The 71,438-nt window shown below is 43.5% G+C and overlaps 1 protein-coding gene across 3 annotated transcripts; it reads left to right on the top strand.

Annotated features, from left to right (window-relative positions):
* The first annotated feature begins 35,727 nt into the window (after positions 1-35,727).
* On the top strand, positions 35,728-55,276 carry BTBD3 (BTB domain containing 3). Of its 3 annotated transcripts, none has more exons than XM_058019684.1 (5): positions 35,728-35,779; positions 47,323-47,587; positions 48,138-48,228; positions 48,703-48,821; positions 52,748-55,276. In XM_058019684.1, exons 2-5 carry the CDS (start codon positions 47,445-47,447, stop codon positions 53,778-53,780), a joined length of 1,386 nt encoding a protein of 461 aa, XP_057875667.1. In that variant the 5' UTR covers positions 35,728-35,779; positions 47,323-47,444; the 3' UTR covers positions 53,781-55,276. The 3 variants fall into 3 exon arrangements, with proteins under 3 accessions (XP_057875667.1, XP_057875666.1, XP_057875665.1); XM_058019683.1 differs by lacking the exon at positions 35,728-35,779 and adding an exon at positions 36,074-36,091; XM_058019682.1 differs by lacking the exon at positions 35,728-35,779 and having other exon boundaries at positions 46,277-47,587.
* The last annotated feature ends 16,162 nt before the right edge of the window (positions 55,277-71,438 follow it).

Here is a 71,438-nt window from a genome sequence, read left to right as displayed (position 1 = left end):
GTGAGGCTACTCTAACAAGCAAATAATAAATGCATAATGAGTGGCTTCTGATCCCCAAATCAGTCTTGTTCAAACTATTTTAGAGAAGATAGTCAGAATATTATTAATATTATTCAGAATATATTATAATTATTAATTATATTATATAATTAATAATTAATAAATATATTATTACAGCTGAAGCAAGGCTGTGTAAGATAATAATTGGAGCTGAGTAGTTTCCTGTGCTGCCATATTTAGAAATTCACTGGGAGTGTATTATTGACTGCAATCACTGAACAGGATGACCAATACATCAACATTTAAAGAGGATGCTCTGGGTCAACAAATACACCTCCCAGTCCACCAGGGCTTGCTTGTTCAGCTGTAAACCTGAGCCTGACAGCAAAACCCTTTGCTAAGAAACATGCTTGGGATGGAGTTTGGTCAACAGAGCACATTAAATACCAATAAAAAGAAAGAGAGAAAAGCCAGGTGGAAAGAAGGGGAGCAAGGGTCCACCTGGATGTTTGTCCTACTCCTGCATGAAGGCCTTCATGAATTTTATTCTTTTAGTATAGTTTTAATGTAATATATATCATAAAATAATAAATCAAGCCTTCTGAAACATGGAGTCAGATCTATGTCTCTTATCTCATCCAAGAGCCCCTGTGAACACTGTCACAGTGCAATAAATCACAGCTTTTCAAAGCATCTCCCCTCCTACCCTTTTTTCTGTAGTTTTTCTTCCCAGAGTTGCATCCTGCATGGTTCCCCAGTGCTGGGAAATGAGAGCATCCAGCTGCAAAGATTCATCAGCACAAACACCTTGTCCCATCAAAAATGTGCCATTTTTAAGAGTGGGACAGGGCTCTGTGCCCTGGGGACAGCCCTGCCAGGCAGTCAGGCAATGTGGTTTTGCAAAAATTGGAGCTACAATTTGAAGCAGTTTAGGTTTTTACCACCCAACTGTAATGTCCCCTTTACAGAGCAATTGTCATTTGGAGCTGGATAGAAATTCACTCTCCCCCTGGTCTGCAGCCATTCCTTTGTGTTGGCAGTGGCTCTAATTATGCACCAATTAACCTTAATTAAACCAATTCTTTTGTAGCTGCACATGCAGACAATGCACTGAACAAATGGCCTGACAAATATTGTCACTCTAAAGGCATAAACCCTCATCAAATCCTTAATTGGAAAGTCAGATTGTAAATTGTTGCAGATTTTTTAGCCCTTTTGTTCTTAAAATGACTGGACAGGAGTAGTAGCCTGAATGTTCCCAAAACCTTGGGTGAATGAATTTTCTTAGCTGCTGAGGCCAAAATATTCTATTTGTTTAGGAAAAGGGAATGATGCAGCATGCTTAGCTGTAGTATTTGTCAGGCTGCTCTAGGGGGTATCAGGATGGTGGGCTCAGGTAGAGACATTTCTGGAAGATGGGTGATTTTGTGCTGGATTATTTGGTGATTCCTGCTGCCATCTGCCTTGCTGTTTGTCCAGAAAATGCTCCCTAAAGCTGGGGCTGTCCATCCCATGGGCTGCAGCCTGCAGCCTGTGAGCAGCAATGCAGCCAACAGATGGTGCTCACACACACGGATGCTCCAGGGTTCTCCCCAAAATGCCACACGAGCTTCCTGCAATTCGGGACTCAATTTTTATTATTCCTATTTTCAGGGAGCTGCTGCAAACAGCAAAGTTTTTACCTTCATTTCTCTGAGCTGAATAATTCTCTAGGAATGCTGGTGTGTGGGCAGAACTCTTGCCAAAGGGATTGTACATCTCCACTTTGGCCCTTTTACAAAGTTTGACATAGAGGAAAGAAGTTGGACTATGAAAAATTCCAGGCTCTGCATCCCTAATTTTTCCTCAGGTGGAAAAAACCTCAAAAACCAAAGCAGTGAGAGAAAAAATTTAATAGCTACCACAGAATTCAGAATTTCCTGCTGTTTGTGGGATGTGTTTAGTTGGGGGGTGTGGGGAGACAACATTTCAAATCCTTTAATAGGTATTGAATTCTGGCGGTTCAGCTGAATGTTTCCCTTCCTGCAGATAATCAAACAGGCTCAGGGCACAGAGTTTGTGGGGAAACATCCTGCCTTGTGAGCACAGCAAATAAAAGCAGAGCCAATTAGGCACGGAAATCATGCCCACATCCATCAGCTCCTTGGCTGGGGTGGGCAGGAGGATTTGTGGGATCCCTGAGCCAGGAATTTGTGGGATCCCTGTGCAGGGATTTGTGGGATCCCTGTGCAGGGGGAATTGTGGGATCCCTGTACCCCGGGAATTGTGGGATCCCTGTGCAGGAGGATTTGTGGGATCCCTGTGCCTGGGATTTGTGAGATCCTTGTGTCTGGGATTTGTGGGAGCCCTGTGCAGGGGGATTTGTGGGACCCCTGTGCAGGGGGATTTGTGAGATCCCTGTGTCTGGGATTTGTGGGATCCCTGTACCTGGGGATTTGTGGGATCCCTGTGCCTGGGATTCGTGGGATCCCTGTGCCTGGGATTTGTGGGATCCCTGTGCATGGGGATTTGTGGGATCCCTGTGCAGGGGGATTTGTGGGATCTGTGTGCAGGGGGATGTGTGGGATCCCTGTGCAGGGGGATTTGTGGGATCCCTGTGCCTGGGATTTATGGGATCCTCGTGCCTGGGGATTTGTGGGATCCCTGTGCCTGGGATTTGTGGGATCCCTGTGCAGGGGGATTTGTGAGATACCTGTGCAGGGGAATTGTGGGATCCCTGTGCGTGGTGTCAGCAGTGAGGAGCTGTAAGAGCTGGAATGAGGGGTGTGGGATTCCAGGGATTTCTTCAAAATGCAGTTTATTACATCCAAGGTGTTACAGCAGTCCAGGGGTGTCGGTTGTTGAATTTTATTTTTAAATGAAATATAAAATAAAAATTGCCCTCACCTCTTGCAAGACCCGGGGCCATGGGGCTAAAGAGCGCATTTTATCACTCCCCCCTGGTTGAAAGCAAGAGCCTGCAGGCATCTCCTGAGAGCAGGGCTCGCTGCTCTGGATGCATTGAGCTGACCCTGGCTGCACCAGGCCCAGCAACAGCCTGCTCACCAGGACTGGGCTCAGGCTGCCTTCTGCAGCCAGTGCTGTGCAGAAAGGCTGAAAAGGCACCTTCTGCCTGGAAAGCACCTTCTTTGGCTCTGACCAACTCATCCTTCTTGGGGCTGGGCCAATGGGCAGCCACAAACAGGAGTGGCCCCAGCACAGAGGAGGAGGAGGGGGACTGTAGTCACAGACATCTTTTCATGAAAAATCCTTTCCTTAGGATTTTTCCTCCTGAGAAGCTGGGAGGCCTCAGGAAAAAAATGCAAACATTGATTATCTGCTGCTGTGGAATGCAACAGGTGCATCTGTGATTGGCCTCATAGAGTTGTTTCCAATTAATGGCCAATCACAGTCAGCTGGCTCAGAGAGAGAGCTGAGCCACAAACCTTTGTTATCATTCCTTCCTATTCTATTCTTAGCTAGCCTTCTGATGAAATCCTTTCTTCTATTCTTTTAGTATAGTTTAAATGTGATCTATATCATAAAATAATAAATCAAGCCTTCTGAAACATGGAGTCAGATCCTCATCTCTTCCCTCATCCAAGAACCCCTGTGAACACTGTCACAGACTGTGGTGAAATTGTTGGACCATTCCCCTGTCTGGCTGCAGTCTGTGCTGCCTGGACACTTCATTTGTTGTTGCACACCTTGCTGGCAGGCCAGGAGAGGTGGTGGTTTCTGCTGGGACATGGTGTGAGCACTGGGGACAAGCTGCACTGCAGCCATGAGTCCAAAATGAATTTTTTCCCTGTCTGACATCAGTGAAGGATTTTTCCATGACAAACTCTTGGGTACTAATAGACCTTCTGCTAGCAGTGGAAGGAGTAGCAGAGCAATTCCCAGTAGCTCTAGGCAAATTCTATTAAAATTAAATAACCACAGGAGCTTATTCACAAATTTTTGCCAACTGAAGCTCGGAAGACACAAGGAAGAGACTCCCCAGAAGCTTCCTTCAACCACAGGTCCCAAGAGAAGAGAATTCAACTCTGCAGTGACAAGATCCATGGAATTCAAATGGATTCATTGCAAACCAAGTTGTCAGGCAGGTTCCCTAGTATTTCCTTCCCTCCCACAGCAGAGTCTCCACAGTGTCACTAATGCAGGCAGCTCTGCCCTCCCCACCTCCTGCTGAAGTCACTAAAAAAGTGCCAAACATGCCAGCATGGATGTGTCAACCTCCTGGTGTCCCCCAGAGAACTCCTGGTGCCTCCAGCAGGATTCTGTGACTGAGCAGAGAGGAGGAGCCTGGGGAAGGCACTGACAGGCTCTTGGTGTTGAGTCCCAGACCAGGGATCTTCCAGCTGGAGGGAACATCTGAGGAGCCAATGTGTCACCCAGAGGTACCTGCTCTTCACAGGCAGGAGGGAGCAATGCCTATGCCAAGACCTGAAATTCTCTCTCCTCTGGCTATGCTGAGACCTGAAATTCTCCTGTTCTGGAGCAGATATTTGGGGTCACCTTGAGGAAGGTATTTAATCTCCCCGTGTTTCCATTCCCCAAGTGGAAAACAGAAATAGCAAAGTGTATTAAAGATTGTGAGGTGATGGCAGTCCTGGAAGGGCCTCGATGGAAGAGGCTCATTTGGATGCATTTGTTGTGCATTACTCACTCAGCCCTGAGTTTTAATCTTCTCCTCCTCTCCATCACTGTAACCTAAATTTCCCTGAGCTGTCTCACCAGAACTCAGTCCCAGTTGAATCGCTGCCTTGTTTGAGTGATTTCTCCAATTTCTCCTTTAGCAGATGATGAGGTTTATGCCAGCCCTCATCCCTGCTCTCAGTCTATCTGAGGAGAGCTGCAAAATCTCCCTCCACAGGGAGCACCAGGGCTTTATCTGGGAGCCTGTGCAGCTTCTGGGGATAATCCCTCTTCTGTTTTTCCAGCCCAGCGATGTGTGGCTCACAGCCTTTTCCACACCTGCTGCACTGGCTTGTGTTGGGGGGGGTTGGAGGGAACCTTTCCACCAAAAGATCAGCAGCCTCCTCATCATCAGTGGCTCCTCTTGGCTCCCTTGGGATGTTTTGGTCTGGGCAGATGTGCTGGAGCATCCTTGTTCATGCAGGTGGGAGCCCTGGGTTTCACACAGCTGGCAAGCTGGGCATCATAGAATCAGGGGATGGGTGGGATTGGGTTGGGAGGCACCTAAAAAATCATCCAGGACACCTTCCCCTACACCAGGTCACCCAGAGCCTCATCCAGCCTGGCCTCAGACAATTCCAATCCATAATTTCAGTGCTACGTTTGGATTCTTCTTGGTTTGCTAACTTCCAGCTTTTTTGGCTGGTTTGTTTTTTGGGGTTTTTTTTTGTTTTGTTTTGTTTTTTGTTTGGGTTTTTTTTGGGTTTTTTTTTTTTTTTTCCTAGCAGGATTATTTGATACTCTATTATCAAACAAATCCTGGCTCACACAGGCAGAAATGTGCAGGAGGCATATAATTCCCAATTTATTAGCTTGGTTCACATGATGCTATCGAGAATTGATTGTAATGCTCGGTGGCATTAACAGTGCCTTCCTATCACAACAGCAGCATTTACTGCCAGCAGCACTATTTGTGCAGCAGTTGTGTTACACCACAAATAATTACATTACACACATTCAATTTGTATCATTGCACATAACACAACTGTGCCTGCTGCACCATCTCATCCTTCATTAGTGCTCGAGGCAGAACAGCCTCACATAAGTGCCCTCCTTGGCACTTCTCATTGGGAATTATATTCCACTCATTATTAAAGTGTAGATCAAAAATGACATTTCCTGACTATTAAAAAATACAGAAAGAAAAGTCGCTGCTGTATTAATAAAGAGCACCCAATAAAATTCATTACTCTGAAAAATGTTCTCTCTACAAATTTAAGGAGATGCTGTCAGGTTCAGTAAACGTCAAATGTGATGAATTCTCATTTTCCTGCATTTCTCTGCAAGTTCCCAGCAATTCTGTGTGTCCCTGCCTTGATAAAAAGCACCAGCATAGGTTGCCTAGGGATACTGTGCATGTTCCACCTCTGGAATTGCTCGAGGCCAGGCTGGATGGAGCTCTGAGCAGCCTGGTCTGGTGGAAGGTGTGTTCTTATTTAAATGTGTGGTTCTTATTTGAAACATCTCTAAAAACATGAAGGCACCTGCCTCACACATAACTTTTCCCTGAGCTCCTTCTATTGAGTTTGTACTCAAGTGTACCTGACACTGCTCACTTCAGGCACTGTTATCCAAAAGTCCTCCAAAGCTTATTGCAAACTGTCTGACAACAAAGTATAAACATCCTTCTCTTATCCCTCTTTTAACCAGCTCTTAACTCATCTCCTCAGCCCCTCCTTACCCCAGAGCACTTCTATTCACCCCACTAATGAGAAGCAGATTGATTTCTATCATTTCACCTTCTGCTGCCTTATTGATGCCCTGATTGTCCATAGTGGGGACGTTTGGTAAACGTCAAATGTGATGAATCTGATTTTCCTGCATTTCTCTGCAAGTTCCCAGCAATTCTGTGTGTCCCTGCCTTGATCAAAAGCACCAGCATAGGTTGCCTGGAGATGTTGTGCATGTTCCACCCCTGGAATTGTTCAAGGCCGGGCTGGATGGAGCTCTGAGCTGCTCTGGTGGAATGGATGTGTCCCTGCCCATGGCAGGGGGCTGGAACTGGATTATCTTTAAGGTCCTTTCCTTTCCATGATCCTATGAGAATGTCCCAGGTAGCCTTCCAAGTACCAAATAATAGAATGGGACATTTCACCCCAGGAACGTGAAGTTTCTTTCACTTTGGAACTCTTCTGGGTGGGATCTGCTCCAGCAACAGAGCACAGTCCTTGTAATTTAATCAAGGCTGCAAAGACACTCTAGAGGAACATGCACACATCTCCTAAAAACCTCAGCAATAAAAAAAATGCACCTTGACCCACACAGAGAGCCCTTGTTTGAGGAGCTCTCCATCCTCATGGAAATAAATCTACCAGGTGTCAAATAAAAGGGATTTTTTCTTTTTCAAAGCGTTTATGTGCACACTAATGACATGTGCCATGCTGTGGGAAGGGATATCAAAGGGATATAATTTATTTGTAAAACAAGGCACCAGGAGGTCAGTGGCCACCCCAGCTCGTGGTGACAAACTCCTGTTGGTGTCAGCCACTGCACAGGGATATCAAAGTCTGACCCAGCCAAGGATTGAAGCTCAAGCCCACTCAGCCTTGTGAGACAGCTCTGTCTGGAGGTTTTGGGACAATCCAGACAGCAGTGAGGTAGATTTAGATAAATTAAAGAAGTTTTTGGCATTTACAACAAGCAGGAGCATTTTCAGCTCTCAGTACAGTATGAGGTGAGGAGGGCAGAGTGCAGATTGGGAATATTTGCACATGGGATATTAAAGCACACATGAATCACCTTGTTGTGAGACAAAGACACAAGACCTGGCGCATCCCTAACTTAGGACACAGCTAAAAAATAACAGAGATTTTTGACATATTTTTGAAGAACTCTCTAAAACTAATGGCAGATGATAGAGCTATTTGATCTGGCAAGCTTCCATGCAAAATTTCCTGCTGATGCTGGTTCAGACAGATGGAGATTGGAGAGGAGGGGGAAGAACAAAGTGCCACAGGGCTTGATTGGATGAGCCTTGAAAGGTTTCTGCAAGCTTCTATTGCAAGGTTTATGAACCTTGTGCTTGTTAACTTCAGTTTTGCTCAATGTTTTAACCCTGCTTTATCTCCTGTGCTCCAGATGACACATTTACACACCTTTAGAAAACTCAGTGGGATGCTCTTCAACCAACGTGTGACTTTGCACCAGGGAGGGCAGAAAGTTGATGGTTTTACCTCAATCTATAGTTTTTCAATGTTGCTATAGAAAGTGATTTTCTGTGAAATGTCTACTTGGGTTAGATCATGCAAATTTAGTGCTGGCTGGTGCTTCCATAAGATGAAGAGTAAGAATAACTCAGGAATGTTTCACCATTCATCTCTGCACTGGTCAGAAATGATAATGTGAGATCAAATCTGTAGAAATTTAGCAAAAGGTGTTGGACATTCCGAGGATAAAAATAGAAAAGATGCTTTTGAAGGATTTTTCCTTGCAAGTGAGTGAGTTTCTACGTTAAACCAATCCAGAAGTGCCACCATCACAGCAAAAGGTGGAGGCCAAGAAGAAGAAGAAGGAGAAAGGCTGGAAATGCCCAGATTCCTCCATCTTGCCCTCTGAACCCCCATTCTAAAAACTTCAAAATCTATTTTTCACTCTGTGATCAATTCACTATCATTCTACTTAAACTTTCATGGCTTGTAAATCCTCATACAAGGTTGGTAATTGTTTTTTTCCAAGGGCTAAATCCAAGGCACAGGGGTCTTGGGCTCCGTGCCAAGGTCTCTGAGCCCCCTGGGCAGGGTCTGGAGCCCTCCAGGGCAGCCAGAGGAATTCCCTGGGATCCAAGAGGTCCCTGGGTGGGCCCCAGGCAGGGCTCAGCCCTGGGCATGGGCAGCATAAAGCTGTTTCTGAAGATCCCCATGGGCTGAGGGGAGCTGTGTGCTGCCAGCTCCTCTGTCCATGGGCAGGGTGGGAAGGGCGGGTTGGGCATGGCCAAGTTTCAGCGACCACCCACAGGAAAAACCTCCCAGCCTTGCTGCTCTCTGAATGCTCAGGAAGGAAAAAACCCTCAACCCTGCCTGTAGCTATGCAGGGGGACAGAATATAAGAAAATAAAGAGAGTGTAGAAAGTAATCTCAGCCCTAAGGAGCTGCAGCTGGGCCCATTATCAAAGATTAGGAACAGGCCTGACTTTAGCAGGCCCCAGCTGTAACCAGAGGCTATAAAAGAGTGGGGTGGCTGGGTGAGAAGGGAACTGGGGGCAGTGGCTTCTTTGTGAGGTGGAAAGTGGCAGTGCTCTGAGGAGCTGCCCAGGAGAAACACCAGGAAGGTCTGGAACTTTTGTGCTAAGGAGACAGCAGTGTGGAACCCCTGCAATGAGATGACAGCACAGGGAAGGTTTGGCTCTGGAGCTCCTCCTGGGGCAGCTCAGGGAATGACTCCGATGGGTTCAGCTCTGGGGCAAGCAGGGTTGATGCCAGCTTGCCTGTTGCTGGACCATGTCCTGGGCAGAGTAGGCAGGTAAGGTGTCCAAAAAAGTAATAATTGGCTCAGCTGCCCCCATCAGCAGTGAGAGCTTTGGCTGTGCTGCTCTCCCTGCCCCACTCCTGCTGTGTGGGCTCCTTGCTGCTCCTTCCCCCAGGCCCTTGGCAGGGAGGGACAGCTGAGGTTGCTGGATGGCTCCCATGTCCTTGCTGGTGTTTTCTTTTTTTTTTTTTTTTTTTTTTTTTTTTTAAATATTTTTATGGTTTTTTTTTTTTTTTTGTTTATTTATTTTATTTTTTAAATTTATTTCTGTTTCTTTAAGGGTTTTTATGGTTCCACCTTCCAGCACCTACAGGGGTACAGAAGAGCTGGGGAGGGGACTTTTTACAGGCCCATGCAGTTGTAGGACAAGGAGGAATGACTTTAAACCGGCAAAGGTATGCTTTAAATTGGATATTGGGAAGAAATTCTTCACTATGAGGGTGGTGAGGCTCTGGAATGTGTTGCTTAGAGAAGTCTGACCTTGGTCCCTGGTGTTCTTGCCTTCTTCTAGACATTCAGTGGTGGCTGGGATTAACTTCTTAAAATAATGGGAAAAACTTGAATCTATGAATTTGATGCATATTGAATATTGGCCTTTCAAGCCTACTTTTTTTTTTTTTTAGTATTAATGTGTAGAGCCTTTCTGTCTGGTACTTCCATTCCTGGGACATCCACACCAGAGAAGGTGACCCCTTGTCAAAGCCCTGTCATTTTAGGGTCAGGTGTTCTTAGGAGTTTAAGATTGGCCTTTATTTACTGTAGACTGTTCAGACCTTGCTGGGAGGTGGCAAGAGTATCAGAATGATCCTCTCTGGCCCATTTGTCTTTCTGTGCAAGCAGTGATTGTCTTTTCTCTAAGCCACTCTTGGCTTTAGGTGGGGTTGAAAAAAACCAGAAATCTCCCAAACATCAAAGTGAATGAAATTAATAATGTATTTAAGGAATAAAATTGCTTGACATAGGGTCAGGTGAGACAATGTGGCACGTCCTGGTGGATGGGAGGGAGGGAGGCAGTGGGGATGCTCTGACACTCCTGCCCAGGCAATGCCTGGCCGCAAAAACTGCTCCAGTGTTTCTGAAAGGCTCTGAAGTGTGTTCTGTGCACAGCTCATGTCACCCATGCCTCATTCATCACAGGGTCCAAGGTTGGTAGAGAAGAGATCCAGGTCTCAGTTGTGCCCATTTCTGTTTCAGTGCCATCAGTTAAGTCACTTTAGTTTTGTACATGTCAGAGGAAGGGATTCAGGTGCAGCAGGTCGCTCTGGCAGGAGCCAAGGCATGGTTTTGGCTCTTGCAAAGATGAATCTGTTCCCTTCAAGTGCCAATCCTTCCATCTAAACTGATGTGAAACTCCTCAACACTTTTCTATTCCACCTCATTGCCCAGATCCAGAACTCTGGTCAGGAAAAATTGCCTTCAGCAGAGGGAAGAGATTCATGTTTGGTGTGAGCAGAGTCTGTGACGGTGTTCACAGGGGTCTTAGCATGAGGTAAGAGATGAGGATCTGACTCATGTTCGTAAGGCTTGATTTGTTATTTTATTATATATATTACATTAAAACTATACTAAAAGAATAGAAGAAAAGGTTTCATCTCACAAGGCTAGCTAAGAACAGAAAGGAATGATAACAAAGGTTTGTGGCTTGGGCTCTGTCTGAGCCAGCTGGGCTGTGATTGGTCATCAATTACAAACATCCAACATGGGCCAATCACAGATGCACCTGTTGCACTCCACAGCAGCAGATAATCAATGTTTTACATTTTGTTCCTGAGGCCTCCCAGCTTCTCAGGAGGAAAAAGTCCTAAGGAAAGGATTTTCATGAGAAGATGTCTGTGACAGAGTCCATGCAGGTTTGCCATGAAGTTTTAGCAAGGCAGCAGGGATGAAAGCGCACGCCTTGAGCTGATGAGACATTTGGTTATCAGGATGTTTAATGTCACAGTGTAAATAATCTCTCAGCACCCCATTAAGGGAGAGGCTTTCAGGGCAGCTCTTGTTGTTTCATGGCTGCCTCCTAATCCTGATTTTCACAGTGTGCTAATTCAAGGTCTCCCAGTGCTTTTTGCAGAGCACAACTATTTCCCAATTAGGACTGCCCAGAGAAAGGGGTGCTGGGCTGAAATGCTCAATGAGAGGCCAGCAGGGGCAGTGAATCCCTAAGGCCATTGCTCAGGGGTGTTTATTTACCCAAACTGAAAATAAACCTGCTGCTGGGAGGAGGGGAAAACCTTTTTGCAGGTTTAACCAGAAAGGAAGAAGAATGCACATTGCTAAAGGACTGAAATGATTCCATAATTGACACAAAGCTGAGTCTAGGAGACCTTGATTTTTGGAAATACATTGAACTGCTCCTCTGGAGTCTTAATTTTAGACGCTATCAGCATCCAGAGTGAGGTTATTGGGGTTTTTTTCTGTGGAGGGATGAAATAATTATGTAAAAACCAACTAAACCTAGCAAATATTTGCAGCGCTGTAATTCCTTGGGCAGTGCCATGCTGAAAGAAAGCTGATCGATTATGCTTGTTTAAACTTGCAATTAAAGAAAAACAAACCCCAAGCCCTCTTTATTGGATGCTTGGAAGGGCTTCAGAGAATACCCTCAAGATGTGCCAGCATTTTTGACAGAGGGCCAGAAGTGTTGGCACATCCTGAGGGTGTTCTCTGCCATGCAGTGACAATTGTGGGGCCCTCCCTGATGAAAGGTGATGAGAACTTCATCCCCTGCACTGCTCTGCACCTTTTAACAAGCCCAGCTCTGGCAGATGTGTGATACTGGGGCTGTGAAGGTGACCCCATCTGCCAGCAATGCCAGGTGGATGCTCCTGAGCACTGGGCTCTGCTGGTTTGCACAAGGAAAATACCCAATCCTGAGCCTGGCTCCTGGCTGAGAGGGTTTATTAGGGTATTTCTCAGTTCATTTCTATGCTTCACCTATTTTAATTCCTCAGATGAAAACGTAAATATTTTAAAAAGCTCTAATGTGGGAGCTGAAATCACTCCTGTAATGCAGAGGCAGCAGCAGTTTGCCAGCCCAGCTGCTGAGCTCCATCCTGGGGCTGTGCCCATGTCCTGCCAGCGGATTTGTTTGCTGCTGGCCCTGCTGGCACACAGACCTTGTCCTTTGCTGGGGCATTCCAAGCAAAGGGAGGAAGGAGGGCTCAGAGTCCCCCTTGGGTGATGCTGCTCTTCCATGGCTGCCAAAAGAAAGGGAATCTGCTGGCTTCATCTGCAGAGCCCCAGATTGCCAGAGATGGGAAGGGATGATGATGGATGAAGGTGCAAAACCTATGTGGTGGTGTTCACAGGGGTCTGAGGATGAGGGAAGAGATGAGGATCTGACTCCATGTTTCAGAGGGCTGATTTATTATTTTATGATATGTATGACATGAAAACTATACTAAAAGAATAGAAGAAAGGATTTCCTCAGAAGGAAAAGAACAGAATAAGAATAGAAGGAAAAAAAAAGAATAGAACAGCCAAGAATGATAACAGAGGTTTGTGTCTCATCTCTCTGTCTGAGCCAACTGGGCTGTGATTGGCCATTAATTACAAACAACCAACATGGGCCAATCACAGATCCACCTGTTGCATTCCACAGCAGCAGATAATCAATGTTTGCATTTTTTTCCTGAGGCCTCACAGCTTCTCAGGAGGAAAAACCCTAAGGAAAGGATTTTCCATAAAAGATGTCTGCATAGACCCAGCAGGACTTGAAGGGTGGCCTGGTTTTCATTCAAAGGATGTGCAGCTCTGCACTGAGCAGGAGGCTGTCAGGACCCATTTCCTCATGTGTGTGTTTGTTTGGATGAGGCCAGAGGTGCCAGCACCGCTTGCCAGGCAGCAGGGATTAGGTTTCCATCCTGTGCTTATACTGTATGTGTCAAAACTGGAAAAAAAAAATACATTTATCAGGGACAAAGCATTGCTGACCAATTTTGCACCCTCTGGAGTGAACAGAAAGTCTGGAATCAATAAAAAGCCATCTTTAGAAAGCTGAGGCCAGATTAGGAAGAGCAAATGCACTGGAAAAGGCAGAAAGGGACAGACAGAGCAATTATGAAAGGCAGAAAATGACACTCAACCTTTAGAGACACAAATGGGGTGCTATGTCAGCAATTTAATCATCCATCCTATTTTCAGCACTGTGTTTGGATTAAAACCTCCCTCCCTAGCATGTCCTGGGTAAATAAAGCTGGGTCAGGGGCACATTTCCCTGCTCAGTGAGTGAGATAAATACAGAAAGATGTTTTTCACCTTTTGAGGAGAGCTTTTCCAAAGGAGGAGGAGTGGGAGCTCTTAGCCTGCTAGCAGGTAGTGTCTGTGGTGCACATTTCTCCCTCTGCCTTTTCTTTATTTCTCCTCCCTGAAGGATTTTTGAGCTTTTCTGTGCCACATACTCAGGTGAGAGTCCTCCTTTCCTCAGGGGCAGAGCTGTGCTGCGGCCTCCAGCTCTGCTGACACCTTGGATAACTCATGGCAGCCCCCAGGAGTTAAAAGGTTAAAATGTCATGTGAGGCTTGTGGGCTTCCAAAACCAGCAGTGAAATGCTCCTTCCCTCACCTTGCAAAACACCCTCAGCTTTCCACCTTGATTAAAAAAAAAAAAAAAAAAAAAAAAGGTGGTAAAAGTATTCTGCTGCAATGTTGTGCAGCTGTGCATTATAGCCAGGAAAAATATAATAGGCTGGGAGAGGAGGCATCACCGTGCTAAAATCTGGTCAGAGTTGTTATGAATAAGAAGTGTGACTAGGCCAATACTCAAGCAGCAATCAATTTATTATTTAATATGGTAAAGTATGAGCAGTACAGCGCTCGGCACAGTGGGGGAAGTTTTCCCTCCACCTGCACACTCATAGTTGAGGCTTACAGGTATTTATAGGGATACCCATCAGTTTTTTTGAGCAGTTTCTATTTCCAATCTTTTACTCATCAGCAATTTTTGTTCCAAATTATTACATCACAATTCTATACACTATTGTGATTTTATACACTATTGTGGTTTTTATTTCTCAGGAGGTATCTCAAAGGAGTATCCCCAGATGGTGATGGTCCAGTTTCCAAAAGAAGAAAGATAAATCCCATCTGGTGAAGTCCAGCTCCCCAGATGTGGGTCCACCTTTTAGTGAGGTCCAGCTTCCTTTTGGTCAAACCATAAACCCTTGAGGTGATGTTCATCTTCCTTTCTCAAGCTGTTTTTCTCTGCTTCAATAAGGTGTGAGATAAGAATATTTCCTTTATATATATTCCAAAGCTATAGTTTCAAGGATGCAAGTAATATTCTACAATTATACCTCAAAAGGTTATTATTGCAGACCTTTTTTATGGATTAAATGCAAGCAAAAAGCAACATCTTTAACACCTTAATTCCAATGCTCCTAAATCAACTAGGGTTAATTGCAAACAAAAGACAGGTTCAAAGGCCTTTTTCCATGCTTTACTTTCCTCAGTTATTATTAGAATTCACAGCTCTCCCATTGTCGGGGTCCACACACGTCGCCTGTTTGTACCTGACGTGAAACACAGCTTTGCATCATTAAGGATGCTGAGCCCCTCCTGCGCTCCTGAGCAAGGAGTTAGCCAAGTTGCGCAAATCGCGTAAGAAACGCAATTCGCGTAATTTACGTAAACTGCGTGAGTTCCGCAAATTACGTAGCTTATGTAAATTGCGTGTTTTACGCAAATTGCGCGCTTTACGCGAATTGCGTAAGTTGCTCAATTTGCGTGAGTTACGCAATTTACGTAAATTGCGCGATCTGCGTACTTTACGGTATTTTAGGTACTTGAGATTTTTTTCTTTACCCATGACCACGCTAAAATCCGGTCAGAGTTAAGGAAGCTGAGTCCCTCCTGTGCTCCTGAGCAAGGCATTTCCAGCCATGGGAGCACTGCAGCACCTTCCTGCAACAAACACTGGGAAATGGGAACTGCAGAATTGCCTCACTCTGGGAGGCATCATGTGTTGGCTCATTTTATTTTCAGATAATGTGTCCTAAATATTCAGTACACACATTGCTGCAACGAAAGACAACAGCAACAAAATAAAAAATCTGAACAGCTGCTCCTTTGTTGTTAAGCAAAAAAAGAAAACCCAACTACAAAGCAGCTCTCCAAGGTCATATTATTCCTTCACAGGGGGGGAAATGAAGAGGCTTGAAACATTTTAGTGAGTTTGAGAATTTACTGTGGTGAGTTTTGGGATATGAACTTTGCTGCCTTGAGATGAGAGTCTTGCTGCACTATTGCTGCTTGAGCTTCTCCACAGAAATCCAGGAGCTACAACACCCAAATTGCAGAAATGTCTTATAGATGATCCCAGAGGAGATGCCAGGAAAGGAGGGAACATTCTCTGTCCCCTCTCTGGGTACAAGAGTAAGGCTTGTCTTAATACCACTCCTTTAAATAATAATTTACAATCTGTTTTTCACACAAAGCAGTTGTGCCTCTCAACCTGCTCTGTGCTGAAAGGAAAATTCAGTCTCTGGATTATGGAGTGATGGTGTGTGCTCATTGAGCTGTGCCATTCCTCAGGCAGATGAGAGGCCCAGAAATGCTTCCCAGGTGCTTTAAAAACCTTTCAGCCTTCCAGTTCCAATCCTGAGAGCTTCTGAAGGGAGGAACTGCTCCAAGCATTGGATTACAGAGGTGATGTGTGCAGCTGTGCAGTGAGGCAACTCATCAGGTGTTTTCTTGCAGCAGATGGGGAAGATGAAATCTGCTGTTTCACAGGTGACATGCAGGCCTTTGGGGTCTGTCTGCCTCCTGCCCAGTGGGGAGATGCCCCAGAGGTGCAGTGCCCTGGCATAGCTCAGTTTATTGACCTGCACGTGCTTTTGGGAGAGAAGGATCCAAGCCTGCTGCTGCTTCTGCACCAATGGTGCCCTCCCCAGCTGATAATTCCCCTGTCATAGCTGATTCTGTGTCCCGTTGCTTTTTTTTCCATAAAATTAGGGTGTCAGGATTCTTCTCAATCATTTTTATGCTGTGTTTGCTGCCAACATGTCTGGCTCATCAGGAAGCCAGCCCTCCTAATACTCATTAGTGACAGGGAGAAAACCTCTCTGCCATTGCAGGCTTCTGCAGTCACCACAGTCAGAGAACAATATCCTAATTTTTTTGGTTTGGAGGAATCTGAAATTCCTTTGGGTAGTGTCACTATAGGACATGAAACAACACAGTGTGCACACACCGCTGCTCTCAAGGTGAAAAAGGGAAATATATTATTGGACTCCAACACTTACAGATTTCCAAAAGTGGCAGTGGGTTGAAGGGTGACAGTGCCACCTCTCCAGTGCCACTGGACAAACCAACAGTCCATCAAATTTCTCCTCTTCCATAAAAGAATGCAAAACAATAAGTTATTTACAGGAGGTGCGTGAGAAAGTTTGTTGCAAGAACGTAAACATCAGAAGGCTTAGAAAAACTTGAAAAATCAGGGTGACAGGGTAGATGAAAAAGTTCCATGGTTTGTTGAGGTCAGAGTAAAGGTTGCATTTGGGGTGTGGGCAGCTTTGAAGTTGCAACAAGCTCTGTGTGCAAACCTCAGTGTTTAAAAGAGACACGTCCTGTCGAGTCCTTGAGTCCTGCTGGGGTTGGGATGCTGACCATCCAAGGAGCATCCAGGACAGGAGATGTGTGGTGGGGTTTGGATGGTCAGCATCCAGGACAGCAGATTTGTGGGGTTTGGATGCTGACCATCCAAGGAGCACCAAGGACAGCAGATGTGTTGTGGGGTTTGGGTGCTGACCATCCAAGGAGCACCAAGGACAGGAGATGAGTTGTGGGGTTTGGGTGCTGACCATCCAAGGAGCACCAAGGACAGGAAGATGAGTTGTGGTTCAATGCAGAAGAACCATGAGGCACTGACCCTTGCCCATGTGTTGTTTGATAATTTGTCTCCTTTAGGGCTTCTGGGCAGGAGAAGAGGGGTCAGAAGAGGGGTATTTATGGATTTGTAAGAATTTCTGGGTGAAGATTACCCTTATATGAACCCAGGGGTTGGGGTCCTCTTGTTTGAGCATCATTCTCTCTGATGCCCAAATGCCACTTTGCACAGTGGAGATGGTGTTGGTACAGAGATGGATTCTCATTTCTGAACCCACTTGTGCAGAGAATGGGCCTGATTGCTGAAAAGAACCCCAGGGTTTGCATTTGGAGCAGTGCCTCAGGAGCTGATGGGGATCAGCAGAGCTTCACAGGAAAATCTGCCCAGCACCCGCTTGCATTTGTCTGCCTTCAGCAGAAGCTATCAAGTTAATGCTAATTTAAATTCTCACTTAGGCATCTGTAGGTATAATTGCATAAAGCACTGCACATTAAATTACATCCACACATGGCTTTGGATTCAGAGTCTTCTGAAAGGCTCCATATGTTAGCCTGTTTCCAAAATGCATTGGCCACTGAAGACCCAGTGCTGTTCTGCACCCCTATTCTGCTTGGACACAGAATGATCTAACCTTTTATCTGAGTTAATGATACCCTGGTGCCAGTTCAGTTCCCACAGCTCTCCCATGTCATTGGGAAGCAGCACCCTTAATATTTTATGAACCGTTTTACTGATGGCTCCCAAGCCTATGGATTGCACAAGTTGGTCAGGATGGGTAAATAAAAACCACAAATTCAACAGAAGCTCAAATCCCAGTTGTAACATGCTGTAATTAATCACCAGAGCTATGTAATGCCTGGAACCAGGCAGGATCCTGAAAGCAAAGCCCACCTGAAACCTGCATGGAAAACAGAGCCAGAGGGGAAGTGTTATCTGAACATATCTTGTTGTCACAGACATCTTTTATGAAAAATCCTTTCCTTAGGATTTTTCCCTCCTGAGAAGCTGAGACCCCAGGAATAAAAAAGGAAAACATTGATTATCTGCTGTTGTGGAATGTAACAGGTGCATCTGTGATTGGCCCATGTTGGATGTTTGTAATTAATGGCCAATCACAATGAGCTGGGTCGGACAGAGAGCTGAGCCACAAACCTTTGTTACCATTCTTTGTTATTCTATTCTTAGCTGGCCTTCTGATGAAATCCTTATGATATATATTATATTAAAACTAGTGTAGTTTTAATATAATATATATCATGAAATAATAAATCAGCCTTCTGAAACACGGAGTCAGATCCTCATCTCTTCCCTCATCCTCAGACCCCTGTGAACACCGTCACACTTTGGTTTTAGGATGCCACAGTTGTTGAATTTTTTTTTTTTTATTTTATTTCACAAAGGACCACCTTTAAAGAGAAACAATTCCTGTCCCTTGGAGCTCCCAGGGAGGAGCTGATGTGAGTGTGTCCCTTGATGGCGCCAGCAGCATTCCAGTCCCCCCACCAAGGGGTGAGGAGATCTGTCCTGTGACATGGTGGAACAACAATTCCCTTGGGGGAATTGTGTCTGCTGGGCCAGTTTGCAAGGGGCAAGGTTGCTGTTGTCATTGGACACTTCACAGCTCAGTCCTTGAAAAGTTGCTAACACCCAGTTTTGGGTGTCACAGAACTCCAGTGGCCTTCTGCTCAGCCTGTGCACGCTGCTCTCAGCACACGGAGCTGTCTTAACGCTGCATTAATGTTCTCTCCTCTCTGTGCATGTGTAGAATTGAAATCCCTCTTGGGGAAGAAGCTTATTCCAAGTAAATTCCTAAACAATCAGCTGAAAAAAGAATACCCTGAAATGTTCTTTCACTTGATTTGCTGCTCCCTGCCAATTGCATGTGCATGCCAGGTCTTGAGCCTGGTACTGGAGCTGAGCCTTGAAGGAGGAATTGTCTACACAAGGCTTCTCCTTCAGTTTTGGGATCCTGTGCTGATTTCTGGTGAGAGAAGTGATCATAAATAGACAATGTTTCTGTGTGGCTCTTGAAAAATGAAGAGCAGCTTTGGCCAAGGCAGGTGTTGTGGTCAGATCCTGTCTGCTCTTCATGGAGTTTTTGGTCTCTTGTGTGGGGCAGGAGTTCATGTTGCAGCATCTCCTGCATCTGGGCTTCACTCCCACATCCTCCATTAATTATTTCTGAGGGTTATCTGGCTTCACTGGCCAAAGATGCTCTGCTAGGACACCTTGTCCTTCAATTCTTTCAGGTCCCATCAGCTTTCACAGCCTTGTCTAGTTTTAAATCCTTTGACATTTGAAACACTGTTCCCCTGCAAGGCCTTCTCCCAAATCCCAGCTTCTCAGGAGGCCCAAGGGGACAGTGTTGGCCAAGGGTGGAGCTGTTCTGGGTTTGTTGGTGGTGCCTGGTAGTGAACACTGTGTTCAGAGCTGCTCTGCTGCTTCTGCCCATCACTTTGACAGGGAAGGAGTGTGCTGGGATATGATAAATCACTAAATTGTCACTTCTAAATGCTGCTTGCAATGAAAACATTGTGTATAAACCCTCCTAAATGGTGTTAAATTTGTCTGCTGTATTTCTTCCCTCCCACCACTGCTGCTCTAAGTATGATCCCTCAGTAGGCTCAGTGTTTCTTTGTGTTTTGTTTGACATTTATGCCCACTTTCCCCAAATCTCTGGGGGTTCTTTTTAAAATGTGATATTGATTTTTTTTTTTTTTCTTGGTTTAAAAAAAAAATCCCTGAAATACACACACACACACAAAAAAAAAAAAAAGGAAGCAGGTCTCCATGGCTCAGCCCTGAGTGGTAAAGGAAGAGCAACAGGAAGGGTGGTTTGTGGTGCTGGGGAAAGTCTCTGCGAGGCTTAAAGGAGCATCCCATTTCCACAGATGGCTTTTCTTTTATTTTTTCTTTTTAATGGGTTATGGTGCTGGGAAGATCTGGAAAAGAGTGCAAGTCCCTCATTCCAGTTTGAATGTCTTGTTCTTAGAAATGTGTTCTTTCAGCTCTTGGAGAGCATAGTTTTTGTTTCACCCTCACATCCTCCAGTCTTGATGGCTCTGTTGTTTTTTTATTTCCCTTTTCCCTGCCCTCACTCCCCTGATGGCTGCAGGGATGTGATTCAGGCACCCATCACTGCTCTGTAGCTTCTTTACAGAGCTAAAACTGACTGGGTCTTTCACCCTCCTCTCATAGCAGTGGTGCAGAGTGAGGCACATGGCAGGGCAGGGGTTTGATCTGTTGTTTTATCTTCTGGTTTGATGTTTAAACGTGATCACCATGTCAGGCTGGGCTGCAGGGGAGCACAGTGACAGCAGCACAGTGACAACCACAATCAATCTGATAGAAAAAGGGTTTAAGGCTCCTAACAGTGCCATGGTGACTGAGCTGAGCTCAGCCTGGGTCTAGCTCAATCCCTGATCTGTCTAAAGTTCTTTCTGTGCTTTCCAGAGGCTGGGACAGCTGGGGAGGTTGCTGTCCATGAGCACAGGATGGCAGCTGTGGGCTGAAACTCACTGAGCTCCCTCCCTGTTCGTGATGGGGTCGTGAGGGATTTGAAAGAAAAAACATTTCAATGTCTTTTGTCAGTCTTCCATGCTCATTTAAGCTGGCTGTTGGTGATTTGTAGTATTTTTTTAAAATGCTTTCACTTTATAAATAAATATGCTATGAAGAGGGCTCCAAAGGAAAGATGATTAGTTACTATCCAACTGTTGCTAAATTCATGAGTGGATGGTTCATATACAGCATTTTTTAATGTCACTGATACCTGATACAGACCATTCCCAAGCTGTTTGGTAATTATTTATCAGCCATCAGCATCATCTGCATGGCCAGTGATGGCCAAAAAGCAGGAAGGAGAGAAAGGGGTTAAGCTGTAGGCAGGAAAGGGAAGGCAGAAACCAAGCAGCAAACAATTGGCACCTGGGCTCCATTGAAGACTAAAAGTGGAAAAAAATGGCTTAATTGAAAAATCTGCGTATTGTGTGTGCAGTCTCCAAGGGGAAACAAACAAACCCATTCAAAGGAAGGGAAAAAAAAAAGGCAAAGAATTAAAAAATCCTGTGCTGTTGAGCAGAACTGGGGGGTTTAACTCTTACCAGTCTCGGGCAGAAATATTTTTATAACCAAACCATCTCCCTTTTAAAAGCATTTAGTTGGATTGAGTAATTTCTCAAGTCCTCCTAGCATCTTCCATCACTGGCTGGAACTATTGGAGGCTCCCAGGGTAATGTTGGATGTATTTAAAACCCTGGTTGTGGTGGGATGAGTGGGGGGATGATCCCTGATTTCTATTCATTGTCACAGGTACCCTAAAAACATGGATCTCAGCTTTCCCTCTCACTTCAGTGCTGTTTGGGAGCTCTCTGTAAGTTTCCTAGACATGCTTTCAATATATTTCTCCTTTAATTTTGGTATTAACTTTCTCTAGATTTCTCTGGCTGCAGTAGGTTTACACTGCACAATCAGGGTTTTTGTTTTTTTTTTTTTTTTTTTTTTTTGCTTTTCAAACTCAGCTTGCTTTTTTTTATTATTTTTTCAGCTCAGAAGTGGAAGGGCAGTGCCAGCACAGCAGCTGAGTGATATTTCAGAGGGCACAGGTGAGGAGTGACTTGGTGGCAGATGACACCAGCCAATGTCCCACGTGCTCCTGTTCACCAGCAGCTCCTGTGATGTTTGTGCATCTGCCTCCTTTGCTAATGCTGCTCCTCTAAAACCAAAAATAAATGGGAAAATGGATCCATTTGCTACCACACTTATTTGCAGTAAAGCAAGGGGTTCTCTGTTAGTTGGCAAGGTTGGGCACAGTGCGTGGCCTGAGCATGTATTATTAGCACCATCTCTTTGCTAACAGCTCCAGAAAGCAGCATGGAGAGAATTAGGGTTGAGCTTACGGGTAAAGCTCCACAGGGATGCTCCAGCCCCAAGAAAACACACACTCAGGAAGCTGCATTCAAACCTAAATTAAGTTTCATTTTAAAGAGAAGCCCAAAGTCGCTAAGATGTAGAAATGCAAAAATAAGCACCTTAATTTTTCCCTGAATTAATGTTACAAGTGGAAATGTTAATTTGGGATTTTTCTCTTTCATTAGTTAGTCTCCAACCAAATTGACTTAGTCATGGTTATTTGTCTAATTAGTGAGGAAGGAAGAATTAGGGCTGTTGGCTTCAATCAGGAAATTAAAATGAAAGTGGTTTCCACCCTCAGATATCTGAGAACAAGCTCTCTTTCCAGTTCTTGCTCTTACTCATTCCTCTCCCCAGCATTATATTACCCGTGGTGCTCTTTCTCTTTTATGAGACTTTCTGGTGTGCTAGTACTTATTAAAGAAAAAAAAAAATGAAAAATTCATACACAGAGGATTCTGAGACATAAAATTGTTATGGATAGCAGTGCAATAGCTGTCTGTTCCTTTTCCTGCTTTTGGCACTTTTATAGCAGGCTGAGGTTTAGGGAGCTGTTTTGTCTTTAGTGCGTACAACAGGCAGGCAGAAAATTGATGCTGCCTGCATTGCTTCCCTGAGCCTTTCACTTTGCTGTTCTCTTGGTGTGGAATGAAGGTCTGTTTGCTCTGGCTTCTGTCTGGAGGGTGTCACTGCAAGGGGGCCAGCCCTAACCCTCCCCAAGCCCTCTGCCAGAGGGCCAGGCCATGCTGTGCTGGAATCAGAGCTGAGAATCAAAGATAATTCATTTGGTGGGGCTTAGGAAGCAGAGTCTGCAGTTTCTCGTCTGCTGGAGTGAGACAAGCTTCAAAAAGCCTTTTGCTTCCCATATTCCCATATTTATATAATTCAAGCTGCTGTGTAAGCAGAAGAGCCCCTTGATAGTCAGAGGACCAATTCCACTGGCTTTTGGATCAGAGCCAAACACAAGATGAGCATTCAAAATTTGCTTGGCACAAGAAGGCAGGAGTCTCCTTCTACCCTGCAGCTCATCCCTGTGACGGTGTTCACAGCGGTCTTATGTTGAGGGAAGAGAGGAGGATCTGACTCCATGTTTCAGAAGGCTGATTTATTAATTTATTATATATATTACATTAAAACTATACTAAAAGAATAGAAGAAAAGGTGTCATCAGAAGGCCAGCTAAGAAGAGAATAGAATAGGAAGGAATGATAACAAAGGTTTGTGGCTCAGCTCTGTGTCTGAGCCAGCTGGGCTGTGATTGGCCATTAATTACAAACATCCAACATGAGACCAGTCACAGATGCACCTGCTGCATTCCACAACAGCAGATAATCAATGTTTACATTTTGTTCCTGAGGCCTCCCAGCTTCTCAGGAGGAAAAAATCTTCAGGAAAGGATTTTCCATAGAAAGATATCTGAGACACATCCCTATCCCTGGAAGTGCTCAAGGTTGGATTGGGATCTGAGCAACCTGCTCTAGTGGGAGGTGTCCCTGGTTGTGGCAGCAGGATTGGAACCAGGTGATCTTTCAGGTTCCTTCAAATCAAACCAGCTCACGATTCTGTGCTCCCTGCACTGAAGCCTGTGGGCAGGAATGGAGCTCTTCCCTCAATCCCAAAAGGTTAATGGCCCAAAGTGTTTCACCTTTCTGTTAGCCCACAAGCATTCCAAGTGCTTGTGCAGTCTGAGTGCTGCTCCTGGATCTCAGTGAGCACCTCTGTGTTGGCATCCTTGGGCAGGGAGGCTCCGGCTTTCCTCCCCAGCTGAGCTGGTGCCTATAAATAACTAATATTTAGTGCTAATAACTCCAAGGTTGTGTGTACAGGCCATTCTCTTAAGAGATGTACTCACTGATGTTTGTGGGTCCCTTCCAACTCAGAATATTCTGAGATCTCTTCTTTGAATGCAGCTCAATCTAGGGCCATTTAAAGACTCTTTATGCTGGAAGAGAGATTGAGCAACTGATGTCTTCACCTGCTCTGTGCTCTCCCATTGTAGCTGATCAGGTTTGAGGAACAACTGAGACCTCAGAGCAGGAAAATGAGCAGCCCCTGCCTTTGACCTTCCATTGTTCTCCTGCAGGAGCTGCAGCTGTGGGAATGAACGAGCTGGCCTGTCTTGTTTCGACAGCTGCTGCTGACAGGGCTAATAAATGGGATTTTTAACTGCTTCCTGGGAAAAGGCAATGTGTGTTTCATACAGGATGTGATGCACAAACTGTGGTTTCCTTGAAAAAACCCATGGCCGTAATATGGAAGTTAAACTTAACAATAGGATTGTGAGACAGAAGAGTTTTATTTGTGGTTTAAGAGCAAAGCTTCAATACAGGATTGAAGTGGGGCACTGTTAGAGTAGCTCCCTGCAACTGCTTACTGAAATAAAGATACCCAAGAGCAAAAGCAGAAATATATAATTTTTTAAGTACTCAAGAAGCTCTGAGCAAGAATAGAGTGTTTGAATTCTGAAATAAGGAGACTTGTGTAAGTTCATCCTTCTTAAGGTACAAGCTGCTGGAACCATAGGTTTCATGAGACTCAGCTTTCCTTTTTCTTTAGTTTTTTTTTTTTAAGACTTGCAAGTTTCAGGATATTTAGGAAAGAAGCTGCAAATGCAACCCCAATATATGCTTGGAAGTCTGGAGCATGTCAGAACAAATCAAAGGCAACTCAACTGGTTATTTCAATTCAAGTCACAGCACTTTCAGGGGCTTGTTTTGGCACAGTAAATTAGCTCCTCTGTGCTTTTTCACCTTCCACTGAAGCAGTGGGAGCTTTACAAGCACTGTTTTACAGTACTCAAACAAACCTACTAATGCTTTCCTTTCCCATCAGTTTGTTGCCAGGCACAAAGGGCTTTAATAACAAAATGATTGATTAACCAGCACATTAGCCTAATGATGTACAAAATTGCAGCAGAGCTGGTGCACAAATGTGCCCCTCAAAGAGTGGCTGTGAGTGCCCAGCCTGATGTCCAAATTTAAAAAAAATTAAGATACTTTCTGACAGAAACATGGAAAGATGTAACTAATTTTCTGTGTGTTCCAGGTGGGACACACTACATTATTCATATATATATATAGTGGGAAAATAGCTTGTCATGCCAGAAAAATGTTTGTGAGGAATTATGTCCATCCCGGTTTCAGCTGGGGTAGAGTTAATTTCTTCTCAGGTATATCCAAGATACAAATAAATGGCATTTCTACATATGAGGAAACATTTCAATGAATGTAAGTTTGGGGGTTTTTCCCTACATTTCTGTGGGACCATGCTCTTTACCATGTAGGATGATTATATATATATATATATATATATATTTATTTATTTATTTATTTATTTATTTATTTATTTATATTTATAATTTATAATTATATTTATATTTATATAACATTATTATATTTATTTATATTATATTTTCTATATTTTCTATAAATAAATGTCTTTATATATGTCTTTATATATATAAATACATATATTTATAGATTTGTATTTATAATATTTGTATATATTTTATATCTTGTATTATATACATTATTATAAAATTATTATATATTTATAATATATATAATATAAAAATATATATTTATAATATATATAATATAAAAATATATATAATAACTGGGCTGAGTAGCCCAGTTCCATGCTTAGAAAAGCTGTTCTGGTGGTAACATCCTTCCACCTGCCTGATGGGGTTCATTGCTTTATTTGATCAAATTAAAAGATAATTTGCATCTCACACCAAATCTGACAAAGAGGTTTGCAACAGGAGCATTAAGAATGATAAAAGCAATGCACACAGACACTTATTATTATTATTAAGTAATAAATTAAGTTTGTGTTGCCAGCACAGTACCCCCAGGCTGAAGCTGACCCCAAGACCAGTGAGATAAAACAGAGCTGATATTTGTGTGGTGTGAGCAATGATCACCCTGAGAACTGAGAGGGCCCCAGCAAAGAGCCTGCCCTACCTCCTCCAGAGGTTTCCAGCCCTGTAAAACCCTGGAGCACACTGGTTATGGGTACAAGGCAATACAAGAGATGGGAGACTGTCCTGACTGAGTTGGGATGTCCCCTGTGGGTACCAGCCCAGCCAGAGTCCCTGGGAATCCTCATCCCCACAGTTCCTCATGCACCTGCACTAAACCTTCTCAATTTCTCCCACTAAACCCAGATCAGCAAACTGGACTTTTCATCATATCCTTGAAACACCAAATAAAAATTGGAACATATCTGTCTGCAGGTGATGAGTACAATTATATTCTCCAATTATCTGTCCCCTGCTGGTTCTGTGTTTTGACTTTTTATTTTCCCCCTAAAGGAAAAAAGCATCTTTCTCTGCAGAAAAGCCTGTCCTTCATTTAGGGAAGCCAGCAGCTGTCAGAAGTGGAAAGCTGAAGATTGACAGAGGAAAGACACAGCAAAAGTGCTCCCAGAACATTGCACAAAAAAAGATAATCTTAAGATGTTGGCCTCTTAGAGAAGTGTGTGTAATCAAAGGAAAAAAACAGCAATAAAATGTCCTGGCTATTCCCTAAATGGAAGAACTGTAGATGCTGCAAGGTATCCTATCTGAGAGCCTGCAGTTTTATTTTTCTTGTGATTTTTCCTTCAGGACAAGAAATCTGCCACATTTAGAGGTCAGTTCCCTCATTTCTGAATCTCCTGCTCTTTTCTCCCATCTCCCTGGCCATATTCTGGTCTGGTTTTATCAAATTACTTTGGGTTGATAATTTGCAAGGGAATGGTGTGGTTGTATTAAAATTCTGACCATGAGAAACCACACATGGTTTTATCATTTTAAACCAAATAACTTTACAAAAAACCAATAATTAACAATAGTGATAATAACAATAGTGATAATAACAATAGTAGTAGTCGTAGTAGTAGTAGTAGTAGTAATAATAATAATAATAATAATAATAATAATAATAATAATAATAATAATAATTTGTTTCCTCTCCTTGAGTTCTTATAGTCTTTGAATTTTTCCTCCTTTAATATTCTGTCTATATTCCTGTTTTCTTCCAGACCCTGCTGTTCAGCTGCTACTGAAACATTGTCTTCAAAAGCACCAAGTGGGGAAATGTTGATTTGTTTTGATCTCAGGGGAAATAACTCTGTGACAAGCCCACCAGCAGCAACTCTTAATACACAGCAAGACAACTCACAGAGAAAAATCACCTTGCTCTTGGGCTGCATACATGTATTTAATTGCATTTAATTCTTGAGTGCTGGTGTAACTCAGTCATAAATAATTGAGAGTTTTGGTTCACTGGTTGAACCAGAGGAAACTGGAGGAAAAAAAAAAGTCCCCATAAGCCACCATTTGGTTTCATTTTCAGGTTCATTAATCCTCTTTGTTAGGTGGCCTTTTAAAATGGATTTTGTGGATTTTATTATGAAATGGACAAAAAGGTGGTCGCCCTTCCAGGGGCTTCCCAAACCAGGAGGAGAGGAGAGGGGAGCAGAGTGTGGAGCACAGGTCAGCAGGTTCAGGGACTATGGAGCAGCTTGCTGCAAAATGAGACAAATCCTGTTCTAAGGCACAAGGATACTGTAAGAAATAATATTAACAGGAGGACTCTGTGGTGCAAGCACAAGATAACCAATACAAGAATGAAAATAGGAACAGGAGAGACATTGAGGACGTGCTGGAGCATGTTCAGAGAAGGGCAACAAAGCTGGTGAAGGGTCTGGAGCACAAATCTTGTGAGGAGAAGCTGAGGGAGGTGAAAGACCCTCGAGAAAAGGATGCTCAGGGGAGACCTTATCACTCTACAGCTGCCTGGAAATGAATCTGCCTCTTCTCCCAGGTAACAAGGGATAGGACAAGAAGAAATGGCCTCACTTTGTACCAGGGGAGGGTAAGATTGGGTATTAGGATAAAATTTCTTCACCAAAAGGGTGTCTAAGCATGGAACACTCTGCCCAGGGGAGCGGTGGAGTCACCCTCCCTGGAGGGATTTAAAAGACGCGTAGATGTGGAGTTTGGGAACACCATCCAGTGGTGGACTTGGCCGTATTAGGTTAGTGGTTGGCCTTTATGATCCTAAAGGTCTTTTCAAACCTAAATGATTCATGATTCTATGACTAAAAAATGCCTTGATTTTAATTAACTTGTTTTTTCAAGTCATGCATTCACATTCTCTGGAAAAATCCCTTCGCCCAGAATTTTTCTCCTGGGAAGCTAAGAAGCCTCAGAGAAAAGGGAAAACAATTATTATCTCATTTGCTTCTCCTCTGTTTTGCTAATTTGGAATGTGTTTGGAGATTGTTTACCCACAGGTGATTGTTTCATTGGATTCTGCTGTGAGTTGTTTTCACTCATTGGCCAATTGGGGCCAAGCTGTGTTGGGACTGTGGAGAGAGTCACGAGTTTTCATTATTATCTTTTTAGCCTTCTGTAAGTATCCTTTCTGTATTCTGTAGTATAGTTTTAGTATAGCATTCTTTAATATACTATCATAAAATAAATATAGTATCATAAAATAATAAATCAGCCTTCTGAGAACATGGAATCAGGTGCATCATTCCTGCCTTTATCGGGAGTGCTTTGCAAATACATGTGCACAAAATTACCAAGCACGAGATTTCTGCAAAAATCTTCTGCTCTGCAATTACAGACTTGATCTGTTGTTTCCAGCAGCTTCTGGTAATACAGGAGTATTAATAATTACAGCACTGTATTTAAGAAGAGGTGGGTCAAACTTGTTGTGATCACTTGAATGATATTTGGAATAATTTACAGGGTGTACCCATTGTAAGTTGGGATAATTAGGGCTGCTTCTATTAACACTCTGCCCTTCCCTGTTGCTGGTTTCATTTCCTCAAACACTTTTACATCCCACACTTCATCCTGCCTTGGGGTTTCACAGTAAAATTCAATAATTATTTTCCTTTCTTGTTTTTCCACTAGGCACCAGCTTGTTTCATCATCAGAACTCAGAAGCAAGTGAAGCCTCTGTGGGCTGGACCAGCCAGAAACTGGGGGAACTTGTGCAGCTCTTTCATCACACCCTGCAAGCAGCTGCTTGCAGGGACCCTCCCAGTTATTGAGAGTATTTCCAAGGACTTTGAGGCAGGCTGGAACAGCCACAGATTTTGGGAGGCATTACTCATCAAGGACTGGAGAAGATATTTTAATTCTCTGTGTTTCCAAGGTCAGGGGGAAAACCACAGGTGTGCTGCAGTCCACTCATATCTGGAAAAGCTCAGGTTCCCATCTTCCCCTTTTTGATGGACAAATCTGCTAGAAAGAAAAAAAAACAACCCATGACCACAGATTGTGGTCCCTTAATTGTGGCAACAACAAAAAACATGTCTCATCTTTTTATTTATATTTTTTACTGATGGAAGCAGAAGTTTGTTCACCTGGCATTCAGACAATGGTGTCTCTCTGTAGTTTGGATGGTTTCAAGTCAAGGGAAGCTTTCCTCCATGCTTTTTAGTTTCTGGGGACATAAGGACTCCCTCTGAGACAACCTTTGAACTCTGTCTCCAAAACACAATGCTGAAAAGCAGCTTTTTGGGGTTTTGGACCCTTTGACTTTCACCAAACATCTTAGTCTGGCATGTTTGAGAAGTGCAGATGCTCCTGAAATTACTACAGGGACTTCAGCGCTTTCTCAAGCTCTCTAGCTTTGGCTAAACACAGCAGGACCCAAACTTCATGCTGTCTAAAAGCAAGTATTACCAACAGGGCTGTGATGGGATTTTCTCTGTTGTCAGGCTAAGCTGACCATCTCCAGCATTGGGATAGCTCCTGCCAGGCTTTGCTCCATGTCTGGAACTATTTTACAAGTCACAGTGGCCAACACTTCCACACCCAGACACCAAAAGAAGTGGCACTGCACTCACCAAACAGAGAGGCAGCACCTCTGGCTGCCACAGGCATCACTGACCCTCCTGAGATAGATGGGACAAGGTTAAAAAGCACCTGGGCTGGTGCATCTGGAGCCTGAGGATGACAAATTCCAGCTACAAAGGCTGCAGGAGAAGCACAAGCTCTTGGAGCCCAGGAGCTTGATACAGGAACTGTGGCTGGTGGAAAAGGCCTGGTGAGACCTGGCTGTGCTGATGAAAGTAAGTGATTTTCTTGGGGATGGGGAAAGAGCTGAGTGTGTGTGGTGAGAGAGGCTGGACAGTCCTTGATAGGAGATGTCAGCATTCGCACAGGAGCCAACATCCCTCTGCTAATGGAATACTGTCCTCCCTTGTGATGGGCACTGGCACCCACTTGTCCATACATTTTCATTTTGGAAAGCTTAATGACCATTTGGTCAAGCCTGAAAGGGTTTCTGCCCCAACTCTTGGCAGGAGGGCAAGGGAAAGATGAGAGAAATCATCTGTGTCCATACACTAGACTGGAAATCAGCATATTCTAGCTGCACTTCCCCAGCCTGTGTGACCTGACCTTATGGGTCAAGGGGCAGACAAAATTCAACACCATTCTGCTATTAGTTAGTTAATGCTTAACCAAAAAATTGGAGTCAGCAGCCTCAATGAGCTCCAGCTGGAGATAAGAGATTTGGCTTTGAGAGGCATCCAATGCCTGAATCCACCCAGGGGATGCTCTAACCCCACTGGGCATATTTGGGATGTGCTGAGCTGATCCCCTTGGCTCTGCTTCATAGAAATGTCCTTTGCAGATGTGGATGCATTTTGGGATGTGGATGCATCTCCCTGCAGCCACCCAGTTTGGGTGCCCAGTTTCCAGCTGCAAAACACCTGGGTGCTTAACCATGTGCTGCTGCAAGGATCTCATCCTGCCTGCCAAAAGCTTCCAGCAGCTGCACAGGCCAATTTTACAAGCTAGAGGTTTGTCTTTGACAGGCAACTCTTCATATCTTTATGACTGGACATTATTATATTGTTCTTTCATTTGATAACTGCTCCGGTAATGGCTTCCATTTGCAGTAAATCTCGTGTGCTGTCTTTTTCCCCACTATTAAACATAAGATGATAACCTTTGTGGGAGGCTGTACACAGAAATTCAGTGAAGCTTTAAAAGAGGTTGGGGAGGAGGAGGGAAGATGTGGAGGGGAAATGTGGTGTTGGCAAAGTGTCTGGTAGGAAGATGCTTTTGAAGGAACTAATTATACCCTGGAGCACTTGGAAGAACCTACCCAGCATGCAAGTTCAACTGGAAAATGAATATTTAAACTGCTCTTCAAGTTAGTAACTCTTTGGAAAGCACTGCTCAGTACCTGGAAAATAGACCCATGACACAGGAACAGATGAGACTGAATGTGACTCAATGCAAACACGGCTTTTTTCACCAACACCACAGAGCAGAGGCTGTCCCAGTTAAATGGCTCTGGAAACACCAGCTAAAATCCTTTGATCAGCTCTCCCCAACACACAGCTGGTTGAGTTTTACCTTCCCTGCTAGTGCAGCCCTTGGTTTGCCATAGGCAATGCTGGATCTTGCCCAGAAACCTGGGCTGGGACGAGGCAAAAGCCCCAAAGCTGTGAAGGAGTGTTCCAAAGGCTTTTGTGCAGCTGCTCTTGGGCTATGGCTCACCTTCCTCACGAGCTGTTTTATACAGTTTTATTTTCACTGCCAGCCTGGAGGGTGAGAGCACCAGGAGATCAAACACCCAGCAGCACCATGAGTCTGTTGGAAGATGGATTTGGTGCCCCAGTGCTGCAGCTCTGGCCAGGTGTGGCTTATCTGGTGGCTCATTTGCTCTGGAGCTGAGCTGAAACTTGGCAGTGCTTGGAAGTAAAGGCATCCCTGAGAAATGCAGTGTTTAACCCAGACAGGGTTGATACTGGTTTAAAACCAGTATCAATCTGTGTTGATACTGGTTTAATACCAGTATCAACATAATTCTGTGTTGATACTGGTATTAAACCAGGGCCTGGGGCTCTTTAGGGGAAGCTAGGCAGTCATGGGCCAAACCACTGTGCACAGCCAAAAAGACTGGCCTGGAAATGCAGGAGGAGCGGAAAAAAAAAAACAAAAACAAAAACCCAAATGTCACTGAGTGGAGTCCCCAGTTTGGGCCCCCTGACTGCCTCTCAATCAGAAGTGTATGTGGAGAAAAATCATAGAGCCACAGAAAGGCTTGAGTTGGAAGGGACCTTAAAGGTGATCAGGTTCCAGAACTTCACCTTTTAACTCCTAACTCCAGAATATGTTTTCCTGCTATGGGATTTTGAATTCAAGCTGCAGAATAACCTCCTCTGTGGAAACCCAGGGCACTGGTAATATTTCTCTGTCTGCTCTGGGGTGCCCTGACCCCCAGGGCAGCACTGACTTTGACCCTCACTCATGGAGAAAGTTTCCTGAACTGCAGAATAGACTGGAATCCACAAAAGTGTGAAATAGCTTATAGAGAGTAGAGTAGGTGTATCACTTGGTGGGAAATTTAGATTTTGGGATTTTTAGTCTGTTGTGGATGGAAGCAAGATGGAGGGCACAGGGTGTGGTCCTGGGTTTCTTCTTCATGCTTCTTCTTCCTTCTTCTCCATGGGTTTGGGTGGCATTTTCTAATTGGGCAGAAAAGTCCACATTGCAGCTCTTTGGGAGCAGTTATTGGGGTTGAAAGGGAAATAATCCGGGTGTCAGTTCTTAATTGGATAGTTTAGCTATAAAAGACCTTGTAACAAGAGATTGTTGGCCATTTTTGTGGTGCTTTTCCAGTGCACTGAGCCTGGTGTGGACAGCGTGCAAAACTCTAGGTTAGATAACAATAAACAAGAACCTGAAGACTGAAAACATCCAGTGAGTGTCTCTTTCTGACACAGAGCCAATCCAGGAGGGTCTCCCCTGACAGGGAACTCCCTGGGAGGGCCCAGCCAGAGTCCCAGAATTCGGGGAATCAGCAACAGGTACCCGACACTCCTCTAACCTGGAGGAAAAGGCTTCTCCCCACAACTTGCCCATCTAAATTACCCCCATGGCAAAAGGGCCTTTTACCTTCACACTGCAAAAAGGATGGGAAATTGCAGTGCTTTCCTGCAGCATGTTTAAGTTCAGACAACAATTATTTTGTTGGCTTCCCAAGACCCAATTAAAAGATCATTTACAGACTGTAATTTAAAGTGTGTCTTTAGCTGGTAAAATCCTTATACAGCTATAAAGTGAGTGTGTGTGTGTAGAGTCATTATTGTTGCTGTTTGGTTTAGTTTTCTATTTTAATAGCTAAAATATTAAAATGGGAAAAGCAAAGTGCTGATTATCCACAGATATGCCTAATTTCACATGGTGAAGGTATCTGCTAGAATAATGTGTATATAATACAGGCAATGAGTGTTCATGGGAGACTAAAGCTGGAACACAGCAGCAATTCCAGAAATAATTGTTTCTTCAGAGGGAAAATAATAAAAAAAACCCCAAATTTGCCCTAAAGCTTCAAGCAAAGCCTTTTGCTATGATTTTAAAAATAAATGCTAGCAATGCATTTTAATTTCCCATGTGTCTAAATACACTGGCATTATGAGAAATCCCTTATTTATATGATAAATCCTGAATAATCCTGGGTGCTGGTCCTGAAAATGCTGCATCCTTCTTGATTATTTTTTCAGCAGCTCAAAATTAAAATGTTTTGGTGTTTGGGGTTGGGTTTTTTGGTTGGTTTTTTGTTTTAGTTTTTTTTTTAACCTAGCCACCCTATGAGCAGCAGGATAGGACCTGCAAGGAAGGATGTATGGCACAATCTTCTTGTAAGATTGAGTTTATTTGGGAAAAAAACCAAATTAATGTGATGGGGAAGGATGTTTCTTCTCTCTGGAGGCATGTTGGTGGCCCTGGGATATTTGTTTGGGTTTTCTGGTTTTGTTTTTTTTTTTTGTCTGTTTGTTTTGTTTGGTGGGGGGTTTTGGTGGGGGGTTTTTTGTGGGCTTTTTTTTTTTTTTTTTGTTTTAGGGTTTTTTGTTTGTTTGGTTGGTTTTTTTTCTTGGAGGTTGTGAATAACAGTGGATGAACAAACACAAAGATTTCAACAACCAATCATTTTTCCTTGTCTAATTTTCTAATTATTTCCTAATAATCTAATCCATTTTTCCTTTTAGTGTAACAAAGCTGCTGTCCAAATGGAAGGGTGAGAGCTTTCTTCTTCAAAGATATTGGTGCATGTACAGAAAAACAGATCACTTTTTTCTTAGAGGGCAAATCCTCAAACAGGTTGGTTGCAATAAGCCATAAATATGCTTGAACTTTCATGGGATTCCTAATTTAAAAAAAAAGGTCAGTTCAAATTTATTTTATTTTTAAAAAGATGCTGTTAGTTGTCTCCCAACTTATCTTGTATGTGCAGCGTGAATATGCTTCAATTCAGGCATTAACATAATTTTTAATTTAAAAAAAGAGTGGATTATACTTTATTGAAGTGTTATAAATACATGTTATAGTATTAGCTTTTCACAAATAATAAAATGGATGCTATTTGTGTAATGTTAAAGTAACTTTGCTATAGAGCTTTATTTATTTCTTTTGTTAACCAAATTTAGACATAGTAGTGAAATAGCTGATATAGTGTTGAACTGCCTGCTTGGTTGGGATAACATTCATGTGATGAAGAACCCCAAAATCACAGCCAAGAAATGTGCATGCTCTAAAAAGGCAGACCCGAGTTGGAGCCATGCTAAACAGTTCTTGAGGAAAAGTTTTAAGACGTATAATTGTTTATGAATATGCAGCAGACTGATGCAATAGAAGGGGTGTTTAAAGAGCATCTCTGAAATAGCAGGTGTGCTCCTGGCAGAATGCCAAGCACCCGGCAGTGAAATCTTTATTTTCTTTGTCTCCTATTGTCCTTTATGAAACTTTTGAATTGTGAAAAACGCCTATCACTTGTTTTTTAAAATTTTAAAAGTTTAATACTAATAAAATGGTTATATAAATAGTAATACAATTAGAGTAATAATAGTTTGGACAATTTGGATTAGGACAATATGATACAATAGAAACAAAGAGTTACAGACAGTCCGGGTACCTCTTTCTGGGCAAAATAAGCCCGAAAAAGGACCCACGTTAACAGAGGATTAACCCTTAAAAGCAACAGCCTGCTGCATATTCATACCCCTCATCCATGATGCATAAATTCCATTCAAACACAGGATTCTGTCTGGTCAGTGTCAGCTTCTTCCTCTCAATCCTGACAGCGCCTTCAATGCTGAGTGAGACAAGAAGAAGTTTGTTTTTCTCATAATGGAGCAATAAATTCTTTTTCTCTGAAAAATTTAGGTGTCCTGTGGCTGCTATCTCAGTGTGAGTCCTTTCTTTAGAAAGAATCTTACACAGCATAGTTTTTATTTTAACATTTTGTTATAACCTAAAACTATATTTAACATACTATTTAGGAGAACTAATACAGCATTAACTTTCTAAGACAACATATGTAATATTCATTTTAATATTTGCGAAAAGCAAATCATAAAATATGTAAAACATGCATTTTTTACAGAATTTTTACAGGAGAGTGAACCTCTTTTTTCACAGAAGGCATAGCTAGGTTGTCTCCCAATTTAGCTCTCAGGTTCAATCACCAGTCCGGGCTGTATGAATATACCACACCTTCGGGCACTAATGCGATTTCTAATTGGGGGGGGGGGGGGGGGGGGGAAAGAAGGAAAAAATAAAAAGGGTGTTGTTTGTTTTTCAACTCAGTCCGCAGGTGAAATCCCAAGTCTCCCGTGGTGGGCACTGGGGGGTGATTCCAGCCGCCTTTTTGGGGAGGAGCTCCCTCACTCCCTCCCTCACTCCCTCCCTCCCTCAGGGCGGGCGCGGGATGGAAGGGGCGGGGCCTGGGGCGGGGCCTCGCACGCGCTGGGGCGGGGCCTCGCACGCGCTCGGGCGGGCCCCGGGGCGGGGCCACGCGCGCGCTCCTGCGGGGCGGGGCCGCGCGCGCGCGCGCCGGTGCGAGGAGGGGCCGCGCGCGCGCCGCCCCGGGAGCGCCCTCAGGTCAGTGCGGGGTGCGGGGCCGCCCGCGCGGGGCCAGCCGCGCTCCCCTCCCCTCCTTCCCTCCCCTTCCCCGGCATGTGGCGGCCGATCCCGCTCCCCTCACGGGCTGCGGCGGCCGTGCCGGCGGGCAATGGGCTCCCCGCGCCCCGCGGAGGCGCCGCCGCGAGGGGCGGGGCGGGCCGGGGCGGGGCGGCCGCACCTGAGCGGCGGCAGCGCGGCGGAGCGCCGGGCCGTCGGTGAGGGGAGCGGGGCCGCCCGGCTGTGCCGCACAAAGAGCGCCCCGGGCACGGCCTCTGCCTGGCTGGAGTGGCGGTGCGTGTCCGCAGGCGGGTGTCGGTGTCCCCTCGGTGCCCCTTTGTGCGGCAGCCAGCGGGGTGGGTTCGCGGCGGTGCCGGAGGGGAGCCCACGGAGCGGGCTCGGGAGGAGCCCCGGACCCGGCTGTGCCCGGGCTGGAGCCTCCAGCGGGAGGCAGAACTCAAGTTGGGCTTTGGGGCTTTTCTCCTGCTTAAAGTAAAGCTCTTTTGTTAAATAAGTACTTTAAGCATTAATTCGGCAACCTTCCCGGAGGCACAACTGAAGTTGCACCCGGTTTGGTGTAAATTCCTCCTCCCTTCCCCACGCTGTTCGCCGAACTTCTGATGTACCTGTCTGAAGGGTCCCTAGGGCCCACACCTTCACAACTCCCCATTTTCCTGTTTGTTTGGAGAAAGCCACCTGAGAACTTGGAGGTTTATAAATTCAATTCGTTGTGGTGTGTCCTGAGTGCTGCAGCATTTTAAAACGGGAGGGAGTTTTGAGGTTGTTGTGAGTTGGAGGAAAAGTTTGGATTGAAGTTAAGATACCTACGTGCTCCCAAAGTGTGGTTACCTAATTCAACAGGCTGCCTCATCTGAGAAGTGCTGGTGCAGATTTTTTGCCTTGTAGTTAGTCCTCACAGTACTTTGTTTTCAGCATGTGATGTGTGTGTGTGTGTTAAATTTTAATCTGTGCTCTGGAGTGTTTTGTTGATTGTTTTTTGTAGAGAGATGGTGCTGGGTTATAGGTGTACGGTACTTTATTTTGCGTTGCTTAAACTTTAATGCCAGAGTTAGGCTCCAAATAGTTTTTATTTTAGTGGGAGAGAACTGGTCTCACTGTTTCCTACAGAATGTATGTGCAGGATGTTGCAGTGTGCAGTACCTGGGGTTTACTTTGCAAATTAAATCTCTTAGAGCCTTCATTTCAACTAAGTTCTGCAGGATTGCCAAAGCTGAATGTTGACTGTAGTACTTTCTTTTTTTTCCCATTTTAAATCCCCCCCAGTAAGTAACTGCAGCTGACTGCACAATAACTTCCCTTGTGTTTCCCTGCCAGTGATCCTCAGCTCTGCCCCAGAGGAAACACCTTCCAGAAGCAACGTGGGATTCATTTAACTTGCCCTTTAAGGCCAAGGGGGGAAAAAAATGCAAGTTGCAACAATAATTTTTATGTTTTGGCCACTTGCTTGTTACAGCTTGTGAGCAATTTTTTTTTCTAAATTCACCAAACAATGTTACAATGAAAGCAACAGTCCTAGGGTAGGCTCAGTTAAAACAGAGGTCTGTAGAAACTTGTGCAAATAAGTTTTGCAGCAGAATATTGTTAATGCCCAGCATTAGCTTTCTCTGATAATTCAAAGTGATTCTGCCCTGATACTGTCTCTGGTGACTCCTTGGACTTGGCTGGCTGTTTTTCTGTTTTACAAATGTTCAGGTGCCTGAGCTGGTGTGGGAGCTCTGTTTTGTGAGGCACTGAAATGAGCGATAAAGCAGCAGTTTCTGTCTCAAAGGGCTGATGGATGAGGCAAAATAAGGGATGTAAGAGATGGGAATCTTGGAAGGAAAAGATTACAAGGTTTTTGTGGTGGAAGCTGTCATCAGTTGTATTTTCTGCCATTAAGTTGAATTCCTTGGTTACAAAAGCACTTTTTGTGTGTGTGTCAGGAAACTGAGAGGGGAGTTTAGGTAAGACATCACTGCATTCAAATTTGCAAACTTCCCATTTTTGGGCCCTGGCTCATCTGTTTTGTGATCCTGCTGCCCTCTCTGGGTTTGATATCTCAGCAAGCTGCTGTGAAAACCAGACCAGTCCAACACCTAGAAAGTTTTATTTTAAAACACTGGGGAGCTGGTTGGCAGTCTGTGAGTATGTGTGGGGTGAAGACTGGCAACAAACAGATTTGGAAGGTATCTAGAGACATCCCCTTGTCCAGCCCTGTTGCCTGTACCCTTAGATTATCTGATGCCCTGAATAAATATTTCACTAGAGGATCATGTAACACTTCAATACCAGGCTGAATGACCTGTTGATAACATTGTTCTGTGACAGGATATTTATGTACCAGGTTACACTCCATATAACCACCCTGGCTGCACTTTCTCCTCTTTGCATCCAAACAATTTAAAGGAGTAATTTTCTTTAAAAACTACATTCTCTGAAATTAGAGCTGTCCTGTCTCTGCTTGGGTGCAAAGGTTTTCTGAGAGTAGGAAAAGAAAGCAGTCCTTCAGCAGGTGGGATGTTGGCTTCTCTGAGAGGTGCCTTTTGCCTTTACAATTCTACAAGACCAAGGTGATACCACCCCATGTGCACCCAGAAAAAGGAAAGGTTTTCATGCTATATAAAAGTTCATAATACATAAAACTAATGAGTATTTGTGTTTATCTTGTACAGTCCCTTAATTATAATCTTCTGTTTGATTACTTGCCCCTTCCTTAGTTTTTCTCTACTGCAGTTCTGATGGGTCACAGAGTTACTGTGAAGAAGAACATTTAAGGTATCCTAACATTGATAGACAAATACATCTTAAGGCACAAAAATAGGTTCTGAAACCAGAATTTGAGCAGTGTGTGTGTGTTTTTCTTAAAATTTCATGATGGTGCAGCAGCTGCCATTCACTTGTAAAGAGGAGGAGAAACTGATGGAAATACTGAGGAAGGCAAGTGTGACTGTGCAGCAAAGGAAAATAAATCTGATTTTCTCAGGCAGTGGAGAGGAGAAAAATTTGGGAACATCTTCATCTCCCTGTGGATTCAAACAGAGGCTGTGTATTGGAATACGGCTCCCAATATTACTAGTTATATTGTGCCTGGGCCAGTCTGACCCTCACTGCTGGGCCAAAGGCAGCAACTGTGGTGTGTCACCCCAGAGATACCTTGGCTTGCTGGTGGTTGCAGCTGGGCACTGAACAAGTCCAGGCTTGTTAGGAACCCCATTTACCTCAGGAGGAGAGCTTCAGGCGATGGTGAAGAGAAAAAGGAGAGGATTCTGCTGGAGGGTTTAAATCCAGAGGTTTATTCCATGGTTACAGAGGTCTGAACGTGAGGAATTGCTCCAACAGAATCCCGGCTGCATGGTCTGATTCACCTTTTAAGCTCAGGGACAGGGGGAGGGGAGGTACAGGTGAGCCACCAACCAGGTGAGAGGGGCAGGGTCTCAGGGGAAGATGACACCCAGACAGGCCAATGACCCCCGGGCCTGAGGGGCATCCTTTGAACTTGACCAACCACACGACACCTTGCTGGAATGTTCAGCCTGATTGACAGGACTCACTCAGCATGGGGGCAAGGGGGAAGGGAGAGAGGAATAGGCACACCTGGGGAAGTGACCTGGAAGTCTAAAATGGGACATTACAGCACACCACAACAGCTGTGTGTGCTGGAGGGGTCTGGAATCAGTTAAGGGCAAGTAAAAGGATGCACAGCTTCTGATGTGTGGCACAGGGAGAGTCATTCAGGACAGTGCAGTGTAGTGGATGTCATGTCTGTTCCATTCCTTGAACTATTTGGATTAGGCTCAGGTTAGCAATCAGTCTCTCATATCTGAAGACTCACTGCTGGAGTAGTTACTCACTGGTTTTAGTTCTCACTTTTGAGAAGCACAAGCCACTGTGGCTCAGAATGCATTTCTCATCAAAGGCTTGGTTTGCCAGTGTACAGACCTGTTCCTCTTTCACTGTCATGATTTTCCTCTTCTGTAATTTCAAATGCAGTGGGAAGAAGATGCTGTACCAGACTTTTCCTCTTTAACCCCCTGAATGCTGCCAGCTGTGCTGCTCTGCTGCTGTGAGCACTCAGGCTGCTCATCTGCTGTGGGCTTTTAAGCCTAGATGTAAAACCACAATATGGTTTTCCATTAGACCCATACATTCCAACACCTGACTGAGCTTTCCAAAAGTCCCCTCTGTTCTCCTTGCCCTTGCTGAAGGTGCTGCTGTGACAGTCCCAGGGGACTGAAGTGTGCAGGGACAGAGCAGGTGTGCCTGTGCACCACAGCAATCTCCTCTCCCCCCTTCTGTCCCACTGGAGCTCCAGCACAATGGTGGGATGTGGTGAATGTGGGTTACCTGCACATGGAAAATGTAGTCCTTGAGTTGTACACCATAACTCAAGGACTATATTTTTATATAGTTTATACAACATAATTAACTGTGATGCAGTTCCTCTGTGGATACTCCTGGAGTAGTTACTGCTGGTGCCATTGGTTGAGTGAGAGCCTTCCTCTCTGAGGAAGGGCCTGTTTGCCTTTGCATTCTTCAGACTTAGTGTGCAGGGGAAAAAGAACAGGAGGAACAGGAGCAGGCAGCTTACAGCCTGCCCTTCAGAGAACCCATATTAATTTAACTCTTGAAAATGATGGTTTGTGAGCCAAGTTCAAATCAGTCAAAGGTTTGTCTACAGAGGTGAGATCTGTCTGCAGGACTGGAAGTTCTGTCTGGAGTCACCTGCTCTGAGCTCTCCCTTGAAGCAGGCAGCATGTGAGTGCTGATTGTAGTGCTGGTTTTTCTGAAGTGTGCTGAGATCACTGGCTTCTTTCTCACAGGGCACCAAAGGATCATTAAATGCTAATGACTTTTGATTACTGTTGACCTCAGTCAATTTAGAATTAGTGACCCAGAGATGAAAACCACTGTATCTCATTACCAATTTCCTGAGCTGTCTGAGCTTTCCTTTGTCAGTCAGTTTTGGTAAGAGACATGGTAGAATTAAAGTTGACCTTTGCCTTAGAAAAAGGGTTGAGTGCTTTCAGGTTTGTAATATCATGTTTATAAATAAATAAATGGCAGCCACTAAGAAGGAAGTTAAATTTTGACCCCACAGACTGTCAAGAGCAGAGCTCTACATGAAATGAAATGGAGAAGCTTGAGTAGCCACAAAGGGGAACAAATGCATAATTTGTCTCCTTTAAATTAGTAGCAAAACAGTTTTATCTCCTGTAACCTTGAATTAAATTATCATTTTGTGGTTGCAGGTTTTCTCTTCACCACAGAGTACATTTGTAATTCTTTGTTTTACTTTGAACTATCAAGAAACAACTTAATGCACATAGAATGCACTGCAAATTTTGCTCTGAGATATTTTCTTCCTGCAGCTCCCAAACTATGATATTGGGGAATATCTCTTAGCAGGTTTGTCAAATCATATTTTATGTTGTAATGAAGCCTTTGACATTATTTTGTACCATATGCCCAGAAGAGAATGTCTGTGAGGTAATTCACTGTGATGGGATCAGGTACATTGTTCATTGCAGGTTGTCTAAGTGTAGCCCTGCCTTGCCACAGTTGTGGTTTATGTGGACTGTCATTCCTGCAGCAGGCACGGTCTTCAAATCAGAATGACAATACAAGAACATTTGGAACTTTTTTTTCTCACTCTGATACATTATTTTGTCCATCAGGGAAGAAAACCTCTAACTTTAAAAGAAAAAGACCCAGCATAGCAAAGTGTTTGGGACATAAATATGAAGTTATTCAACCTCTCACTGAAGTTAAATTGCAGGCTTTAAGCAGCTAAGCAAGAAAGGTAACAGGAAAAAATGAGAATAGGAGATGCTGCAGTTGAAGTAGGAACAGGCTCATGGAAAGTGACTTGAAATGCATACAAAGTAAGTGTACATTTATTTGCAAGGAAACATAGGAGTACATATTAATGTTGTATGTTTTGTTGTGATTGCTTTGTCTCAAAATGGACATTGCTTAATGACATATTAAAGAGATTTAATAGAAACGCTGCTTTGGTAGAGAGACTAAAGCAAATACCATGTATCATGCTAGGAAATACCACAGGAGTACAAAGTAGTTGTGAATATTCATTCTTTAGGTTTTTATTTTATGCAAGTTGGTGTTTACCTTTTGACTAGGCTGCTCACAACTTGCTGCTTTTGTTTTCTTTGAAGCATTAAGAACATTTAGGAAGAAAAAGTAAAAGCTATCCTAGTGGATAATGTTATGCAAAATATTTAAATCCTCATAAACACCAAGCAGTTAAGAAAATTTGCTAATAAGGATGTTGCTAGCATAGCATGAGTTCTGTAGAAAAATACTATTTAACTATTTCTGACTTAGTTTTGAAGCTTCTAGTCTTGGTTCAAGATGCAGTTCTACTCTGATACTTTCACAGCTCTTCACTATTCTGGGATGTAATTGCTATTTTTTTAACATCTATTTTGGCTTCTTTGAGAGTCTTTACAATTTTACCCATCTTTCTTCCTGCTTTTGGTTGCCTTTTTGTTTTATTTTTTTTTCCATACAAGACCTGACTAAGACCTCATTGCCAGCTTTTCCATGCAGCTGACAGAAGCAGATGCCATCTTGGTTCCTTCCAGTGCTGCCAATAAGAAACTTAGGAGAGAGGAGTTTGGGAGGTTTTGTCCACTGCAATGCATTTCTTTACTTGAGGAAATGAAGGCTAGAGCTATTTCCAAATTGGTTTTTACAAACAGAAGGGTTGGAATGGTGATTGGGAAGGACTCTTCCAAGTGATTATTATTATAATTCATAGACAAGTTAGATTATTATTATAATTCATACACAAGTTACAAGTTCAAGACAAGAACGAGGCACCACAGCTGTGTGGGTTTGGTTTATTGAGGTTTTCTGTTGGTTTAGTTAGTTTTTGAACATGTATATTCCATTTTTAAATGAGTGCTTGAAGCTAGCAGTGGACAGACAGGTAGATTTGTTAAACAGTAACATTGTTTATTTATTTTGGTTCATCAAGATGTCATCTGAAATTTGTTTCCTTATAGGGGGAAATTCAGCATTTAAACAATGTTAATACTGCACAGGCATAGTAACTGCCAAAGAAGACATTTGGCAATTTTACAGAGAAATAAATGTATGCATTTCCTCATTGCTTACTAAGAATTCTTTCTTTTATTCATGATGTGGTTGTAATAAACAATTGGGAATTTTAATGAAAGCTTGTTTTTTATAGAATGGTGTAACTCATGTTACTACTACATGAGGAACAGGCCTGTAAATGAGAGATGTCCAAAAACTCAGCTTATTAGAAGGAGAAAAAAGAAACTCTTTGGTCTCCTTGCTATTGCAGCAGGAGAAACTGATGAAGTATGAGGAAGAATACTCCCAGCAGGTCTGGAAATGAAACTGATTTCCCTATTGGAAGTTACCTTTAGAAAAGCATAATTACAGTAGTCATATGCTATTAAAGGTTGTACCAGAGCTGGGCTTTCCTGTGACTCCTGTGCCTCACAAGGTATTTTATGTTCTTAGGGATGAATAAGCTGGGATGGCAGGTGTGTTGCACACACTTGGGTTTGAACAGCAGAATTGCTGCTTCAGTTCACAATGTTTAGTCAGGAACTGATTTCCAAGGGCTCCTAACCTGCTCCTGATATTTTGGAAGGGACATATAACTTGGTGTGTAGTATCTCAGACTGGGAATATAGTATTTTGCTTAATTCTTCTGGCATTTTGAATATCCATTAGGCCAGTGTAAAGATTTAAGCATGAAATTTCCCATACCCTTTAACTTGAAATATTTCTGGTCTGCCTACTTTGCTTGTAAAATAAAAATTAATGTGCCTTTGAAGAACTGTATTTCCCTCTTTCTCAGTTGTATATATCAAGTTTAGTTCTCTTAATATATAATGAATGAAGAAAAATGAGACTTGCTGAAGAAGATTAGGAGCACATTGTAATAAGATTTCAGGAATGGATAGATCTGTGGGTCAGAGAAGGTGACCTTCCTTCATCCTCTTGTTGGAGACAGACTGATCTAAACTGTGGATTTTGGTCTTTCAACAGGCAGCAGTTCATGGGCTGTTTTTACTGACTACCAGGGTATTGAGTTCTAAATTTATTAACATATTTCTATAGTAAACCAGCAAAACAGCATTGTATGAAAGGAAATGGCAGCTGCTGCCAAAACAGAAAGAACAGGGAGTGAGAATTGTCTCAGCACATGCTGCAGTCCAGATAGCCACGATACAGAGTGTCACCATACAATGTCAGAAGGCTTCAATCCATACAGAGTAACACCAGACAACTTCAACAGGCTTCAGGCATTGCCCTTCAGCCCAGCCTTTACACCCCTCATGTCCATGCACTGCACCTGTGTGCCCTCTGCTCCCCTTGGTGATGGCTCAGCACACCTGGGCACTCCATGGCTCATTGCTGTCAGTGCTGTTCACCTTTTTTCACAGCTTTTCACAGCTGTGCCCATTGGGGCTCAGCTCCATCCCCACTCCCAATCACCACAAACTCTGTACCTACAGAGAATAGCACAATAATTCATTGGTTTGGGTTTTTTCCCCTCTTTCAGATCCGTCTAATGAGTAGTTGATGAGACTTAGTTCCTGGGGTGATGAAGAGCAGTGGAAGGTGCTATGAACCTCTAAGAGGTTTGTAGTTTTTCATAGGAATTGTATGAAAATCTAAATCTATTTAGGTTGTGTCCTGGAATCTGTGCTGTTTTCTAGTTAGAGCAGACCAGGTTTTCCTGGGTGGCTTAAGAGCAGGCAAAGATGTTTTTTATTTATTGGACTGGATTTTTTATCCTGTTGTGCAGATATTTCTTGTCTGACTTCTGAGTTCAGGCAGAACATGCTTCAGCTGCAGCTTCTCTCTCCTTTCCTTTCCCAGAATGTGCTGTGCATGTGTGGTGTGCTCCACAGCTCAGAGGTTGGTGGATTCCTGTGGGTTCACATTTACAATCTGTCTTTCCCACATGGAGTTAACTGGTCAGTCTGTCCTTCATTCTCTTTATCTCCTGTAGCCTCCCAGTGACCTTATCTGGTGTGTGTGTAAAATCTTTGGATTTGTCCTGATCAGTGGTTTGAAGAAATGTGCAGAGACCTTGATTTTTTTATATACTTTGGGAGTCTATAAAATGGATTTGTGGAATGACAATCAAATCTCCCAACCCCTGCTGTCTTTTGTTTTTGCCAACTGCAATGCTGAGAGCCAGATTTTCTGGAGTCTGTGGTTTTCTGTATCTTTAAGAGGTTTTTTAAAGATTTCTTCCTTTTGAAATGTTTGTCCTGTGCAGTGGCAAAAGGGTTATTGTTTTATTTGGAAGGGCTGGAAATTTACCTAAGGAGAGGAAAAAAAAAACAACTTACGCAAACTCAACAAACTCAAATTCTGTGCTGGGAATACCTGCTGTGTTCCTGTTATAAACTCAGCTGTGAGCAGTTACAAGATCCCATCTGTGGGATGAGTTTCTTCTCCTTTACCCCTTCTTCTCCCTCTCCAGAGTTCAATATGGTTTAGGTTTTTAGTTTCCCTTCCTAATCAGTCTGTGGCAGATAAAAAAGAAAATGTGTGGAGGAGAGAGAAAAGGTTGCTAGAAATAATTTCTTTGGAAGTTACATAACTTCCCCTCAATGTATTTAGGATGTGTCTCTGCCTTTCAGGCATAACCCACCATCTTCCTTTAAAGCAGCAGTCAAGGAGATTTTGCACTGAGGTGTTGGATTGTGAAATGTGGCAGCATGGACACATCTCCTTGTGTTTCCCCTTCCATGGGCAGTGCTTTCAGCCAGAGTGGACAGATGTGTCTGGGAATGGCATCATCATCATCCTCATCCCCAAGCACTGCAGCAAAGCCTGCACATGGCTGGGTGTGCAGTGAGGGCTTGGTGTGCAGCATCTCCCAAGGAAACCTGGTAATCTTAAAATACCAGCACAATCTCAGGTTAAAGAATTCTGAGTGTGTGTGACACAGCCACAGCTGTGATTCCAGCAGCTGGGATGGAGACTGAATAAACAGCCTGAGTAATATTTCTGTTTGAGTCAGGGGCTTCAGCAAGATTTCTTCACCAACCTTTTATCACTTTAATTTCCCTGCTGTACCCTTGTCCAGCAAAACTAATTAGGGCAAAATGTGGCTAAATTAGCTTTGAAAGCAGAGGGGTTTTTTTTTAAACTGAAAGTAATTATGAAATCATATTTTAACTGTCTGCTCCCCAGGATTTTAAGGTGTGATATGTTGACACCTCATACCAAGTATTTTTTTATTTCCCTGCTTTTAAGTGGCTATGCTTACTTGGTGGTTTTTCTAGACATCTGACCTGATATTAAAGAAATCTGATCAAAATTTAAGTTCTGAGTAAACGAATGACTATAAAATAGGCTTATTTCCTATTTAAATGGTTTGGTTGGTATAGCTTATATCCTGTTTATTTGTGAATAAAATTGGACTGTTTGTGTCTCGAGGAATGATTTTTGCCTGAGACTCTCTAAACCATTGGACCCTTTCATTTAATGCTTTGAAATATTGATTAAATATACTCACTCTGGTTGGCTTTAATCTGATTACACATCTAGAAGTTTTCTTCTGATGTGGTGCAGCCATGTCTGGCGTAATCTGGCTTAATTAGCGCTGCTTAGCGATTTGGGACCCCTGTCAAAGGCTGATGTGTTATCTGGAAACAGAAGGAGTTAAAGCTGGAGCTGTGACCTCATCCCTGGTGATGTTACACTGGAGTAGGAGCCGCTGAAAGGGATCCTTTGCCTGCATCGCCGGCCGTGCTGCCGCTCCATTGCTTTAGTTCGGTTCCGATACCGGTCCCGCACCCGCCGAGCAGCTCCTAAAGGAGGGGTTTGTGGGGATGCTACAGGCAAAGGAAGCTGTGCTAATATCGAATGGACTCAGATAGACCTTTCTACCTGATTGCAACTTCTTACTGCTTCGCCTGTGGGAGCGGCGCGGAGGAGAGCTCGCACACACCCACACGCACACAGAAGCGCTCCCGCCCTGCCGGGCAGCCGCGGTGCCATTGATTCCGTGCCATCCCCGCGGCGGCTGCGGGGAGCTGCGGGCGCGCCGCGGTGGCTGTGCTGTGGCTACAATAGGTGTCACTGTGTGCGAGCCCAATCGCGCTCCGTGCCTGCAGCCATTGGCTCCGCTCCGCTCCCAGCCCTGCCCGCACTACTCGGGCTCGCCGGCAGCCTGGCACTGCCGCCGTGCGCTGCTCCTGCCCTCTGCCCCGGCTGTAGCGCTGCCGGGCGCTTCCTGAGCGGGAAAGCTGGAAGGAATGATGGGGATGCGTTTAACGGTTCAAGTACTGGATCAAACTTAAACTCAGTTTCTTACTCCGGGTGCTGGAAAGGTCACCTTGTCTTGCTGACTCTCAGCTCTGCTGCTTTCGGTGTTCCAGCTTCTACATAGATTCCTAAATGTTCCTGGCTAGTTAGGCTGTGGTCTTTACTCACGGGTATACTGATGGTAGATGAGAAAGGAAAGAACATGAAATGTCTCACCTTCTTCTTGATGCTTCCAGAGACGGTCAAGAACAGGTCTAAGAAGAGCTCTAAGAAAGGAAATAGCAGCAGCAGTAGCAACAGCAAATTGCCTCCAGTTTGCTATGAAATCATTACCTTGAAGACCAAAAAGAAGAAGAAGATGGCTGCTGATATTTTTCCCCGAAAGAAACCAGCTAATACTAATACAACTAATGTCCAGCAGTACCATCAGCAAAATCTCAATAACAACAACACTATTCCTGCACCTAATTGGCAAGGACTTTATCCAACCATCAGAGAGAGGTAAGTTCAGGGCAGCTTTTTTGGTGTTTGAATGGAGGGGTGAAAAGTAGCAAAATGTCCAGAATACATTTATTTGCTGAAGAAAACACGGTTATATTTTATTTGTTTGGGCTTTTTTTCTCCCTGTATGTGTGTGGGAAATAAGAATTTTGGTAATGGAGCAGTATTTTAGTATCTCTTTTCTAGTCAGTGAATCTGTTTGAGTTAATAAAAATGTTGCTGAAAGCTGCACCATTGCCATAAAGATTTCCTTTTAGACCTCAGTGGGGATTTTCAGTGATAAATGCTCTGGACTTTGATTTCCACTTCTTGGAAAGTTCTCAGAAGTTTGGGGGTTTGTTTTATTGCACCCACACACACCAGAAACACTTTTAGTATTTTCTCTGATATATTTGTGCAATGATGTGTAAAGCAGCTGAAAGCAAAGTGTGACCTGCTTCTCTTTGCTAATAAGCAACTTGAAGTTGTTAAAAAATCATATTTCTTGGGTCTGGGACATGCAGAGAGAGTTCCTGGGTGCCACAAATTAACATGCTACCTCTGTTTATAGAAATGCAGTGATGTTCAACAATGACTTGATGGCAGATGTTCATTTTGTGGTCGGGCCACCAGGTGGGACCCAGCGGCTGCCAGGACACAAAGTAAGCAACAGCTGCATGATCTGCTGGGGTGGGAGAGCCAGAGAGAGCTCCCACAGTTACAGCAGGACAGAGTGTGGGAGGCTCAGCTCTTCTGGGACAGGCAGCAGTCTGTGCTGGAAAGGCCACATGCAGTGGGATAATCTCTCCCTGGCTTTTCTTTGTGTTGGGCTAAGGCAGTAAAGTTAGGAATACTGCTTTGTGCTGTTGAATAATACTGCTCTTGAGATTTCCTAGGAATAGTTAACTTCTGTGGTGGAGGTGAGAGTTTTCCAGTAGCTAATGCATCTATGCCCAGGAGAGTAAAATACAAGGAAAACGTGTAACTTGTTCTTAACTTGGACTTCATTTCTTACTGAAGTGTATCTGTAGAGCCTGTCAGCGCAGCCCAGCTTGCTCAGAGTGGCTCTCCCACATTGTTTGTGTTGGCAGTGTTTTGAGTTCAAAGCATGAAATAAGATTTCCCTTTCTCAACAGTACGTCCTGGCTGTTGGGAGCTCAGTATTCCATGCAATGTTTTACGGAGAGCTCGCTGAGGACAAAGATGAAATCCGTATACCAGATGTTGAGCCTGCTGCTTTCCTTGCAATGCTGAAGTAAGCATCATTCATCTGCTGCATATGTGTTCCTGTCTGATGTATACAAGCCCTGCCAATGTCATAGCTGAAGTTGTATATAAACAGAAAGAAAGCAGTTGCTTGAAATATTCCTCTTTTTGTGTTTTAAACTTTCACCTAATTTTGCTCTCCTTCTGCACTTCCAGGCACACACATATTAGACTAATGTAGGCAGTTGTAAATAATGACTTTGACAGGGGATCTTTGGGCACATTGTGTACTGTAATGCCTATTGATCTGATTTGTCACTATACGTTACACAAAGGAATGGAGTTACTAAAAAGGTTTGTCAGCTGGAACAAAAAACCCCAAACCAACTGTTCTACTTTTTAAGCACAGAGGAAAGTTAAAAATGCATGCACAAAGCCCCCTCAGACCCAGTGAACTGCTGGGTTTGTAGGTTGACATCATTCCAGCTCTTTTATAAACCTGCAGTATGCAGGTCTTGTCTTAGAAAAATGACCCTAACTTATTCAGCATAGCCTCTGAAAAATAAATTTCTCCTTATGTATCATATTGATGTGTTTGGAAAGTGATAAAAAGGCTGTTTACATGAATAGGGGGTTTTATCTAACAATGAAAACGAGTCAGTTTACATGGTCATTATTTTTCTTCTTGCAAACTGCATAAGAGATGCTCTCTTCTCCTAAATGGGCATAATGAAGCAGCTTCCCTGCTGAATTGTCCTTGAATGTATCTATAAACTCTGATTATTAAGGAAAAATGCCCTATCACAGAAATGCTATGGCTTTGAGTTTTTGGGGTTTTTTCCTTCAGCTTAAATAAATGCTGTTGTTTTCCTATACAAAAAATGCATCAGTATCTGATAGTGATCCCTTTAATATGCTGTAAGTTTTCTTGCATGTAATGATATAATCACTAGCTAGCAATTTATTGTGTTTCATAGATTGTTTTGATTAACTTGTGATTACAGAAGAGTTTCTTTTTCATTTTTAACATTTCACTGGCATCATAAATGAACATTCAAAGTCGCATATAGAGTTTTTATAGGTTACCATCAACATCAGGAATGTTCTGTGCAAATATTGGTAACTGCCAGGAGAGCTCCACAGATGTTCTATAGACCTGGAATATAAAGTTAAGATGTGACATTATGGAGGGAGGTGTGTTATGGATCTTTGCTTTGGGCCTTTTTGATTTTGTGGCAGAGCTCGGACTTACAGTTTACTTTCATGCTGAATTTTACAAATCACAAATACAAGATACTTGGGTTCTTCCAGCCCCCCTTTCTTTTTGAACAGCAAATCTATTTCACCATGGCTAAACATGATGTGCCATATAAAAACTGAATGCTTTCTGAATTTACCATTAAGAAATGTGTGCAGAAAGAAAGCCTAGAAAAGAGAGTAGCAACACTGACATCTAGGTCTTGGCATATTATTTAGCCCATGGCAATTTAGGAAACTATCTAGGAGAGAACCATGGGATTCTTCACCTTCTCAGCTTTTAATGAAAAAAACCCTAAAGACAGAAAAAGTTTGTGGTCTGTGTGGCTGTTGAGGAACACAACCTTGCAGTGCTGTGTTCCCTGATGCAGCGTGTCTGAGGCTGCAGAGTGCCCCAGTCAGTGTCTGCAGCTCTGGGATGGTTCAGGCAAGGCACAGGGATGCTGCTCAGCACTGCAGTGTCCCCTGCTCACAGCATCCACTGCATGTGGAGCTTAGGGGGAGCCACTGTCCCCTCCACTCCTCTCTCTCTGGAAAACCATCCCTGGGAGTGTTTCCTGCAGCTGCTGTGAGCCATGGATGGCAAGGCTGTGCTGCTACAGAGGGAAGGACTTTAGCTATGCCAAAGCAGCCTCTCCTTCACAGGCTTCGTTCTGCATCACAAACTTTGTCAGAAAATACATTTATCTTGGGTTTTCTGGTTTTGACATCTTGCTCAAGAAGTTTGGGGTTTTTTTCCCCCTGGGCTAATGAATTCTGATGGCATAAATATTTTTTGTGTTTTATTACACGCTGGGCATTCTGAGAACAAATAAGGTATTGCCAGGTGTAATATAGGAGATATCACCATATGTGAGGCTATAACATTAATTATTCTCCCAGTAAAACTGCTTTGACTGCTCTCCCCAGTTTTAAAAACAGGGTTAAACTCATAGTCTAGCTGCCAGACTGAATTGGTGCATTAATGAATTATATCTTATCTCAGTCTTGACTGTTTCAGTTAGAACTGTGATCTCATCTCATCCCAGGCTGAATGTGTTACTAAACCACCAAACCCCGTGGTCTGGCAGAATCCTGTGTTTGAGAACAGGGTGAAACTGGAATATCAACCATTGCAAATCAGAGCTGAGGTGCACTGGCAGAGTCAGAGGTGTGGAGTATTGCTGACAGTCGATCTGTGCTGTGTCTGCTGTACATCAGTGATATTAGTTCTTTATTTTCAATATTTCAATATTAAAATAGCAACTTTTGAACTATTTGGATTTAAAACAGATGTCATCATTCTCTGTTGTACTAGCAGGCAAAGAGAAGTAATAGAAGGGAGGAAAGAGTAGGAGAGCAATCAGGACAATCATAAAAACAAATTAATTGAAAATGGAATTTTTTGGGGGCGGTAAAGGAGGTATGCCTGTAACCATTGATATACAGATGGGTTCTTTGGTTTCACAAATAAGCTGAAACCAAGCAGTAAACACTAAAAATAAGCTTGGCTCTATATAAGTTTTCTTTTTTCTCTGTAACCTCTTAGATTTTATATTGCTGGAGCAGTATCTCCTCTGTGCATGGTTTCCAAGTGCAGCATGGAGGATACTATCTTACAGCTGCAAAAATACAAATAGTTATTTACAACTATAACCAGATCAGTGTAGGTACTAATTCCTCTTTATAGGCACATCTGTTCTGCAGAAAACTCATTGTGCAGGGAAACCTGCTAACTAGAAAATTTTAATTGGTACAGGGTTGCATACAACTTTAGCTTTTCTGGAGGAAGACACTTTTATCAGCCATAACCATCAAGACTTGCTTATCCCTGTGAAGAGTGAAATTGCATTTGGCATGGTTTTAGCACATTGCATTCACCAGCTGCAAATGGAGCCCTGAAGCATGAGATATTGAAAAGAACAAACTGTACAATGCTTCATTTCTCTGAGCAATGAATCCCAGCAGTTTAGTCACATAAATAGAATTTCACCTTCATCTCTTCCACCACACTGCCATAGCAATAAAGCTTTTTTCATCCTTATGCAGTGAGACTGAGTGAAAATGCTGTGCTGGTTGAGTTAGGGTGTTGTGAGCATTAAAAACCTGAAAATCTTCCATTTCCGATACATTTCATAACCCTTTGAAAAAACCAACCAAAACCACAAGCCCCCCAAAAAAAAATCCACCTCTGAAAAGAACCCAATCCAGTAGTTACAGAAATGGATAGCACCTGATATACTTGAATAGCATTTATCTTCTTAGAAATTTAATCTTAGATTACCTAATTACTCTCTACAAACTTGTTCATGCACCTCAGTAAACCACGGCTCCCCATCAGGGGACATGCAGTCCAAGGACTCTTGATAACACATGTTCCAGGCTCCTGTGGTAGCTGAGGGAGGCAGCCCTGCAGGAACTCCTGCCTGGGAGCCAAGACCTGTAGGGAAGGAGCACAGAGCTGCAGGGCCACAGTGTTTAAACAATTGTCTCAAAGTATGCACTCCAAATGGAAAGCTAGATTCACCTCAGCTTTAAACCTGTTCTTTTCCATGGTCTTAACATGAGTGCTGAATTTTTTTTGTACTTTCTTTCTGGGCTTAATCAATACTCCCCAAAGCACTGCTTGATTTTAATGTGGAGCTATTTAAATATTCTTTGTTTATGTTTTTCTGTGAGTTTGTTGACAAACTGGTGTCGCGTTAAGCAGCAGCATTACACCTGTGTGCTTTATTTCAGGTACATCTATTGTGACGAGATCGATTTGGCAGCAGACACTGTCCTGGCCACTCTTTATGCTGCCAAGAAGTACATTGTCCCTCACCTGGCCCGTGCCTGCGTTAACTTTCTTGAGACAAGCCTGAGTGCAAAGAATGCCTGCGTGCTGCTCTCCCAGAGCTGCTTATTCGAGGAACCTGACCTGACCCAGCGCTGCTGGGAAGTCATTGATGCCCAAGCTGAGCTCGCTTTGAAGTCTGAGGGCTTCTGTGACATTGATTTCCAGACACTTGAAAGCATTCTCCGAAGGGAGACTCTGAATGCCAAAGAAATCGTCGTTTTCGAGGCGGCTCTGAGCTGGGCTGAGGTGGAGTGCCAGCGGCAGGAGCTGACGGCCACCATCGAGAACAAGCGCAAGGTGCTGGGCAAGGCTCTCTACCTGATCCGCATCCCCACCATGGCCCTGGACGACTTCGCCAACGGCGCCGCCCAGTCGGGGATCCTGACTCTGAACGAAACCAACGACATCTTCCTGTGGTACACGGCCGCCAAGAAGCCGGAGCTGCAGTTTGTCAGCAAGCCCCGCAAGGGCCTCGTCCCTCAGCGCTGCCACCGCTTCCAGTCCTGCGCTTACCGCAGCAACCAGTGGCGCTACCGGGGCCGCTGCGACAGCATCCAGTTCGCCGTCGACAAGAGAGTGTTCATTGCTGGCTTCGGGCTCTATGGCTCCAGCTGTGGCTCGGCAGAGTACAGTGCTAAGATTGAACTGAAGCGACAAGGGGTTATCCTGGGCCAGAACTTGAGTAAATACTTCTCGGATGGTTCTAGTAACACTTTTCCCGTGTGGTTTGAGTACCCGGTGCAGATTGAGCCTGACACCTTTTACACAGCGAGCGTGATTCTGGATGGTAATGAACTCAGCTACTTTGGACAAGAAGGAATGACAGAAGTTCAGTGTGGGAAGGTGACTGTTCAGTTCCAGTGCTCCTCGGACAGTACGAATGGCACAGGGGTACAGGGAGGACAAATTCCTGAACTCATATTTTATGCTTGAGTGGGAGTGTGTGGATACAAAGCGTTTTGCTGTGAAGAACCTGTCTGGTTCAGGCCTACTGATTCTTAGCTTTTTATCTGCAGATATGTGATCAGTACAGGGAATATGTAACTAAAGGCTGTGGGCAAGTTCCTGGCTTGCTGTACTTGTAGCATCATTGGTGATTGAGTGTAATATTTAAACTGGAAGCTCTTAGAAACAAGCAAGTTTTAAAGGCTTTGTAAGGGGGGTGCCTGTTTGCTGGTGATGCTGACCCTTTCTTTGCTGATGCTGACACCAGTGAATCACCAGAGGATGTCCCCCTCTTGTATCTCAACACTGTCTTCATTGATCCATTTTTTTCTTTCTCCATTTTCTGCTTTCTGCTTGTATTGGGAAGACAGGGATAGAAAACAATGAGTCTTGTTTTATAGCTCTCTCTGCTGTCTGCTCTGCAGACTTTAGACATTGCTGCTTTGGACCATGGGGGCTGGAAGAAGTCCTTCAGTTGTAAGCAGAAAAAGCACAAGTTTAAACCTTCATCCTGTGAGGTTCTCCTGTAGCTAGCTGTTTGGGATGGCTCCAGGGGCAGATGGGAAGAAGGCAGCACCTTTCAGGAAGCTCCACCAGCCATATCCCCAGTGCATGGACATGTTCACAGTGAGGAAGGGATGTGGGCTTGGCAAGTTACCCTTGGAGTTCATTTTCTAGGAATCCCACCTTGAAGGCAAGGAAGTACTTGCATGTGTTCAAATTGTGTGTGCAGCTCTTGAAACTCTACTCCCATCACCCAGGTTTTGCTACACTGGAGTTGATATGCTCTTTAAATGGCATTTCTTTGAACCCTTCCTAAATAAATGGGAATTTGTGTCAATCATCTGATGCAGGATAATTTTTTGGTTTTTTTGAATGGGTTTTTTCTTCTTCCTAAACATGGTAGAGGTAGATTTTAGAGGAACAAAAGAATGTATCAATCTTGACTTGGATTTTTTTCTGTAATATGAGCATTTTTTTTTCTTTTTATTACCAGTTGAAATTTAGACAAAGACAGGAGAGTCCCAACTGTGGTCATGTTACACTTAGTGTATAATAGCAGTGAGGGGGAGGAAGTCTCCCCTAATGGGTTATTGTTGGAGCTCTTGCAATTGCTTATGGCTGCACATCATTCAGAGGATTATGTGGTCTGGAACCTTTTCCCTGGCTGAGTTTTTCCCCCCAGGAAGTTACATGTCCATATCATTTTTGGTGATGTAACAGGAATGTCTGTATCATTTTTGCAGAAGTATGAGGGATACTCCTTGGATCAGGGGAGGAAACCAGTATAAATAAGAACTACAGGTACTGTTGAAACATGAGAAAATCCTTCATCACTGCACAGGGACAGTGTTCCTCAGAGGCTGTACTGCCCATTGTGAAGCATCCTGCTTCACCTCCAAAATGGCTTCTGTTTGTTGTGTACCTTTGAACAAAATGAGAGGACCAAATGATTCTTTAGACCTGCTGGAGATGAATTACAGTATATCTGTTACAGTATATCCACACATTAATGTAGCATAACCCTAAATTCACTTGTCAGTTCTGTAATAAAAATGCTTTTCTCATCTTATTTTACCAGTTTAATGCTGTTACTCTAAGTGTTGCTTGATGGTTGGAATCCTGGCCCCTGGCCATTGGAAAGTGCCAAAATACATCTTGGCAGTGTCCAAAATACCATCTGAAGTAAGAAGTGGAGTGTAGTCAAAGCCCAAATCTTCTCTCTAGGTAATAAAAGGAGAGCCAGGTGAAAAAATACTCTACAGGATTTATGCCTTTCATCCACCTTAAAGTTTACTGTTTTGTATACATGCATACATGTGTGTGTAAGCAGCACTCTTTCTGAAATGTAAATACCCTCAAAGTACATAGAAAAACGTTTTGTTTTTTGTAACAGATGTACATAATCCAGACTGTTTGTGAAATCTAAACAGAATGCTCTGTGGAAAACTCCCAGGGAGAGATTTATAAAAACCTCCAGTTACTTATATTTAGATCTACAACTGAAAATAGACAAGAGTATAAATGGTATGGAGTGGAGAAAGAGTTGCTGAAGAGATCACAGAAAGGAATCTGAGATTGTGATGAGGTAATGGTCATCTACTTTTAGACAACATCTGAGCAGCAGTTCCATTTATTTAGACACATTTCAAAGCAGAGAAAGATGCTAATCAGCTGATTAAATTTTTGTACAGCAAGTGGCTGATGCAGATGTAATTACTCCAAGTGATAAGCAGATTGACAGGTTCTGGTAGGGAGCTGCATTTTGATTTGGTTGGTAAGAAAATCATGTGCCACAGCTGGTGGGACAAGTCAGAGAGTACTGCATTGCTTTAACTTGTCCTGGGTTCTCACTTTGAATTTATTATTTGCTTTGATTACCTGCAAATCAAGGTGACTTATCTGCTACATTCACTGGCTGGAAGAGAAGTTCAGAGACCAGAACACTCTGTAGCTGTAATGTGTAGAAAATGAGTTGTTATTTGATTATTGTTCTTATTTGATTCTTTCATGAAGTCTTTTTGACGAAGTAGGATGAAATTCTGGCTTAATTCCTCTGAGTCCATCTGGGTTTTGGGAGTGGGTGTGGGGAAAGGTTCCAAGTGTGGGTGATCAGACAAAGGCACCCCAAACACCTTTTGATGCTCAGAGCACAACTTGCTTCTGAGCACTTTGTGATGCTAACAAGTACTGGGATGTAAGAAAGTGCCCAGTGCCACTCACCCAGGGACATCAGGGCACTTCAGTGGGTGTCTGAATGTGGATTTGGTTGGTTTAGCAGAACCACCCAAGCCTGTGTACATTGATTGACATCTTGCAAGCATCAGCCATGTCAGCCTGGAATGTAAACGTGATGTCAACAGAGATCACCTCACAGATTCTGTCTAAACTGTTCTGGCTGTCTCTGCCACTTGTATCTTTGATTTGCTGGTGAGAGGAATCTGTGATAAGAGAGTATAATGTAATATATTTTCTGCATATCTAAAATAGTATTTAAGTAAAAACTTTGATTTCTACACACTTCTGGCACTAAACTGTTTTGGGTTTTGTTTTTTTTGTTGTGATAAATTCAGCTCACTTCAGGTCCCAGCACCCATTTGTGCTGAAGCAGTGTTCGACCTTAGCAGGCTTACAGCATTATTTATAAAGGACAGATATATATAAATATATAAAGTACCTCATGTTGAATGTTATTGTACTGTATCTTTAATGTCACAGTGCAGATCTTGTTGGACTCATGAATGTGTATAATCACGTTAAACATAAAAATAAAAATGATTCTTAAATGGTTGTCTCCTGCAGCATCTTTGAAGCATGAGCTGTGAAAGTCCTTACTTAGTTATCTCTTTTAACAGTTCTATTGTTGTTCAGTTGTGCAGGGATATTTGTTGAGCTTATGCATTCAGAGATCTTTTGATCCCCATAGAAGCAAAAGTCTAAGGGAAATCAAAGAAGAACAATGAAAATGTTAATCAGTTGCATTGTAAAAAGGTTGATGATTAAGCTAATGAGCTAGAGTGAATGAATTCATTTATGTACTTTATGAAAGACCTTGTCTACTGGCATTAATATTTTCATGTTCTATTAATATTGTTAAGCATGTGGAGATGAAGGGGGAGGGTCTTTTGTTTATTCTAAAAGACAGTTGGCACAGGAAAGGCCATGCTTTTCAGTGTCTGATGTATCAGAAAGGACAGTGTTAGTGCCAAGAGGCTGTTCTCTGCTGAAAAGTTAATTATATAATATTATTCAGAATTCTGAGTATTAACAATTTTCTTCCAGGAGATTTGAGACTTCATTTTAAGATTTGAGACTTCACTGACTTTAAAGGTCACTTATTTTAAAGGCTCACTTCCATGGTGTCCATCTCCAAGACCTTCCATATATTACTGGCTAATGATAAAAAATACAGTCTGATAGAGAGATAGGGAAATTTGAGGAAGTTTACCCCAGAAAAAAATCAATACCTTCAGAGTTCATCCAAAATTCTGACTGAAGCATTGTTACAGGCATTCAATTTGCCACTTTGGGTAAGTTGCCTTTCTAGAACTCTTACTTCAGTACTTGGCACCACACTGTTCCATTCTGGATCCAAGTTCTCTTAGGTGCCCAGCACTTCCCATTTGGAGCTGGCTTCCAGCAGGAACTGCCCTGTGCCTTGCACTGTACTAATGACAACAGCTCTTAAATGTGTGGCAGATTTCAGTGTGATGTGGGGCAGCAAGGACCACACTGGCTTGGTGTAGCAGAGGAGATTGGTGCTGCTGGCAGCCTCAGATGCTTTGGTAAACATAAAAATGATTCTTAAATGCTCAGAAAAAATGGTCAGAACCAAGTGGACAAGATGAATGAAGCATGGCCCATCTCATCCAAAGGGAGTTTCTCCTGCCTGAAATATGATGGGAGTGATAGCACACTTTGGAAATTGATTTTAGGGAGAGCAGTGTCAGTATTGGACCCTTTTTGGTGACGCAGAGAATCGTGTCTATGTGTGCCAGCAAAAACAGAAGTTTAATGCGGAAGGAAAGAGTGCTAAATTATGTGTTTAAAAAAAGACTGGACATGGCACTTGGTGCTATAGTCTAGTTGAGGTGTTAGGGCACAGGTTGGACTCGATGATCTCAGAGGTCCCTTCCAACCTCACCATTCTGTGATTCTGTTTCTGACTGGGGAGCAATTGGACCCCAAGAGCTGCACTCACTTGTTTGTCTTGCAGGTCACACCCTGCTTCCTGGAGAAGGCTCCCTGCTCCCACATAGCTGGAAACTGCTGAGGAGGACGTGGCTGCTGCTTCTCATGAAGACAAGATCCTGTCTAAAACAGGCTCTGAGTACTCAGTTCTCAGGTGGAGGAGCCTTGTATTTCCTACCCTAGCAAGAGGGGCTCTCCTACAGCCCAGGGCAAGCTTGAGGGAGCTCAGAGAGTCTTTGGGACCTCCCAAGCCCAGCACTTGGGGGAAGGGGAGATCCTGGCCCAGGGTGAGACACGATGGGCAGATAAGCCCATCAGCAGCATTCAGGTAAAAAGCAGCAGATTTGAAAGCCAGCCTGTCCTTCCATGCTTGCAGGGAATCAGTGGCAGCAGGACTGCCTGCTGATTTCCTGAAGGCAATGAAAGGAGCTGTTTTCTCAGATGGCAGTGTGACCATGTTCAACATAAAATTAAGGGAAGGCTTTTTGCCATGTTGCTCCGTTTCTAGAAGACTGAATTTATTTTCTCCCCAAGACTTCCTCATAAAATGAGGCCCTGGCCCAATTGAAATCAGTAGGAGTTGCCCTAGTGACCTCAATAAACCCAGAATTTTCATTTGTAGTGTTCATTTTGTATGATTATTCCCAAAACACAGCATAAAACTGCCAAAGAAAGGGAAATTAATTTTGAAATCCCACTGTAATCTGATTATCTGAAATAAAGGTAGAAATGTTTCTATTAAATTTTACAGAACTCCTGCTCATCAGATTTTCTGTGCCCTGCCCCCAAGCTTTTCTGCTAGAATGCTTTATCTTCAGCCATGAATCTATAGACAGAACAGTAAATTTGTACAAGGCTTTATGTATATTTTTACAGTCTGTGTATAGGATTCTAGCACATAAGACTCACAGCCCAGACAAAGTACTTTTAAGATTAGAAAGTGTGTGTAAATTGCCCATAGTCCCCTCACCATGAAGAGAAAACAAAACCAGTTTTTTTGCTTGAAGGAATTGGTATTTTGAAAGAGCTTCTTGAAGCCTGTGCACTTGTTGATAGCATCAGAAATGCATTTATATTAAGCCTTTAATTGTAGCATTTTAAAATCAGCGTTCTAATTGTTTTCTATAGACAAAGATAACACAGTTAGCCTTCAGGGATCCTCCACCCTGGTCCAACAGGGTTTACACTCCAACAGAGAGTAGCAAGTGCAATTTCCTAGATCTCATTTTAAAGCTTCCCAGGGATGTTTTGTGCTGCTTGGGGAGCACCAGCATTTCACAAACAGCTGTGGCTCATTTTAACCTGACAACAACCAGGGGCTTGCCCGGAGAGGAATCTCAGTGGGACTGCTGTGGTTGCTGTTGGAGGTTGGTTTTCTTTCTCTGTTCTTTCCTTGTTACTTGTGGAATTTTTTCCCATTGAGTTGCTAAGAAGCACTGATGGCAGGGAGGGGGGAACTCCTTTGGTTTTCAGGGCACTCCTATGGGGGTGGAGGGGGCAGAGATGCCTCAAGGACTGTTACCCTGGCTCTGTTTGTTGTTAATGCCATAGTTCTCATTGTTTTGTTTGCCTTGTTACACATACCAGTAAAGAACTGTTATTCCTATTCCCACATCTTTGCCTGAGAGCCCCTGAATTTCAAAATCATAATCATTCACGGCGAGGGGGTTTACATTCTCCATTCCAAGGGAGGCTTTCTGCCTTCCCCAGCAGACACCTGTGTTGTGAACAGAGACAGTTGTGTAGAGAGGAATGGTTTCCACTCCCTGAGGGCCAAACACTTTGTGTTGCCTTGTGGTGGCAGCAGCTACGTGCTCAGCATGGTGTCAAACACTTCAGCAGCTGGCAGGAATTGGAAGCATCAAGTGCCCTGGGGACTGAAGGCAGGGGTGGAGGCTCCTGGATACAGGCAAGTGGTGAGCAAGGTGATTTTGTGAGCTAAAAATCTGATCCTGTATCACAACACCCTTGGTGATGGAAGATTATGGCTGGGATGCTGAATGGCACACGATTGTGATTTTTCACAGCTGAGAATCCTATTTTGTTTTCTTGTTCTGGGAGATTCTCCAGCTCTTTTCTCCCCTAAGGCGCTATTCCTGCTCTGTGCCAGAGGCTTCCATGTGTTCAAAGCCCAGAGATTCCCTTTTTGATGAGACTGGGGGCACCTGGTGGAAAAAGACTGGCTGAGGGAGGGTGAGACACCCCAGTGTTTGGGTGACACTGCTTGCAAGCTGTGCTGGATGTGCTGAATGCTGGTCTGGCATGGCAGGAGAAGCAGGATAATTCTTTCCTCGGTACAGATGTATTTCAGTTTTCTCCAGCCAATTGCTGGTTGTGCTTAGAAGGGAAAATGAGATAAATTCACTTTTTTGGTAAGGTGTAAGAGTTGTGATTCTGCAAAGGCTGATTTATGCCTCTGCCTTTCCAGAATCAATAGTCCCAGTGTGCTCAGGGGAGGTGTTGGGAGACAAGGCTCGCATCTCCCTTAAAAAGATCTGTTGCAGACATCTTTTCATGAAAATCCTTTCCTTAGGATTTTTTCCTCCTGAGAAGCTGAGAATCCTCAGGAACAAAATGTAAACATTGATTATCTGCTGCTGTGGAATGCAGCAGGTGCATCTGTGATTGGCCAATGTTGGATGTTTGTAATTAATGGCCAATCACAGTCAGCTGGCTCAGACAGAGAGCTGAGCCACAAACCTTTGTTATTAATTCTATTCTATTCTTAGCTGGCCTTCTGAGATGAAACCTTTTCTTCTCTTAGTGTAGTTTTAATGTAATATATATCATAAAATAATAAATCAAGCCTTCTGAAACATGGAGTCAGATCCTCATCTCTTCCCTCATCCTAAGACCCCTGTGAACACGGTCACAAATATGCATGGAACCATCTCTTTCTTTAATTCCCCTCTTTGTAGGAACTTGTAATGCTATAAAATAAATTCCCAGAGAGCTACAGCCTGGCATGTCTGGCTTGGTTTTGTAGTGGGACTTTTTATGAATAAAAGAATGATGGAAATGTATTTAGCTTAGAAATACTAAATCCAACAGAACTTCCAGAGCATGGGAGTAGCACAACATAAAGGCACTTCCAGATGTGAGGTTACAGCCCCTTGGCTGCAGCCTTAGGCTCAGGTGTGACACATTCTTGCTTTTGTTTTACTCACCAGGGCATGGTAGGAGTGGTACTCACTGCAGACACCACTAGTGCTGAGGGAGAAATATGCTCAGGGAGAGAAATGAAGGGCAGAGATCTGGAATACAGAGGGAAGGTATCTAATCAGAAATAACAGCTCTCATCAGGCACAGACAATAGACAGTAAACTGGCTTCAGGAGAGCTATTCAGGCATCATGGGAGCCAAATTAACAGACAGAAGGTCAGAATAGAGTCATGACAACTATTTAAATTATTTTCAAAAGCTGACTATGCTCAAGACTTCCCTAGACTCTGCAAAGGGAGAATTTGTTTTGCTGCTTCAGAATACAATCCATGCATATTTTGGCTTTGTCCTCCATGCTTCATTCGGTAGTTCCTTTACAATATATGCTACATAAGATGTTTTTCCTCCTCAGTGCCTGGGGATGAGCAGGTTGGTTGACCCTGCTTAGGAAAATAATTTCCAAGTGTTGTCTGTAATTGAGAGCACTCTGCTTCATCCCTCTGCACAGGATCTTTGTGGGCTCAGAATAAGACAGCAAAGGGCACCTGGGAGAGGAAGCTTTCCCTGCACCTGCTGTGTTTCCAGGATGGCAGCACAGGGTGCTGTGCTCCCTTACCCAACGCTTGTCCTGACTTGGTGTCAGTCAGCCATGGCCTCACCTCTGCCTTTGTGGGGAATTAGCTGGGGCACACAGGGTGGCCTCTGCTGGGATTTCTGTGTCACCCTTCTGCCAGATGCAGGGGGATGGCTGATCCCAGATCTGGCACGATGCCTGCCCAGGGTTGGGACAAATGTGAGCTGACAGAGGGAGTTCAGATCAGGTCAGCATTTCACGGCATTTCTCAGCGGGTATTAGGAGCTTTAAAAACCAGTGAAGTGCAGCATGAGATGTTTAGAAGTTGGGGTTCCTACCAGCTCACGGCAGTCATTTTTCATCCCATTTTACAGGCAGAGCAGTCACGGTGCTCATGGGTATCACAGGCTCTGCAGTCCTGGCAAAAAGCAGAGGCTCACAACTGCAAACTGGAGCTCAAAAAGCAGGTTGTGGAATGGTCAGGAATATCAGCTGGAAGCTATTGTGTTGTTCTGATTTTCCAGCAGCATGGTCTGTGCTGGCAGGTTTGTTGTCAAAGGTGTATTTTTGTGTGATGAAATACATCTCCTGACATTAGCAGGACTGGGAGCAAACACCATTTCCTGTCTAGGAAATCTGGCATTCCTCACTCCATGGCCGCGCTTGAAAGAAAAATGAGAGCTTCTTTCCAGCACTGCCAAAGAAGTGATATTAATTGAAATAAAGCTTGGAATGAAATGTGAGTGTGGCTAGATCTAGGAGCAGCCTTACAGAATGAGATTTAAAAATATGCAGCACAGGAAGGAACTCATGCATTGAGTCACAGGAGGACTGATGAATTAGTAAGGATGGTCTATCCATAATTTCAAGGAGCTGGGACAGACAGGAGAGGAAGCAGCACACAGAAAAAGCAATACCAGCAACTCGGGCTGAGATCAGGAGTCTTCAAAGGAAAAAAAAATTATCCAAGTTAAGGGAAAAAGAAAACCTCTTACCTTTGGTTTCTGCTATTTCTCATGCATCTTGAGTGATTGTGTAAATGAGATGAATTTAGCTCCTGTTAGGACACCATAGTTAGAGAAATTACTTACACCAGAAGGCCAGAATGAGGTCTGTCAAAGGTCATTATCCGCACTGGTTTCTCATCAATATACTACTTGATTGGAGAAGAAGACTCAAAATTGAAGGGCTGTGATTGCTGGAAGGGAAGCTTTTAAGTGCTTCCTGCTGTTCTGTCATTTTCTGCTAACCCCAAATGGCCCTGTTAAATTGATGTCCTGTTTCCCATTTACTGCCCACAAATCACTCTTCTCCTGTTAATGTAGGAAACATTTGCACATGGTAGGAATTGGAGTGGCTAAACAGTAAATCTTAAAGCCAGAAAAGAACTCAAAAGTATTTACCGAGTGACCAAATTATTGATGTCTCCGACCACTTCATAATATTCACTTGTGAGCTTTATTAAAAAATACAGAATCTCTTGTCTGCCTTAAGAGAATCTTTGCACAAATTCTATTTCCAAGCTGTGGAATCAGTGTGATTTCTGTGTGACAGCTAATTTATTGCAGAGGCTGGGGGTGCTGCAGCTGCTCGGGCAGTGGGGTGTCACTGCTGATGCCGTGTGACCCTGCATGTTGCTGCAGTGAAAACATCCCAGCAGCTCTGTTTGCTCAGGACAGCAGCGCTGGGAGTGCCTGGGAGCTCTTTGGGCTCAAGAGGAGCCAAGCCCCAGGAAGGTTTTCCCTGACTTTGATGGATATCTAAGCTTACACAGCCTCACAGGTTTGCACAGGCATCCACAACTGAGCCGTGCCTCACGTCCTTTCACTGACTGTGGTGTTGTGAGGTCCCCAGGATGAGGTGAGAGATGAGAATTTGACTCCATGTTCTCAGAAGGCTGATTTATTATTTTATGATGATATATTATAAGAAATTATACACTACAACTATACTGTGCTATAGAGAAAGGATACATCAGAAGGCTAAACAAGAATGATAATGAAAGCTCGTGACTCCTCAGAGTCTGACACAGATGATGGTGATTGGTCATTAATTAAAAACAATTCACATGGAACCAATCAAAGAGGCACCTGTTGGTAAGCAACCTCCAGACCACATTCCAAAGCAATCAGATAATTATTGTTTACATTAATACCCCAATAATGGTCTCAAAGCACTTTGACATAACTGGAGACAGAGGACAGAAGGAGTGAGCACCGTGTAATCTGTGCTGGTTTTTGTGAGCAAATAAGAAAAAATTATCCTTCTGCTGCTGCTCCCTTCACTCTTCCCTATCCCCATTTCCCCTGCAGCAAAAAGGGGAGGATGAAATCCCACCCTCAGCAGTGCTTTGGTACCTGCTGATCCAACCTGCTCCATAGGCAGCAGGAATCAGGACAGGGGCAGCAAAGCCCCCTCTCCTCAGAAGCCAAGGATTGCTGGTGTGCTCTGTCACCAAAAGGTTCCCAATATCCTTAAATGTCACTAAATGGGGAAAAGTAACATTGCTGAAAATCACAGTCAGAGGGGCCTCACATGTAAATCCTTTGTAGAACCTTTATAATCTTCAACTGCTTTACTTCCAACAGATCTACCCATATAATGAGCTGCCAGCCAAAAGTAAATATAAATGCAAAAGATTCCCAAAGCAAACATGTTATTGGCTTTTAAAACAAGTCTATTTAAATAAGATGAAAATTTATTAAAGAAACAGGATCTATTCTGCTTTACATTTAAAGATGAATTAATGCAAATATCACAGGTTAATCCCTCGGGAGGAGTCACTGGGGAAGCAATTTGTTTCTTGTTAGCTAAGGCAGGGAGCTTTAAAGTTACTGAGTTGTCTGTCTCTGCAAGTAGCCCATTTAATCTTGAGGAAAAGTGTCAAATCTAAGTTGGAGTCAGTTGTGTGCCTTGTTTAAAGCCCTGGCAGAAAGAGTTTTGCAGCAGTGTGAGGGGCAGTGGAAGTGGCACAAAGAATTTCTGGAAGCAATTTTTTATTGGCTATTAGCAATGGATATGGAGCCCTATACAGTGAGTGTTGGGGGGGGCCTCTATTTGCTTTTTCTTTTTTATTCTTTACAATTGACTTCTAGTCTAAGGGCTGTCATAATTTGCTTTTTGGTGCTTTTTGGTGGTATCAGGTGAGGGTGATTTCTGTGAGGGATAGCTGCTGGGAAAGCCACCAGAAGTGGGTTTGTTTTGCCAGACAATCCTCAGTTTTAGGGATGTACACACACTCCTGCTCCTTTGACTGTGCTCATCAAATTGTCTCCAGAGCCATGCTGAGACTGGATTAGGTAAATTAGCTAGAATTCATTTCTTTTAAATCCAGCCTGGAATATTGTGCTCTGCTTGCTGATACAAGTGTGTGGGCAGTGGGTTGTGACTGGTTAGGTGGTGGAAGCACACACCTCTGACAGGCTGCATCCCTGCACAAAAAAATGTAAAAGCTGTTTTCTGACACTGCAGGGCCAATAAGTTCCTAGCAGACTTCGCCTTCATCCCATTATTGTTTTTCAGAAGTCAATTTTTTGCTCTTTAATTACAAATCAGACCCTCAGCATAGCTCCATGAGCTGGTTACCCATGAGCTGCTGTGTCAGCTTTTAGCCTGAAGGTTCCAGCCTTGGGGTATCAGCTGCAAAGAAAATCTCAGTGATGTTAACAGCCTATAAAGCAATTTAGGGAGGTCAGTATCCATCTGAACACAGCTCACAACAATAGCCAGAGGGAGAATATAAACTGTTTACTACCACTGGATTGGCACTGAAACCTACTGATGCAAAATTCATAGCCAACATGAATTAATTTGCTCCTGATCATCCTTACAAAAACTCTGGCTTCTCCCTGCTTCTCCTAATGACTTCTATTTGACAGCTGTGGGTTTGCAAGGCAAACTGCAGTAGCAGAGTAGACATTAATGTTCTGAAACAGCACTACAATCTGTGAATGGAATTGCCTTTGAAACTTGCACTGGTTGCCAGCTTATACTGAATCAGGCTTGTCATGTTTTTTATGGACTATACTTAATCTTTGAGCATCTTTCATCTCCCTATCACTTGTGTGTGAGGGAGGTGTTAGCCCTGTTTTACAGATGAAGGAATGAGGCACAGAACACCTGAGAATAGCCTGGAAATTGTTCTGCTCTATAGCACAGTCTTTCTCTCAAGAAGGCACCATCTCACCTTTACATGTTAGTTGGATCAGCTGCAAGATCTCCAGCTGGCTTTCCTGATACGCCGCAGAATCACAGGATGCTTTGGGTTGGAAGAGACTGCAAAGATCATCCAGTTCCAATCCCCCCAAGGTGAGCAAGGACACCTTTCCCTTTCCCAGACTGCTCAAAGCCCCATCCAACCTGGCCTTGAACTCTTCCAGAGATCCAGAGGCATCCACAGCTTCTCTGAGCAAGTGCCAGTGTCTTACCACTGTAACAGGGAAGAATTTCCTCCTAGTATCTCATCTAAACCTACTTTCTGTCAGTTTGGAGCTATTCCTCCCTGTCCTGTCACTCCATGCTCTAGTGAACAGTCGTCCCCAATCTTTCTTGGAGGCTTCCTTCAGGTACTGGAAGGTCACCCCTGAGCCTTTTCTTCTCCAGGCTGAACAATCCCAAATCTCTCAGCCTTTCCTCAAGGAGAGCTGCTCCATCCCTCTGATCATCTTGGTGGCTCCCTCTGGCCTCACTCCACCAGCTCCATGTCCTTCCTGTGCTTTTCCCCAGATCTGGGCACAGTCACTGCCTCCCCTGCTGCCCACAGAATCCAGCTCGAGTTCCCCCTGCGGCCCAGGCAGTGAGTGGGATGTGCAATGCTTCTGTCTCCTGGAGAGGTGCTGCCCATGCTCCTCCTCCAAAGGGTGAGCAGAGGTGTCTGCAAGTTGTGCCTGTAGCTAAGTAAGTGCTCTGTAAAGTCATTTTATGTAATGGCCTGGAATTTATATCTTTGCTTATGAAACAGGAGCGGGTGGCTGCTTTAATAACCAGCACGCAGTGTAAATGCTACACTGAGTGAATTCTCTCCTCACATAGTCTATGTGTGCTGGTGATGTCAAGGAGAGCTGGGCTGGCATCCAAGAACAGAAGCTGGTTGCTTGGGCTGCTTAGAATACATCCAAAGCATTAGTAATGAGATGTGAGAGGAATAAATAAGCCTTTTTACCACGTGGGACAGAGATGCCTTACAGAGGGTGAGCTGCAAAATGACTAGTTAGGGGCTGCAGCCCAATTGCCCCTCCAAAGAACTGCAGGCTCTCTTGTCATCTCTTCCCACATCAATCCAGGAAATCCTGGGGGAAAGCCCCAGGAAATGCCTTGAAAGTACAACTCTGCAGTAAGAAGGTCTGGTCTGATGTGCTCGGCTGGAAAGGTCCCTTTTGTCTGAGGAGCCAAAGGCAGGAATGGTGGAACTTTTCCAGGGAATTTCAGAGATTCCATGCTCATCTGCAGGACAGGAGTGTGACCCTGTTCACAGGGGTTTTTGGATGAGGGAAGAGACGAGGATCTGACTCCATGTTTCAGAAGGCTTGATTTATTATTTTATGATATATATTACATTAAAACTATACTAAAAGAATAGAAGAAAGGATTTTATCAGAAGGCCAGCTAAGAATAGAATAGCAAAGAATGATAACAAAGGTTTGTGGCTCGGCGCTCTGTTCAAGCCAGCTGGGCTGTGATTGGCCATTAATTACAAACATCCAGCATGGGCCAATCACAGATGCACCTGTTGCATTCCACAGCAGCCAATAATCAATGTTTACATTTTGTTCCTGAGGCCTCCCAGCTTCTCAGGAGGAAAAATCCTAAGGAAAGGATTTTCCATAAAAGATGTCTGTGACACAGGAGCAAAAGGCATTTTCAGGCTAATTGTGATCAGTCAGTGCAGAGGAGGATCACCTGCAAACAGGATTGTGTATATCACACAGAATTTTGTACTCCAGAAATCAGATGTGGATTATGGGTCTGGGTCAGGGCTGACAATGGTCAGCAAAGCCTCAGACCATGGAATTCAATACAAATTGTCACAAGAAAGGGAAGGCTAATTCAGGTTTAGAACCACGTGCAGTATGAATTTTGTGGCTGCAGTTTTACCCTTTAATAGTTAGAGAGCTGTTATATAAATAGTATAAACCAGGCACTGCGCAGACAGGGTGGGAAAATAGAGTTTATTTCTGTAGTGTAAAAGAGACTCCTTAAAAAGTGGCATTTTGGGAAGAGAAGGGAAGGAAAGAGCACAGTTCAGCGCCAGAGATGGGTGGAAGGCTTTTAGCGTCTTCCCTAAGTGAGGATTTCACAGCAGAATTAAAAATACATCAGGGCTAAGATCTTAATAAAGGGTTTCTAAAGAAGATATGTGGGAAATGGAGCACAGCAAAGCAGGCAGATCCTGCTGGCCCAGGTGGCTGCAAGCCAGGAGCAGGGGGAGTGTGGGTCTGCACTTGGGCTGGAGAATTACAAATAAAGGAACAATTGGGAAAGGCAAGGTGTAACTCATGAAGCAGCCAACATTTGTTTCATGTTTCTCAGGATTTAAAGCTGACCACAAGCTAAGTTTGCCCTTCTGACTCCTCCTACCACCCCACATCTCCAGCACCTTCTAATTTATATCTTTCTGGATTCCTGCACTTTTCCTGTACAGGACTGGATCAGTCTCCCATCTCAGTGGCTGCAGAAGCCTGACACTGTTTCCACACTGCCTGTCCCTCCAATAAATCAAAGCATTCAGGGCTGAGCTCTGCATTTCCAACACAAGTCCTATGGTAGGGAGGGACGGCTGTTTCTGCATTTTTGCAGCAGTGAATCCCCTGGATGGCATTCCTGCTGACTGGAGTGCCTTGCAGGGGTTATATAATTGCAAGTCAAAAATTTCCCTGCTTTGCCAAATTGCTGAACCAGAAGGGTTTGCTTACTAAGGGCTGGAGGGAAGGAACTGGAAGGGAGACAGGGGCAAGAGGCTGCACAGACTGCTGAGCTGTGATCAGCATTCTGATCGTTTTAGGAATTCGTCAAAGGAGAGGACAAATTTGTGTGGTGAGAGATGGGTGAATAATTAACCACATATAATTTAGTCAATGAATTTTGCTGATGGAGGATTATCCACAAATGGATTCCTGTGTGTGTCAAATGTTATTCAACAGCTCTTTTCAATGAATAATTTTTGAGTTGTAGCTGTATCCTGAGGAGTTCATTGAGGTATTTGATAATTAAATACTGAGAAATAAGTGAGAGTACCAGCACACCAAAAACCAATCACTTTAATGGTGCTTGTACAGTCTTGTTGAATTCTTAAGGTGTAAAGCAAAGTTTGTTTAATTTGAACTTTCATCACTGCCTAGTCTTTGCAGAGGTCAATTTAAATCTTGTAAGCCATGAAATCTGAGGCATTTGGAGTGAATTACCCAGTTTTGAGGTACTGTACATGATTATACTTAGGAAACACTCATCTGTAAATCTCATACAAACAGCTAAGCCTATTTCTTTGACTTATTACTACTTCTCTGCTTCCTTCTCATCCCTTCATTAAACTGCTGTGCTCTTTCCACATTGCATTCGAGATTACTGAAATAGGGCAGTTTCCTGTGAAATGTTTGCAATAGAGCCTAAGCATCATTCTAGAATTCAAATACCTCAGTAATGACCTGTAGCATTAATTTCCAAGGCTCTGAGGAAGATGCTGACATTTAACCTCCACTCCTTGTATAACCTTGGGAAGATCAATTACTTGGAGAAGTTTTGTTATCCCCATCTCACAGCTAAAGCCTGTTTGGATGATAAAAATCTCTTGCAGTCATGAAGCAAAGGTCTGAGAGCTGCATCCCCAAAACTGCAGCAGCAGCTGGGAGAATCCTCCAAGGGTCTACAGAATCCAGTGTCACAACAAGATACAGAATACAGTGAACTGTAGATGCTGTAGATGAAGTAAAACTGCAAGCCAAAAAAACCCCAAAAACCAACTAAGAGTACACATTGTTTAGTTGAAAGACTTTAATGAATAGGATGTGGATTTTTAAGCATTTTTAAGCATTTTTTTTTTCTCTTGTGGTGACAGAACAGTTGCATTTTGACCTGTTTAATTTAAATAGGTGTCCACAAGAAACTTCAGGACAGCCCAAAGGAACTCAAGCCAGGGCAAAAAATCATCCTGAATGTCTAACTAGGGAAATAGCACATCATTTGTGAAGGCAGTAGTTTCAGATAAAATAGAACTCTGCATTCTAATTCTGTATTGCCACTGCAGAGTCACACTCCAAGCAGCACAACTGTCCTTTCAGAGACCTGTGCATGTGTTAGCAGCTCACAGGCAGATTGCTAATGTGAGGTTTTTTGTTTGTTTCACTGCTTTCTCCTAGGAGGTGATGCTCCTGACAGTTTGATTACTTGGAATCTGAAGTGAAAATGCCCAAGCAAAGAGATCCGTTGAGAGAGAGAGAAAAAACAGCAGCATATTAAAATAAGAAAATCAGGATTTTTGTGAAGGACGCGGTTGAGTATTCGCGTGTTGCTGAAAGCCAAAGGCACTTCTAATAACCCTTTAAACCTCATCTTTTTTTTCCTAATAATCTTCATAATCCTCACCTAGGATTGCCAGGGAGTAATTTGTGGCTGCAGTCTGTAGGACAGGGAGGAAAGCAAAGCTGCTTGACAGAACATCAAAGGTTTGTGCCACTGAAGTTTTATGCAGTGATTGCTAAATCCTTCATGCTTGAAACAATGATGAAAAATGATTGCCAGCTATGAAACCAAAATTATATCAATCTGCTTCAGGGTCTTGGGGCTTTTTTTTTTTCATTTGAAAACCTGACCCAGTCTAGCACAGTTCACTTATCAACCTCGAGTGTTCTGTCATTGAAAAAGAATAGAACTGAGTCAGGAGGGGTGAATTTATTTCATGCTTCACAAATGTATGTGGGGGAGTGGGAAGGAGAAAATGCTGAAAATAAAACCAAGCAGGTCAGTGCTCAAATACCTCATTCTGATTGTCTTTATGTAACACATGTAACAGACAGTGTAGTTGCCCTCTGGATTTCCAAGGGGAATATTCAATGTAGAGTTGCTGAAATGGAAACTAAATATGACTGGAGGCTCTAGTTTCACAGCAGCATCACTGCAGGTAATTTTTCTGGCTGTAAATCAAGTGATCATTAAAGCTGAATGCTGAGAAGCAGAAGTTTGGGAGTGATTTGGCTTGTCATTACCAAAACCTGATCTTAATGAGG

The sequence above is a fragment of the Melospiza georgiana genome, chromosome 3, assembly GCF_028018845.1.
Source record: "Melospiza georgiana isolate bMelGeo1 chromosome 3, bMelGeo1.pri, whole genome shotgun sequence".
In the NCBI taxonomy this organism is placed as follows: Eukaryota; Metazoa; Chordata; class Aves; order Passeriformes; family Passerellidae; genus Melospiza; species Melospiza georgiana.
This window is presented reverse-complemented; position numbering and strand designations above follow the sequence as displayed.

Bases quoted from the DNA above. Each gene is read 5' to 3' on its own strand.
- BTBD3 (XM_058019682.1), top strand. From the start codon at position 47,265: ATGGTAGATGAGAAAGGAAAGAACATGAAATGTCTCACCTTCTTCTTG. The intron at 47,588-48,137 runs GTAAGTTCAGGG...CTCTGTTTATAG, and splicing joins TATCCAACCATCAGAGAGAG to AAATGCAGTGATGTTCAACA. The intron at 48,822-52,747 runs GTAAGCATCATT...GCTTTATTTCAG, and splicing joins GCTTTCCTTGCAATGCTGAA to GTACATCTATTGTGACGAGA.